General features: G+C 45.4%; 2 protein-coding genes across 3 annotated transcripts; one reads left to right on the forward strand and one right to left on the reverse strand.

The window, feature by feature from the left end:
* Positions 1 to 7525: 7525 nt before the first annotated feature.
* FBP2 (fructose-bisphosphatase 2) lies at positions 7526 to 37727 on the forward strand. Of its 2 annotated transcripts, XM_047755389.1 has the most exons (7): positions 7528 to 7822; positions 14239 to 14401; positions 17778 to 17870; positions 24615 to 24755; positions 26700 to 26837; positions 32924 to 33043; positions 37327 to 37727. In XM_047755389.1, exons 1-7 carry the CDS (start codon positions 7653 to 7655, stop codon positions 37519 to 37521), a joined length of 1020 nt encoding a protein of 339 aa, XP_047611345.1. In that variant the 5' UTR covers positions 7528 to 7652; the 3' UTR covers positions 37522 to 37727. The 2 variants fall into 2 exon arrangements, with proteins under 2 accessions (XP_047611346.1, XP_047611345.1); XM_047755390.1 differs by lacking the exon at positions 24615 to 24755 and having other exon boundaries at positions 7526 to 7822.
* Positions 37728 to 44741: 7014 nt separating this feature from the next.
* Positions 44742 to 50862, reverse strand: CTSL (cathepsin L). Its single transcript, XM_047754802.1, has 8 exons — positions 50778 to 50862; positions 50152 to 50288; positions 49732 to 49854; positions 49485 to 49631; positions 48878 to 49102; positions 47978 to 48140; positions 46399 to 46513; positions 44742 to 45120 (listed from the first exon to the last, which is right to left on the reverse strand). Exons 2-8 carry the CDS (start codon positions 50275 to 50277, stop codon positions 45021 to 45023), a joined length of 999 nt encoding a protein of 332 aa, XP_047610758.1. The 5' UTR covers positions 50278 to 50288; positions 50778 to 50862; the 3' UTR covers positions 44742 to 45020.
* Positions 50863 to 71023: the final 20161 nt, after the last annotated feature.

A 71023-nucleotide genomic window follows, 5' to 3' on the forward strand; every position in this document is an offset into this window, starting at 1 on the left:
TTGTCTACAGAAAACTCAATTTAAATATAAAGACATAGAGATCAAAGTAAGTGGATGGAGAAAAATGCACCAAACTAAGACTAATGAAAAGAAGGCAGGAATAGCTATATTAAATTCAGGCAGAGCAAACTTCAAATAAGGCGAGTTACTAGGGAGAAAGAGGGGCATTACAGGAGTTCCTGTCATGGCGCAGTGGTTAACGAATCCAACTAGGAACCATGAGGTTTTGGGTTCGATCCCTGGCCTTGCTCAGCAGGTTAAGGATCCAGCATTGCCATGAGCTGTGGTGTAGGTTGCAGACGCAGCTCAGATCCAGTGTTGCTGTGGCTCTGGCATAGGCTGGTGGGCTACAGCTCCGATTCGACCCTTGGCCTGGGAACCTCCATATGCCTTGGGAGTGGCCCTAGAAAAGGAAAAAAGCCAAAAAAATGAAAAAAAGAAAAAAAAAAGAGGGGCATTACATAATAATAAAGGAGTCACTTCTCCAAAAAGATGTAGTAGTGCATGTACCTAACAACAGAGCATCAAACTACATGAGGAGGAGTTCCCATGGTGGCTCAGCAGTTAAGGACCTGATGTTGTCTCCATGAGGATGGATGTGAGTTCGATTCCCTAGACTCATGCAATGGGTTAAAGATCCAGCATTGCTGCAAGTTGCAGCATAGTTCACAGATGCGGCTCAGCTCCAGTAATGCCGTGGCTGTGGCGTAGACCTGCAACTGCAGTTTTGATTGGACCTCTAGCCCAGGAACTTCCATATGCTGCAGGTGCAGACTTAAAAAGAAAAGAAAAACAAAATTACATGAGGCAAAACTGATAAAACTATAAGGAGAAAGGGATGCATCTGCTATCATAGTTGGAGATTTCAACACTCCTGTCTCAGAAATGAACAGATTCAGCAGACAAAAATCAATAAGCCCATAGTTAAACACACCACCATTTGTCAGCAAGGTATAATTGACATCTATAGACTACTTCATTCAACAACAGTGAGTACACACTTTTCTCAGGCTTACAGGGAACATTCATCAATATAGATCACATTGGGGGCCATAAAACACACCTTAACAAAATCATACAATGTCTGCTGTTAGATCACAGTGGAAATAAACTAGAAATCAATAACATAAAGATAACTGGAAAATTCCAAAATACATGGAGATTCAATAACATATTTCTAAATAACACAGAGATGAAGAAAAAAACCTCAAGAGAAATTTTAAAGTATTTGAACTAAATTAAAATGAAAATACAGTTTATTGAAATGTGTGGGATGCAGTAAAAACAGGGCTTAGAGGGAAACCGAGAGCATTAAATGCATATATTAGAGAAGAAGAAAGAGCTAAAGTCGTTCTAAGTCTTCACCATAGGAAGCTAGGAAAAGAAGAACAAATTAAATCCAAAGTAAGCAGAAGAAAGGAAATAATAAGAATGAGAAAGAAAGTCCGTGAAATTAAAAATAGGAAATCAATAAAGAAAATCAAAATCAAAGTCTGGATCTTTGAGAAGATAAATAAAATTGATAAGTCTCTAGCCAAGCTAACAGAGAAAAAGAAGAGGACGTAAATGATTAATATCAGAAATAAAAGAGGGAGCAGTTCCTGTCATGGCTCAGTGGAAACGAATCCATCCGACTGCGATCCATGAGGATGTGGGTTGGATCCCTGGCCTTGTTCAGTGGGTTAAGAATCCGTTGTTACCATGAGCTGTGGAGTAGGTTGCAGACACAGCTTGGATCCTGCGTTGCTGTGACTGCGATCCATGAGGATGTGGGTTGGATCCCTGGCCTTGTTCAGTGGGTTAAGAATCCGTTGTTACCATGAGCTGTGGAGTAGGTTGCAGACACAGCTTGGATCCTGCATTGCTGTGGCTGTGGCATCGGCTGGCAGCTGTAGCTCTGATTCTACCCCTAGCCTGGGTACTTCCATATGCCGCGGGTGCAGCCCTAAAAAGCAAAAAAAAAAAAAAAAAAAAAAAAAAAGAGAAATAAAAGAGGGGACATCACTATAGCTCTCATGAAAGTGATAAGTATAATGAACAATAAACAACTCTATGCCCACAAACTTGACAACCCAGATAAAATGGACCAATATCTTGAAAGACACAATCTGCCAAAATGCACGCAAGAAGAAATAGATGATATGAACAAGACTTTATCTATTAAAGCAATTGAGTCAATAATTACTACCTTCTGCAACCAAAAGCACAAAGCTCAGATGGGTTTTCTGGTGAATATTCTGCCAAACACTTAAGGAAGAAACTGTATCAAACCTCTACAATCTCTTTCAGAGGATAGAAGCAGAGGAAATGCTTCCTAACTCATTCAATGAGACCAATATTTCCCATGAACCCAGATGCAAAAGTCCTTATCAGAATAGTAGTAAAACCAATAGAAAAGGTATAAAAATAATTATATGCCATGACCAAGTGGGATTTATCCAGGTATGCAAGGCTGGTTTAACATTTGAAAATCGATATAATCCATCGTAGAACAGACTAAAAAAGAAAAAGCACATGATCCTGTCAATAGATGCGCAAAAGGCATCTGACAAAATCCATTTGTGAAAAAACTTACAGGGTTCCCTTGTGGCACAGCAGGTTAAGGATCCAGCATTGTCACAGCAGCAGCTCAGGTTGCTGCTATGGGGCAGGTTCAGTCCCCGGCCCAGGAACTTCTATATGTCACAGGCACAGCCAAACAAACAAAAAAACCACCACCCCCACCAACAAAATACCTCACAGTAAACTAGGAACAGAAGGGAACTTTCTCAACTTGATAAAGACTATTTATAAAAACCCAACTGATAATGTATTTTTTTTTTTTGGTTTTGTTTGTTTGTTTTGTCTTTTTAGGGCTGCACCCAAGCATATGGAGGTTCCCAGGCTAGGGGTCCAATTGGAGCTGTAGCCACTGGCCCATGCCACAGTCACAGCAACACCAGATCCTTTAACCCACTGAGCGAGGCCAGGGATGGAACCTGCATCCTCACGGGTACTAGTCAGATTCATTTCCACTGAGCCAGGACGGGAACTCCATGGTCATACCATTTTAATGTTGAGAAACTCAAAGCTTTCCCATTAAGATCGAGTGAAAGGCAAGAATATTCCCTCCCACCATTCCTTTTCAATGTCACACTGGAATTCCTGGCTAATGCAATATGGCAATAAAAGAAAATAAAAGGTTGGGAAGGAAGATATATAAGTGTTTTTGTTCACAAGTGACCTTACCCTCTATGTAGAAAATCCGAAAGAATTGACACATACAAAACAAAACAAAAGAACCAAAAAAAAAAAAAGATCCCTCCTGGGACTCTTAAACAATTGTAGCAAGTTTGCAGGCTTCGCCCTTGGGGTCTAGTGGTTAGGAATCAGCACGTTCACCGCTGTGGCTCAGGTTCAATCCCTGGTCTGGGAACAAGATCGCACATGAAGCTGCTGCATGTCTTGGGGGGAAAAAAAGATGCAGGATTCAAGGTTAATGTACAAAAGTCAGTTGCTTTCCTATATACTAATAATGAACAGGTGGGATTTGAAATTAAAAACAGAATAGGGAGTTGCCGTTGTGGCGCAGTGGTTAACGAATCCGACTAGGAACCATGAGGTTTCGGGTTCGGTCCCTGCCCTTGCTCAGTGGGTTAACGATCCGGCGTTGCCTTGAGCTGTGGTGTAGGTCGCAGACACGGCTCGGATCCCGCGTTGCTGTGGCTCTGGTGTAGGCTGGCAGCTACAGCTCTGATTAGACCCCCAGCCTGGGAACCTCCATATGCCGAGGGAGCAGCCCAAGAAATGGCAAAAAGACCAAAAAAACCCAAAAAACAAAACGGAATACCCTTTACATTGGCACCCAACACGGTGAAATACTTAGTATAAGTCAGATACAATGTGCACAAGATCTGCCCTGAGCAGGAACAGGATTGCGTGAAGGCCTTAGGAGGATCTGCTTGTCCTTCTTAGACTCAGGTCTGTGAGCATCTTTCACTGAGCAGAGCACAGATGGCTTTGGGGTCACCAGGATGTCCTTAGCATGAAAATAAATGTGAGCTGGATGCCCCCTCCCTTCTTCTAGACTTTCGACACAGCTGCTCTATAAGTTTCTACCCTGTTGTGAGCCCTGAAAGAACTTTAGCATTTGCCGAAAGGTCATCAGCTGCAATTTTAGACCATTGGGTAACTCGAACTTCTGACATTTAAATGCAGCTGCAAAGGGGTGGGACCGCTGCACCTGCTGTCATCCTGGAGTGGATGGCAGCAGAAGCAGCAGCCCTTCCCTCGGAGCCCTTTATGGGTGAGTGGTTGATGGTTTATAAGTGACACCAGGCAATACTCCCCTCCTGATCCCCAAATTAGCTAGTCTTGCTCATTCTTAATGTCCGCAGCGTGCTGGATACCAGGGTTCTCCTGGCAGTTGTGCGGAAGCACTAGCTTGTTTGTTTCACTTCCAACCTCTCGTGAACAGATATTTTTAGAAAACATAATAAAAAGAAACCAGAAAGGCTAATAGACACATAAGATGATAAGATGCTAGACATCACCAATTGTTAGAGAAACGCCAATCAAAGCCACACTGAGATAACATCTCATACATATGAGGATGGCTGTTACCAGAAAAGCAGAGAAGTTACAGTTGCGGCTCAGTGGTAACAAACCTGACTACTATCCATGAGGATGAATGTTTGATCCCTGGCCTGGATCAGAGGGTTAAAAGGATCCAGTGTTGCCTTTGCAGACTTGGCTTGGATCCGGCTACTGTGGCTGTGGCATAGGCTGGCAGCTGCTGCTCTGATTCGACCGCTCGCATGGGAATTCCCATATGCCGCAGGTGTGGCCTTACAAAGCAAAGCAAAACAAAACAAAATAAAAAACAAAACAAGCAAAAAAACCTGGAAAAAGGCAAAACAAAAAGCAAATACAAACCTGACCACACACAAGAATGAGGTATGTTACTATATATTGACATGGCTACTTTTTTGTGGCAGACACTTTAGATTGATTGATTCAATACCAGTGCCCAGCTCTTGCAGCAAAGGATCACTGTGTGTTATAAAGGTAGACAATGCTACACAAGTTGAAGGCTACTTGGGTGGGGAGTAGCCTTATATAAGATCGTGAGGAATTATTTCTTTCCTGATAAAAAGGAACTGATGTAGGCTACTTGGGTGGGGAGTAGCCTTATACAAAGATCGTGAAGATTTATTTCTTTCCTGATAAAAAGGAACTGATGTAGTTGGAGCTGCCCTTCTCTACTCTTTTTTTTTTAGGGCCATGCCCGAGTCATATGGAGGTTCCCAGGCTAGAGGTCTAATCGGAGCCGCAGCTGCTGGCCTACACCACAGCCACAGCAACACGGGATCTGAGCCGCATCTGTGACCTCACGGGCAACGGCAGCTCTTTAACCCACTGAGCAAGGCCAGGGATCAAACCTGTATCCTCATGGATAATAATCTGAACCACAATGGGAACTCCCCTTCTCTTTGGATCTTCAGTGTAGCCTAGATGTTCAGACTTGCACTGGCTATTTGGTGCCCAAGAGATGACACACTGAGGCAAAAGCCAACTGACCAAGGATTACAGAGAAGAAAGAGAGTTTCCTTTGCACAGCTAAACGAATACCAACAGCCGCCTTGGAGTGAACTTACCAGGAAACATGAGAAAAATAAACTCCCATGTATTTAAATCACTCTTGGTTTTCCATTATTTGCAGCATATTCTGATTGAAATAACTATCAAAGGGGAAAAAATCAAATTATAGAGCAATGGGTATATTGTCCTATTTTGTAAAATGAAATTACAAAATAGGCATATATGCATCAAAAAATATATATATATGCATAATAGGCATATATGCATCAAAAAATCCAGAAGGAGAATAACTAACAGGTATTCAGCACCTATTATGTGACAGGTATATCTTACCACTTTAATCTTCATAACCGCTCTGTAAGGTAGAAGTTTTATTGTTACCGACGTTTACAAGTCAGGAAAGTGAGGTTTCAGGAGCTTTTCGAATTGTACACAGGTCTCTCTGCCCCTGGAGAAACTGCCGGGACCACCCTGTGCAGACCCGCCAGAGGTGCCTATTACCAACTCAAACCCACCACCACCAGCAGCTCTGATGCAGTTATTTCTAGGGAGTGTGTTGGGGGATGGGCTCTGTAGGGCTTTTTCTTCAACAAGCACCTATTTTTTTTCATTATAAAAATTGAAGTTCCTATCGTGGTGCAGTGGAAATGAATCCAACTAGTAACCATGAGGTTGCGGCTTCGACCCCTGGCCTCATTCGGTGGGTGAAGGATCCTGCATTGCTGTGGCTGTGGTGTGGGCCAGCAGCTGTAGCTCTGATTTGATCCCTAGCCTGGGAACCTCATATGCTGCAATTGCAGCCCTAAAAAGGAAAAGTTAAAAAAAAAAATGCAGGCATTCCCATTGTTGCTCAGTGGGTTGGTTAAGAACCCAACTAGTATCTAATGAGGATGTGGGTTTGATCCCTGGCCTCAGTGGGTTAAGGATCTGATGTTGTTGTGAACTGCGGTGTAAATGTGTGTAGACCACAGATGCAGCTTGGATCTGGTGTTGATGTGGCTGTGGCATAGGCTGGGAGTTGGAACCCCAACTGGACCCCTAGCCTGGGAATTTCTGCATGCTGCAGGTGCAGCCCTAAAAAGAAAAGGAAAAAAAAGTGCAAGTCCGGAGAAATTGAAAGGATAAAGAATTGATAAAATAACCCTGGTGCTAGGCATTGTGCTAGGAATAGAATTTATTTTCTTCCAGATTTGAACATCTATTATAAATATCCATCTAAAAATAAATAAATTTTTTGTTGGAAATAAAAAGCATTTTTTTTTCTTTTTAGGGCTGCACCTGTGGCATATGGAAGTTCCCAGGCTAGGGGTCGAATCGCAGCTGCAACTGTCTACACCACAGCCACAGCAATGCCCGATCCGAGCCACATCTGCAACCTACATCACGACTCACGGCATCACTGGATCCTTAACCCACTGAACGAAGCCATGGTTCAAACCTACATCTTCATGGATACTAGTCAGGTTTGTTACTGCTGCGCCACAACAGGAAATCCATAAAAAGGGTACTTTTTATTGGAAATAAAAAGCATCCCTTTCAAACATGTGAGAGAACCCTGGCTAAGAGGTGCCAGGATTGCCACTATTTTGTTATGTGACCTATTCCCCAGATAAGATATCTGCCAATCTGTGTCTGTGATGAAAGGGAAGGAGGCACCGCAGCGGAGATACAAGAAGAATCCTTTGGAGCCCTTGAATAACAGGGTTTTAGGGACCCTTGTTTTCCGCAGATGAATTTCCCATCTCCTACCTGCTACTAAATGGTTGCTTCTTAGGATCTTTAAAGAAGAAGCTTCATCAAGAAAAAGTAGGTCTGTGGTTCCGGGTTGCCCGTTCTATTTACAGCTTGCTTAAGGGCTCTGGCAGCCTTCAGATGAGCCAGGCCAGAGAGGTTTCCTTGAGGGCTTGCCCAGTTATCTCAACCACATGGGTGGCAGCACTTCCCCCTTAAAGGGCCTGGCCCAGCCAGGACAGACTCATAATCAGCTCTGATTCAGTGGCAGACGGATCAGTCCTTACAGATAAGGCTTTGCTTCTGCAGGTAGACAAGGACTTGAAGCATTTCCCAGCATCATGGGGGACAGAAGCCCCTTCGAAACAGATATGCTCACCCTGACCCGCTATGTTATGGAAAAGGGCCGGCAGGCCAAAGGCACCGGGGAGCTCACGCAGCTGCTCAACTCCATGCTGACGGCCATCAAAGCCATCTCCTCTGCCGTGCGCAAGGCCGGCCTGGCCAACCTGTGAGTCCCATCCAGGCGGGGGGTGGGGTGGGGTGGGGCAGGGCTGCAGGTGTTCGGGCTGGATACCCTCAGGTCAAAAGCTATTAGCTTGTGTGCCCTGGTGGGGGGGTGGAGGGGTGGGGTGTTGGAGCGAGTTGCCTTGAAAGATTCTTCCAGGGGTGCGTTGATAAAAGGGACTTTGCCTTGTGTCACGGAAGGAACAGGAGTTCCCGTTGTGGCTCAGAGGGAACAAATCCAACTAGTATCCATGAGGATGTGGGTTCGATCCCTGGCCTCGCGCAGTGGATTAAGGATGCGGCATTGCTGTGGCTGTGGTGGAGGCCAGCAGCTACAATTTCAATTTGACCCCGAACGTGGGAACTTCCATATGCCAAAGGTGCAGCCCTAAAAAGAAAAAAAAAAAAAAAAAAAGAAGAAGAAAAAGAAGAAAAAAGAAGAACAAAATACTTGGAGACACGCTATGGAGAAAAATATATATGATTTTTCCAGCTGCCACGTATTGTAATGATAACAAGCTCAGGGCCTTGTTCCACTAAAACCTACCCTGAGTTATGGGGACTTGTGTTTGCATTCTCCCTGGCACAAAGCGACTGCCAGGAGACTTGAGATGGCTCTTTAATGCCTTTGCAGATATGAGCCCTTTATTGTCTTGCCCTTTGCCTACAGTCGTTGGCAGCTAGAAATCATTTACCAAATGACTCCCTGCAACCCAAGCTCCTTCTCCCTTCTTACCATCAAAAGGAGTCTTTTGCTTTTAAAAACAATTTGTTATTTCTTCTCTGGGACTTAATCTCCTCTCCACTTGGTGTGCGGGAACCTGGGAGGTGCAGCGGGCCAGGGAGGAAGGAACTCAGAGCATTTTGAGCTCTTGGTGCTTTATCCAAACCCAGATCGGCAGCCAAGTTCATGCTACTACAGCTGCTGATCCTCACAGTCAAGGGTCTAGTTTAAGTCTATGATGAAAAGAAACAAGTCTTGGAGTTCTTGTCATGGCTCAGTAGAAACGAATCTGACTAGCATCCATGAGGACAGAGGTTTGATCCCTGGCATCGCTCAGTGGGTTAAGGATCCGACGTTGCCATGAGCTGCAGTGTAGGTCGAAGACGCGGCTTGGATCCCACATTGCTGTGGCTGTGGTGTAGGCTGGCAGTGGTAGCTCCAATTCGACCCCTAGCCTGGGAACCTCCATATGCTGTGGGTGCGGCCCTAAAAAGACAAAAAAAAAAAAGAAGAAGCAAGTCTTTCTTTGGGGCTTCCATTTTCCTGGTAGCAATTCCAGTTTGAGGTCCTCTCAGAAGTTGGCAGGACCCATTATGATCATCATCATTACAAAATGAAGAAATATCAAAGTCCAATAATTAAAATATTTATTCTTAACAACTTAGGACTTTTAATGGAAAAAAAAGTGATAATTACAGAATTTACCTGTATAAAGTTTTGTGACCCAGTGGTGGAATCCAGATTAAGGGTGATTATGACTGGATTTTCCTTTGTGCATTGCTATACCTGTATTACTGTTTGGCAAAATGGCCAACTCTATCTTTTTTTTTTGCTTTTTAGGGCTGCACCTGAAGCATATGTTCCCAAGCTAGAGGTTCAATAGCTGCTGGCCTACACCACAGCCACAGCAACGCTGGATCCTTAACCCACTGAGCAAGGCCAGGGATCAAACCTGCATCCTCATGGATACTAGTCGGATTTGTTTTTGCTGAACCACAACGGGGAGTGCTGTCTATTTTTAAGAATCTTCATGAACCTGAGGTATAGCCCTCGCCTCTGTTATGCTCCCACCAGGAGGCGGTGAGCCCTGTGCATGCAGGAGTTTCGATGGATGGCCTGCTGACCTCTCAGTGTCATCCACACCCAATGATGGGCTCCTCAATGCAGCAGACTCAGCAGAGCAGGGGCTGGTTTGATGGGGTTGTGTTAACCGCTGTAGAGCTCTGGCTTTGTGGCCTCAGTGTGTCCTGCGGAGGTGGACTCAGGAATAGGAGAATTCAGGTGCTCCAGTGACTTGGTTTTTCATGCCAGGTGATAGAGCCTGTTCCCCCATTTATAAAACAGACTGAGTACGAATAGCCCCTAACTCGTAGGGCTGTTGTAAAGCTTAGTAAGTCCATGCGATCAATGATGTTTTGAAAGTGCCAGACCCATAATAAATGCTCAGTAAATGCACCACTTACTATACATTCAATTTATTTCACATTTAATGTACTTTTAATTGACCATTACCACCATTTCAAGGCCGGATGGGGGAAATTTGCCAGCTAACTGGTGGATGCTGCCAACTGACCACTAGGTGGCAGGCGCAGCCCGTGGAAACAAAAGGTCCGGCTGTCACAGTTTCTCCAAGGTCCTGGGTCTGGCAGTGACCATGCATTCCGCCAATTCAGGTGGCATCCTTCCCTTGGCGCCTCTGTACTAGACACCCAAACTATCTGTGGGAGAAGCCCATTGGCTGGAGATTCCTTCTTTCTAATAAGATGTTAAGATTATTTTGAGAGGAACCTGGAATCGCTTCTCAGAGAGCTGAAAGTTTGCATTCTGTCTCCCAGCAATTCTGCTCATGACTTTGGGACTTGCGCCTAAGTCTGCCGCTTTCCCATTCTGTGAGCCTCAAGCCCCTCATTGCTTTGCTTCCTCTTTTTGAGAAGACATTTTTAGGCACATGCTCGATAAATGCAAAACTGATCAGAAAGTCTCATTTTTCTTCTTTTTTTCTCTGCTCCCTGCTGTAGAAAAAAGGGAAGCCTAGAAATCCACCCCTGGAAATCCTCTCCCAGCTTTCTAATAGCAACATGACAGGACATCCCATTTAAAAATTGTCAATAGAGTTCCCTTTGTTGCTTAGCAGGTTAAGAACCCCACATAGTGTCTGTGAGGACTTGGATTCTATACCCGGCCCTGCTCAGTGTGTTAAGGATCCAGCATTGCCATGAGCTGTGGTGTAGGTCACAGATGTGGCTCAGATCCTGCATGGCTGTGGCTGTGCCTGGCAGCTACAGCTCTGACTGGACCCCTAGCTTGGGAACTTCCGTATGCCATAGGTGTGGCCCTAAAAAGGAAAAAAAAAAAAAAGTCAATAAAGTTTTACTGTTAGTAAAAAGAATAAAAGATACTGTCTTAAGGGTTATAAAACACTTTTCTGACCATAATCTAACTTGTGGCGGTTGTTAGGCCGCTTAGCTCCAACTAGAGCTCATTGTGAATGAGCTTCCACCTTGCCTAAAAGGAGAGGTATTGGTGATGGGAGGGGGTAGACAGAGTCAGATGCCCAGCACCTGCAGGGAGGGTTGAGGGCTTGGATTTGGGTGGGGATGGGGTGGTGTTGAGCCTAAGTCTCAACTCTGCCACCCACAGGCCTAGGGCACCCTAGCTTTTTGTTCTCCAGTAGAAGATGCATCAAGAGTCCATATTAGGGAGTTCCCGTCATAGCTCAGCTATAATGATCCTGACTAGTATCCATTAGGATGCAGGTTTGATCCCTGGCCTCGCTCAGTGGGTTAAGAATCTGGCATTGCCACCAAGTGCCGTGTAGGTTGAAGACATGGTTCAGATCCCACGTTGCTGTGGCTGGGGTGGAAGCTGGCAGCTGCAGCTTTGAAGAGTACCCATGAGGATGTGGGTTCAACCTCTGACCTGCTCAGTGGGTTAAGGATCCAGCATTGCCGTGAGCTGAGGTATAAGTCTCAGAAACGGCTCAGATCTGGTGTTGCTGTGGCTGCGGTGTAGACTGACAGCTGCAGGTCCGATTCCACCCCTAGCCTGGAAACTTCCATATGCTGCAGGTGTGGCCCTAAAAAGATAAAAAATAAATTAAAATAAATAAATTGATGGCATTAACAGAGAGGAGAGGAAGGGAATTACTTTCCTTCTATCCATTCTTCATTCTTTCATAAATGTTTTCTAACAGACAGGTATGGCGCTTACAAAGCTTTGGTTGCAAATTATAGAAAACTTGAAGCTAGTTTAAAGAACATGGGAGGTTTTTTGGGGAGTTTTTTTTTTTTTTTCCGCCTTTTCTAGGGCCGCTCCCGTGGCATATGGAGGTTCCCAGGCTAGGGGTCGAATCGGAGCTGTAGCTGCCGGCCTACACCAGAGCCACAGCAAAGTGGGATCCGAGCCGCGTCTGTGACCTACACCACAGCTCACAGCAACGCTGGATCCTTAACCCACTGAGCAAGGCCAGGGATCGAACCCTCAACCTCATGGTTCCTAGTCGGATTCGTTAACCACTGAGCCACAACAGGAACTCCTAAAGAACATGGGGGTTTATGGTTTATACTGCTCAACAGCCTAGAGGCAGATCTTCAGGCCAAGCTTGATCAAGCAGCAAAGTGATGACATTTGGGACCTTGTTTATTTCTGTGTCTCTATTCTGCCCTCCATAGTAGTTGCTTTATTTTGAGGCTAGTCCCCATGAAGATCCTAAAGTGACTGCCAATGGCTCGTTCTACCCACACTTCAGAGTTCAGTGAATGTATATAGAGCAGCTGAACACTGTGGAAACATGTACAGTGAGTCATGGATTCTGCCCTCGGTGAGCAGATAATGGGGCAGGAAGGACATTCCCATGAGCAGATTGTGGCTGCTGTGGAAGGGGTGGCAGGGGTGTGCCTGGTGTGTGGTGAGAACAGGGAAGCTTTGGGCAGGGGTCAGGAGGGCGTTGGTGGGCAGACGACGCTCCCATGGGGGAATGGGCATGCTTGAAGGCAGACAGGAGAGAAGCAGCTTGAGGGGTGCTGGGGCCTCGGGACCTCTGCAGCTGTTGGAATGCACAAGGCTTGAGGGGGGTGACTGCCATGCATCTCTTGGAGAGAAGAGCCAGGGGCTTAGGGGATAGGGAACCCAGGGGTCCATGTAAGGGAGGGGAGGGGAGGGGTGTGCTCCTGGGTTGCAAATGCTGAGATGGAGGGTGCGAGGGCCAAGAGGCAACCCCAGGGGGAGCCGGGGCTTCCTTCCTGGGGCCTGGAGCCCTCTGTGGGGAACATGTCAATTCTGGGAAAGACAAGGATGGTCTGATTGCTCTTTCTCTCTTTTCTTTCTCTCTCTCTTTCTCTCTCTCTTTCTTTCTTTCTTTCTCTCTCTCTTTCTCTCTCCCTTTCTTTCTTTCTTTCTTTCTTTCTTTCTTTCTTTCTTTCTTTCTTTCTTTCTTTCTTTCTTTCTTTCTTTCTTTCTTTCTTTCTTTCTTTCTTTCTTTCTTTCTGGCTTTTTAGGGCCACACCCACGGTAATGGAAGTGCCCAGGCTAGGGGACGAATCAGAGCTGTGGCTGCCACATCGGCAACCTAAACCACAGCTCACGGCAATGCTGGATCCTTAACTCACTAAACAAGGCCAGGGATCGAACCCACGTCCTCATGGATACTAATCGGGTTTGTAACCCGCTGAGCCACAAGGGGAACTCCCCGACTGGCATTTTAGATGTATCTCAAGGATCCCACATAAGAGGGTGGGAGTTGGAGGTCTTTGCACAGCAATCCTCTAAAACACAAGGCCTCCAGAGAGACTTCTTACATTGCTTGGAACGGTGGTAGAAGAATCAAATTAAACTATTCCAGGAGTTCCCATGTGGCACAGTGGGTTAAGAACCTGACAGTGTCTGTGAGGATGCAGTTTTGATCCCTGGCTTCACAGTGGGTTAAGGATCTGGCGTTGCTGTGAGCTGGAGTATAGGTTGCAGATGTGGCTCGGATCTGGTGTTGCTGTGGCACAGGCCGGCAGCTACAGTTCTGATTCAACCCCTAGCAATTTCCATATGCTGCAGGTGCAGCCCTAAAAAGGAAAAAACCAAAAAGACGAAAAAACAAAACAAAACAAAACTAGGCCAGGAGTTCCCTGGTGGCTCAGAGAGTTAAGGTTCTGGTGTTGTCACTGCTGTGGTGTGGGTTCATCCTCTGGCCCAGGAACTTCCCTATGCCATGGGCAGGCATGGGAGAAAAAAAAAAAAGTTAAGTCTGTCTTCTAAATTTTATTCTTATTCAAGAAACAGCAGAGCAATATTCAATTCAGCCCAGCAGGCCACTATTTGAGGATAATCAACAAATACTAAAGGTTCCAGGACTGGAAAACCATGGTCCTTGACTTTTGGAGAGTATTAATTATGGCCACGTGTCTGACCTTATGAACCCTGTCCCATCCAGTGCAGGGGTGGGGGTCGGGTGGGGGTGGGGGGTGGGCAAGTAAGACTGAATCCTGGTTAGTGTTACCCAGACTACAAGGGACTAGGACAATGTCCCTGACGTGTAAAGGGGGAAACAGCGCTGTGAGTCCGGACACACTCGGCTGTATTTATAATCTGGAGAATCTGGAGCCAAGAAGGGACAAGGGGGACACAGGGCTGTGTGTGGGCGTCAGACCATCTTCACCGGTGTCGGGGCTCTTTTCCTGATTTCCTCCAGCCTCTTGTCGTCTTAGGTACGGAATCGCGGGAAGCGTGAACGTGACGGGAGATGAGGTGAAGAAACTAGACGTGTTATCCAATGCTCTTGTGATCAACATGCTCCAGTCCTCCTACAGCACCTGCGTCCTGGTTTCAGAAGAGAACAAAGATGCGATTATCACCGCCAAGGAGAAGAGGGTGCGCGGCGGGGCCGGGCTGAAGTTCCGCTGTTAACCAGTAGAGGCACAACTGAGTTGGGAAGAATCTGGTTGCCTTGCTTTTTTTTTTTTTTTTTAAGTTTCTGGGATTTAGCCTCTGTTGCTTAATTTTTGTTTGCCGGCAACAATAGTTTGCATACTTCTTTAGCTGGAAGTCTTATGCTGTCTAGTCTAAAAGACTCCATGATAGGGCAGTGATTCATTCAGGAAATAAGTCAGAGTGAGTTACCGAAACCTCTCGGGCCGGGATTCATCATGTGCTTTCACTTGATGTACTGGGAAGAGGTCCCAACATTTTGGAGGGCTTGGCAATCAAGTCCAATAAAAAGCAGAGTTCCTGGGAAGAGGGGTATTATACAGCCTCTTCATCTTCTCAACCCCTTTTCTGTTCCCCACCCCTTCCCAAGGGGCTTTGGGAAATTTCAGCAGAAATTGCTTCATGCCTGACAAACTGTTAGGCTAAAACAGAAAAATCATAAGGATCGTTGCTTTTCCTTTAATACAGTGGAAAATTCGGTTAGTGCAGAGCACGACTAGGGAAGGTCTGTATTCAGAATGGTTTCACAGTTTTTTCTTTCATTTTCTGTTTTGGTTCCCCGGCCAGGGATCAGATCTGAGCTGTGGTTGCCATCTATACCGCAGCAGTGGCAACACCGGATCCTTTAACCACTATGCCAGGCTGGGGATCAAACCTGCTTCCTGGTGCTGCAGAAATGCTGTCATCTCGCTGTGCCACAGCGAGAACTGAGTTTATTTTTTTTAAAAAGCTAGTGGCCAAAAAATTCAGCCCATATTCAGCTTCAATACAGGAATGCACATAAATACCAGGACATTTAAATGCCGTTGTTTTATACAGTGGGTCCTGGGGATAGGATGCCATTTCTTTACGATTAGCTAAAAGGACAGAAAAGTAAAGCCAAGCTAAATTTATTAAGCACTTACTGTATGCTAGGGACTGTGCAAAAAAAAGCACGTTACACTTACTGTCTCACGTCATTTAAGCTAACTCACTCCTATCATTTTCAGTTTTCAGTTTCCACTGATATGACCTTGGATTAACTCTCCCATCTAACCTCAGTTTTGTTTTGTTTTTTTTTTGTCTTTTTAGGGCCACACCCACAGCATATGGAGGTTCCTAGGCTAGGGGTCTAATCAGAGCTGTAGCTGCCAGCCTACACCACAGCTCCCAGCAACGCCGGATCCTTAGCCCACTGAGTGAGGCCAGGGATCGAACCTGCAACCTCATGGTTCCTCGTCAGATGCGTTTCCCCTCCGCCATTATGGGAACTCCCCTAACCCCACATTTTTTTTCCCAGTTGGCCTGAGCTACACAGGTCTCCACGCTAGTTCTCCAATCCTCTACTCTGGCTCCCACACCAGCCCTTGAAGCTTCTCCAGCATATGCTTGATGTTCAGCAAATATCTGTTGAATGAATGCATGCATGAATGAATGGGCTGAACTGGATTATCCACAGGGAGAATGGGGAATTTCCAAGTTTATGGATTCCACTACCCCCTACCCCCACCTCCTGCTGAGCAAGTGAAAGAAAGAAAGAAAGAAGAAAAGGGGAGGGAGGAAAGAAGGAGGGAAGGAAAAGAAAGAAAGAAAAAAAAGGAGTTCCCATTGTGGCTCAGTGGTTAACCAACCTGACTAGGATCCAAGAGGATGAGGGTTCGATCCCTGGCCTTGCTCAGTGGGTTAAGGATCCGGTGTTGCCATGAGCTGTGGTGTAAGTTGCAGATGCAGCTGGGATCCCGAGTGGCTGTGGCTCTTGCGTAGGCCAGTGGCTAGAGCTCCAATTCAACCCCTGGCCTGGGAACCTCCATATGCCACTGGTGTAGCCCCCCCAGAAAAAAAGAAAGGTAGAAAGAAAGCAAGCTCAATTTAAGCTCAGGCATTACTCATTGGAGTAATTGAAAGTCAGGAGTAATTGAAAGTCAGGAGGAAAGCAGTTAAGCTGTGGGAGAAATGACTCCCATTTGACTGGATGTTTTACCACAGTGTTTAATTAGGGAGACGTCAGTCTCTGTCACTAAAGGCTCTCATAGAACCTTGCACATGGGAGGCCTGTAAAAAAGATCTAGTGATTTCTTTCCACTGAATGTTGTGGGCAGCTGCTGGTGACAGCAGCGTGGGCCGGCATGAGGGTCATAGGCATCTCAAGACGCCCACCTGCTCTGTCTCCCAGTTTTCAAGTCAGAAAGGTGAGGGATCGATGCTGCAGAACCCAGAGGAGTATTTTCATTCATATTCATACCTACCAGCTATCTTTTTTTTTTTTTTTTGTCTTTTTAGGGCTGTACCCACAGCATATGGAAGTTCCCAGGCTAGGGGTCGAATGAGAGCTGTAGCCACCAGCCGACACAACAGCCACAGCAACACCAGATCCAAGCCACGTCTGCAACCCACACCACAGCTCATGGCAATGCCGGATCCATAACCCACTGAGTGAGGCCAAGGACTGAAGCTGTGTCCTCATGGATGCTACTCAGATTCATTTCTGCTGAGCCACCACGGCAACTCCATACCAGCTATCTATTAAGACAGACTCAGGGGCCCTGGGACATTGTTCTGAGATTTTTCTTTCTGGTCAAAATGTGCCACAATGAAAAAAGCCTTCTAGGGAGAGGCTCAGAGAAAATGATCAATAAAACAATAACTGAACTTACAGTGGACAAGGGTAGAACTCACCAAAGTTCAAAGTTCATCTTCCGCTTCTCCACCTCTTCCCAGCAAGGAGCCGATTTTTTTTTCTTTTTTCAGAGCCTCACTGTGGCATATGGAAGTTCCCAGGCTAGGGGTCCAATCAGAGCTGTAGCTGCTGGCCACAGTCACAGCCACAGCCACCAGATCGGAGCTGCCTCTGTGACGTACACCACAGCTCACCGCAATGCCAGATCCCCCACCCACTGAGCGAGGCCAGGGATGGAACCCGCATCCTCATGGACATGAGTGGGGTTGTTTCTGCTGCGCCACAATGGAAACTCCAAGGGGCCAATTTTAGACTCGGTTTCCGATGGCACCCTCAGCAGCTGGGAGTCCCCTGGGGCTCCAGGAAGGGAGGGAGGGAAGGCAGGGCCAGAGCAGGTGGAAGGAGAGCTATTATGGGTGGGCGGGACCACCATCAGCCCATGTGGGCGTCAACTAATCCGTTCCTGGGTGGGAGGGCTCCGAACTGAGCAATTCATATGTGCTCACACACCCTGTCCTCTCAAGTAATTTCATTTTTGGGTAAGGATACCCCTTTGCTCTGCAGCACTGTTGATGTGGTGTTATCTGCCACACACAGCCACTTACATAGGGAGCGTGGCTCGGAGGCTGTCCTGATCAGGTGTTCTGCCCTCTGTGCTTGTAGGGGAAATACGTGGTCTGCTTTGACCCGCTGGATGGATCCTCCAACATCGACTGCCTGGCTTCCATTGGGACCATCTTCGCCATCTACAGGAAGGTGAGTCTGTCCTTTAATAGTTCCTTCTTCGGCTCACCCCAACTCTGGAGTTCTAACCTCTGTCCTCCCACGAACCAGACTCCAGGGCAGGCAAGCCCTGAACGTGGCTCTGCTGCAGGCTTCTCCACGAAGATAAAAATGGGTGATTTTTCTCCTCAGCCCTCTTCTCGGCATCCGTGGGAAGGCAGAGTGAGAGGATAGATCAGGTCTTGTTTTGCAAATCTGGATGCAGCACAAATGCCAGACGGGGTAATAGGTTCCAGGAGGCCTCTGAAAACCCCTCTGTTCCTTCCTTAGGTGTCTTAATCTTAGTGCATTCGTTTTTTGTTGCTGCTGTAACAATTCACTACACATTTAAAGGCGGAAAACAACATCCATTCAGTATCTCTCAGTTCTTGGGTTGGAAGTTCAGCTGGCATGGCTGAACCTCTGCTCCGGATCTTGAAAGGCCAAAATCTGCGTGTCAGTCGGCCTGGTCTGCCACCGAGAAGACCAGGCTCATTTAGGTCGTTGGCGAAATTCAGTGAATTGGGAGTTCCTGTTGTGGCTCAGCAGAAACTAACGTGATTCGTATCCATGAAAATGCGGGTTCGATCCTTGGCCTTGCTCCGTGGGTTAAGGATTCAGCAGTGCCATGAGCTGTGGTGTAGGTCACAGACACAGCTTGAATCTGGGATTGCTGTGGCTGTGGCGTAGGCCGGCAGCTGCAGCTCCAATTCAACCCCTAGCCTGGGAACCTCCATATGCCGCACCTTCGGCCCTAAAAAGCAAAAAAATTAAAATAAAAATAATTAAAAAAAATAAAAATTCAGTGAATTCATCACCACAGTAAGCGTAGTTCACATCCATCCCCTCACATTACAATTTTTTCTTGTGATGAGAACTTTTAAGATCTACTCTCACTGACTCACACACACTCTCAAACATACAGTCTTGTTAACTGTAGTCGCCATGCTGTACATGATTTTATTTATTTTTATTTTTATTTATTTTTTATTTTTATTTATTTTATTTTTTGCCATTTCTTGGGCCACTCCTGCAGCATATGGAGGTTCCCAGGCTAGGAGTCTAATTGGAGCTGTAGCCGCCGGCCGACGCCAGAGCCACAGCAACGCAGGATCCAAGCCCAGTCTGCGACCTGCACCACAGCTCATGGCAACACTGGATCCTTAATCCACTGAGCGAGGCCAGGGATCAAACCCACAACCTCATGGTTCCTAGTCGGATTCGTTAACCACTGCGCCATGACGGGAACGTCACTTTACATGATCTTAATCGTTTTGTAACTGGAAGTCTGTACCTTTGACCACCTCCACTCATGTCACCTACCCCCACCCCCTGCTTCTGGCAATCACCAATTTGTTCTTTGTATCTAGGAGGTGGTTTTGTTCATTTGTTTTCAGAGTCCACTTATAAGTGAGACCATATAGTATTTGTCTTTCCCTGACTTATGTGACTTAGCATAATGCCCTCAAAGTCTATTCACATTGTCACAAATGGTAGGATTTCCTTCTTTTTCATGGCTGGATTCTATGTATGTATACACTGATATAGTTCATTTCATATCCTTCAAGTACATACCCAGAAGTGTAATTTCTGGGTCTTCTGTAGCTCTGTTTTTAACTTTTTGAAGAACCTCCATACTGCTTTCCATAGTGGCTGCACCAATTTACCTTCCCACAAGCTGGGCACCAGGGCTCCCTTTTCTCCACATCCTCACCAACACTTGCTATCTCTTGTCTTTTTGATGGCAGATGTTTTGACAGGTGTGAGACGATATCTCATGGTTGTTTTTTTTTTTTTCTTTTTAGGGTCACACTGTGGCATATGGAAGTTCCCAGGCTAGGGGTTAAATCAGAGCTGCAGCCGCAGGTTTACACCACAGCCACAACACCGGATCTAGCTGCATTCGAGGAGTGTCCTCGACCTACACCACAGCTTATAGCCATGTCAGATCCTTAACCCACTGAGCAAGGCCAGGGATCGAACCCACATCCTCGACACCATGTCAGGTTCTTAACGTGCTGAGCTACGAGAGCTCCTCTCATGGGGCTTTGGATGCATTTGTGGAAGAAGGTGAACTCCACGTCCTACTCTTCCGCCACGTGATCCGATCCCTTGTGTGGTTTGGATTTGCATTTCCCTGATGACTGGTGGTGTCGAACACCTTTCATGGACCTATTGGCCCTTTTATGCCTTCTTTGGAAAACCATCTCTTCAGTTTCTCTGCTCATTTTAAAATCAGATGGCTTGGGGGTTTTGCTATTGAGTTGTGTGAGTTGTTCCTATATTTTGGATACTGGTTCCTTATTCTATGTATGATTGACAAATATTTTTTGTTTTCTCATTTTGTTGATAAAAGACCAACTGATTTAAAAACAGAGTTCCCTGGTGGCTCAATAGGTTAAGGATCTGGCACTATCACTGCTGTGGCTCTGATTACTGCAGGGACGTGTGTTTGATCCCTGGCCTGGGCACTTCCTCATGCCTTGGATGTGGTCAAAAAAAAAAAAAAAAAACAAAAAAAACACAACAACAACAAAAAAGGGAGCTCCTGCCATGGTGCAGTGGTTAAGAATCTGACTTCAGTGGCTTGGGAAGCTGCAGAGGTGCACGTTCAATCCTGGGCCCAGGGAAGGGGTTAAGTGATCCAGCATTGCCACAGCTGCAGCATAGGATTCAGTCTCTGGCCCAGGATCTTCCATATGCCTCAGGTGAGCTGGAGATCTGGGAGGCAGCTTCTGTGAGGGCTTAGAATTCTGGCTGTGGGTGATATCGCCAAGACACATGGAGAAGGAGAAAAGAAGAGAGTTCATTAGTCAAGACTGTTACAAATGGCAGGGAAGGAAACCCCTTCAGAAAACCCCAAGGCAGGGATATGGCCAGGCTCAGAGGGAGCCTGGACCAGAGAAGGGTCAGGCCAGGAGATGTTTTCCTTTCAAACCTCTCATCTCGGAGTTCCCGTCGTGGCTCAGTGGTTAACAAATCCGACTAGGAACCATGAGGTAGCAGGTTCGATCCCTGGCCTTGCTCAGTGGGTTAAGGATCCAGCATGGCCATGAGCTGTGGTCATAGATGCCCCTCAGATCCCGTGTGGCTGTGGCTGTGGTGTAGGCTGGCAGCTGTAGCTCTCATTCGACCCCTAGCCTGGGAACCACCATATGCTGAGGGTGTGGCCCTAAAAATTAAAAATAAATAGCACCCTTGTGGATGCTTGTCGGATTCGCTAACCACTGAGCCACCATGGGAACTCCATGTTGTGTCCCTTTCTGATCTCTGTCCCTTGTCCCTTCTCTTTCAAATGAGGATTATAGAACCTCTCCATTGTTTCAGTAACGTGAAAGTGAAAGTGCCCTAGGGGAGCAAAATTTGCCACCCCACAAGGGTTTCTGTGGCCTGAGGATGAATTTAGGCTGGTTGTTTTTAAGGTCCCAGAGACTCACGCGTAACCTTTGATGTCCCCTCTCATTGCCTAAAGGAATGTAGGTAGAGGACCTGTTCCAGGAAGGCGTTGGTCACCAGAGATAAGGTGTGTGGACAGGGAAGAGCATAGCAAAGTCCTTTCTGTATCCCACTGTCTCTGCTTGGCCTATCAGACTTTTGTTTTGTTTTGTTTCATTTCTTTATTATTATTATTATTATTATTATTATTATTATTGTCTTTTCAGGTCCACATCCACAGCATATGGGGGTTCCCAGGCTAGGGGTCTAATTGGACTGGTAGCCACCAGTCTGTGCCACAGCTACAGCAATGCCAGATCCGAGCCATATCTGCGACCTACACCACAGCTCACGGCAATGCCGGATCCTTAACCCACTGAGTGAGGCCAGGGATCGAACCTGCGTCCTCATGGATGCTAGTCAGATTCCTTTCCACGGAACCACATCGGGAATTCCTGTTTCTTGTTTTGTTTTGTTTTTTCCAGCAGAACTTTGGTTACCAAACTGTGGCTGTTCCATCTCCATGTGAATTGCCTTCCTCCCCCTTGAGGTCCCAACGGTGTCTTTTGTCTTTAGCTGAAGATGATATTTAGATAAGGGCTTCACTCATTTCAGCAGTTACTCAGTTGTCCTGGGTCTCTCTCTTGTGTACATGTTATTCAACTTTTGTTTTTCCTCCTGCTAATCTGTCTCATGTGAATCTAATTTTTAGAGGAGCTGGAAGAACCTAGAGGGCTGAGGAAAATGTCTTCCTCCCTGACAGTACTTTGAAAGACATAAAGTCCCATATAGGGAGTTCCCGTCGTGGCGCAGCGGAAACAAATCCGACTAGGAACCATGAGATTGTGGGTTCGACCCCTGGCCTCGCTCCTAGTGAGTTAAAGATCTGGTGTTGCCATGCGCTGTGGTGTAGGTCACAGACGTGGCTCGGATCCTGCATTGCTGTGGCTCTGATGTAGGCTGGCAGCTGTAGCTCCGATTGGACCCCTAGCCTGGGAACCTCCATACACCACGGGCGCAGCCCTAAAAAAATAAAATAAAAATAAATTAAAAGAATAAAGCCCCATATAAGTACAATTTGCTATTTTACTTTTACAAGTTTTTTTTTTCCAGGAGAGTTCATTAGCATTATGGGCAGCTTTCCAATGTGTGTGTAATCTTTGAGCCGAATAGCATTGTTTCCTATGAACATAATCACCAAGTGTGTCTTCATACTTTTAAAGGTAGCTCTTTCATCTTTATCACTTTCCAATACTTTGGAATTTTCTGCTCAGCAGGAAATCTTTCTGTAGGGTTTCTAGATATGTCTTTTAGCCAAAAACCCATTGGCGTCTGGAGAGAACAGAGCTTCTAATTGAATGTTGTCAAAGGTGGCTGTGCTAGAAGATAGAGAGGGAATTGAATGATGGAAACAGTGAGGCCAACATTTTTTAATTTAACCTTTGCACAGCGAACATCACAATCTTTGGGTGTGGTGGGCTTTGGGAAACAAGTTTGGAGCCTCAACTTGCTCCTATATCACATTGATTTGCCCGAGTCTGTGAAACTGAAGCTGTCTGAATCTTTTAATTTGAAAATAGTTGATGGAAGGACAGTCGAATGGGTTAAGAAGATGGGGTACATATAGACAATGGAATACTACTCAGCCATAAAAAAGAATGAAATAATGCCATTTGGCAGCAACGTGATGGAACTAGAGAGTCTCATACAAAGTGAAGTAAGTCAGAAGGAGAAAGACAAATACCAAATGATATCACTTATATGTGGAATCTAAAATATGGCACAAATGAACCTATCTGTAGAATAGAAACAAACTCACGGACACAGAGAACAGACTTATGGTTGTCAGAGGGAAGGGGGAGGGAGTGGGATGGACTGGAAGTCTGGGGTTAGTAGATGCAAACTATCACATGGAGAGTGGATAAGCAATGAGGTCCTGCTGTACAGCACGGGGAACTATATCCAATCACTTGTGATAGAACATGATGGAAGATATTTGCCGTGAGCTGTGGTGTAGGTCGCAGACGCACCTCGGATCCTGCGTTGCTGTGGCTGTGGTGTAGGCTGGTGGCTACCGCTCTGATTCGACCCCTAGCCTGGGAACCTCCATGGGTTGCGGGTGCGGCCCTAAAAAGACAAAAAGGCCAAAAAAAAAAAAGAGATACCAGGAAAAGTAGGTTCTGAAACGAGTCTCAGCTGCAGCTCCTTCGAGAACATTCGCTGTTCCTCCCTCAGCATGCCCGCTTTGCCCCGTCTCTCTGAATTCCTATTCACATCATCACTGTCAGTGCTGGTAGCCAGTGAGAAAGGCTTCCTCAAGGAAATGTCCAGAATTGTGGACTCGGGGGTGGGGACAGGCAGGGGCAAGGCCTTCAAGGGGCAGCACATGGATGGTGACGAGCTTGGTCCCAGCTGCCTGCATGACTCCAGCTCCTCTGGACATTGAGTGAGTTATCCAGTCACTCAGGCTCTGCATTCTTTTTGTTGTGTGTGTGTGTATTTACTTATTCCTTGTTTGCTTTTGGCTGTGCCCGAAAAGTTCCTGGGCCAGGGATGGGAACTCTTGCCACAGCAGTGGCAATGCCAGATCCTTAACCCACTGAGCCACCAGGGAACTCCAGGCTGAGGTTCTCATCTGAATGACGGAGATAATGAAGACGTCTACCCCAGAGTTGTTGCATGGGTAGAGTGAGATACTGCTCCAAATCAGAGCTCAGTGACCTTGGCTGTTATCATGGTAAAGGAACGTGGTTTATGGTTAATTTTTTCTTTTTTTCTTTTTTTTTGTAACTGTGCCTGCAGCATATGGAAGTTCTTAGGCTAGGAGTCAAATCAGAGCTGCATTTGCCGGCCTATGCCACAGCCATAGCAACGCCAGATCCAAGCCACATCTGCAACCTATACACAGCTCATGGCAACACTGGACCCTTACTTAACCCACTGAGTGAGGCCAGGGATCAAACCTGTGTCTTCAAGAACATTTAACCTGCTTAACCTGCTGAGCCACAACGGGAGCTCTGGCTTATGATTATTAAGAGGGGCTGTGGTTTGAGCACCTTGGGGTGCTGTTCTTAGCAGGATGCAGACAAATACGTTCAAAAACCAGGGAGAAATTCAAGAATGGCCTTTGCCAGGGCTCAGCTAGAACCCCTCACTAGCACGGCACCTGGTAGCCGCCAGATCCTGCAGCTTGTAAGAGCCACGTCGCCTTCAGTGATTAAATAGATATGAAATGAAGGCCTCTAGCAAAGGGTTCTTCCCAGAGACAGTAACCCCCCCATGTTTCTCCTTTTCCTTCTACAGACCTCAGAGGATGAGCCTTCTGAGAAAGATGCCCTGCAGCCCGGCCGCAACATCGTGGCCGCAGGATACGCGCTCTATGGAAGTGCGACCCTAGTGGCTCTTTCCACTGGACAAGGCGTGGACCTCTTCATGCTTGACCCAGTAGGTGTCCAGTAGGGCAGCAGCAGCACTTGGGACTCCATGAGCCTCTGTGCTTTAATTCCTGTCCCCTGGGATCATTTCCTGGTCATTCCTCACTGCTTTGGGGGCCAGAGGGTCTGGTTTGGGGGGCCAAGAGCATCATCTAAAAACATTAAGGACCTCTGTCCAAGTGAAGGCATTTGAGGGCTTCTGCAGGGTCAGGTGAATCAACTCAGGTCCTGTTCTTAAGGAATTTCTCATCAAGAAATGCATTCAACCTCCTTGGTGTATGGAAATGCAATGATTTAAAAATCCCAATGCTGCCAATTTCCAGACAGAAACATAGATTCTTTGGAGTCGCAACATACAAGAGATTTTTCTTTTTCTTTTTTGTTCTTTTTGCTTTTTAGGGCTGCATCCACAGCCTATGGAAGTTCCCAGGCCAGAGGTCGAATTGGAACTGCAGCTGCCAGCCTACACCACAGCTACAGCAATGCAGGATCCGAGGCACATCTGTGACATGCACTGCAGCTCACGGCAACGCCAGATTGCTGACCTACTGAATGAGGCCAGGGATCGAACCCAAATCCTCGTGGGTACTAGTCGGATTTGTTTCCACCAAGCCAAGACAGAAACTGAGAATTTTCAATGAGGATGAGTGTATTCTGAAATCGATGCTGTCTAATATGGTGACCACCAGCTTCCGTGACCATTGACCATTCGCCGTGTGCTTCGTGTGGCTGAGAACCTGAGTTTTTAACTTTTATTTCATTTTAATTAACTTAAATAGCCACAGGTGACTATGGTTACCCTACTGGACCCATTTGGAAGGCTTCCCCAAATATCCATGCTCTTCCCAATGAGAGGAAGGACTGGTAGAAAACATTTTTTCTGAGATTCTGCATGATTCTCCACACTTTCTACAATGAGAAAATGCTCAGTAGCAGAAGGAGAAGAAGCACAGCTTCTGGGCAGATGAAAAATATGATAGCACAAGGGCGATGGAGGGAAGAAATAATTGGATAAGGACGTAAGAGTCCAAAAACAAAGGCTGAGCCGTCATGGCAAATGTACATTAAAAATGCTCATGGAGGAGTTCCTGTCGTGGCGCAGTGGTTAACGAATCCGAGTAGGAACCATGAGGTTGCGGGTTCGGTCCCTGCCCTTGCTCAGTGGGTTAAGGATCCGGCGTTGCTGTGAGCTGTGGTGTAGGTTGCAGACGCGGCTCGGATCCCGCATTGCTGTGGCTCTGGCGTAGGCCAGTGGCTACAGCTCCGATTAGACCCCTAGCCTGGGAACCCCCATATGCCGAGGGAGCGGCCCAAGAAATAGCAAAAAGACAAAAAAAAAATGCTCATGGAAGAGTTCCCACAGTGATGCAGTGGGTTAGAATCTGACTACAGGATTTCCTGCTGTGGCTCAGCAGTATTGAGCTCAGCTAGTATCCATGAGGACACTGGTTCCATCCCTGGCCCTGCTCAGTGGGTTAAGAATCTGGCATTGCCGTGAACTGTGGTATAGGTCAACAGATGTGGCTTGGATCTGTTGTCGCTGTGGCTGTGGTGTAGGCCGAAAGCTGTGGCTCCCATTCAATTCCTAGCTTGGGAACTTCCATATGCCACACATGTGCCCCAAAAATGCAAAAAAAAAAAAAAAAAGGCAATTGGATTCTTTACAAATGAATACCCTAAATATAATGAAAGTTGGGAAGGAAATGTCCCCTCTTTTTCCTTTGAATTATTTTATCTCTTGTTATATTACTGCTGAGCTGACCATGCAGGGCCTATGTTGCCACTGTTCTATGTATAACAGACCTCATGCCAACATGACTAGGCCGCTCCAGAAGGACCTGACAAACCCCTGGGCTCTTCCAGTAGGTCCGCATCTTCCCCTGTGACCCGATTGTTGGGGTGTGTGCTGCCAGCTTCTGTTTCATTGCATCTCTCCTCTTCTTGGTGTTGCTAGGCTCTTGGTGAATTTGTTCTGGTGGAAAAAGATGTCAAGATTAAAAAGAAAGGAAAGATTTACAGTCTCAATGAGGGCTACGCCAAGTATTTTGACGCTGCCACCACGGAATATGTGCAGAAGAAGAAATTTCCTGAGGTGAGTGAAGAAAGCCCGTCTCAGTGGGAGGGCCGTGGGGGCCTGTGCGCGGGCCTGGTTGAAAGAGTTGGTGCCCCTGTTTTTGGCCCTGACTCACAGGAGAATGGTGGACTCTGACTTCTTCATAAGCAATCAATAGCTTTCCTAGCTAAAGTTTACCTACTGGAGATAGTAACCCCCAGTGGTGTTTTTCCAGGAGAAATTGTTCATGAAGAAGGCAGAGACCAGTTTTTCAAAACCCAGAGTTTCAAGCCAGAGGTTCTCTTCTGTCTTATGTTTTTTTCCTGAGCCACCTCCTGTGTGGATTCTAGTCACTCGATTGTATTTAGATGGACTAGTTAGGTTTGAAGGGCCCATTCATATACTCTAACATCAGGACCTGGTGTTGACTGCAAGTTTCAGAAAGGTCTTTGGCTGTCAACGTGATCGCCAAGAAGTCCTGGACTTCAAGTGGCTATTAAGACAACCCAAACAATTCGGTAAGTCTATCTGCCGTGGAAAGCGCTTTTTTTTTTTTTTTTTTTTAATGGCTGTACCTGCAGCATATGAAAGAAAGTTCCCAGGCTAGGGGTCGAATCAGAGCTACAGCTGCTGGCCTAGGCCACAGCCACAGCAATGCCAGATCTTCATCTGGGACCCACACTGCAGCTCATGACAACGATGGATCCTTAACCCACTGAATGAAGCCAGGGATTGAGCCTGCGTCCTCATGGATGCTAGTCTAATTCTTAACCCCCTGAATCACAATGGGAACTCTGTAGTCAGCTTTAAAAAATGTGTAGTATGTTGTGATTTCTTCTTCCGTTTGAAATAAATGTTTCCTTTTGCACTTTAAACAAGGAAACAAAATAGATCATTCTCTTTTGAGAAAGGAGTCCCCTGATTCTCCCATGTGAGCAGGCAGTACTTCTCCCTTTACCCACTTTTCCCACAGGATCTTTGTGTTCTGGCTGCCTGTCTCCTACCCACTGCATCCCCAGGAGATGGGAGGTGGTGCGGGCCCCTTCTTTCCCCTTGGCCATTGTGAAAGAGCAGTCGTTCTTTGCTGTCTCTGGCCCCTGCCTGTAGCAGCTTCTTTTTGTGTGTGTGTGTGTGTGTGTGTGTGTGTGTGTGTCTTTTTGCCTTTTCTAGAGCTGTTCCCACGGCATATGGAGGTTTCCAGGCTAGGGGTCCAATCAGAGCTGGAGCCGCCAGCCTACACCAGAACTATAGCAACCTGGGATCCGAGCTGCATCTGTGACCTACACCACAGCTCATGGCAACGCAGGATCCTTAACCCATGGAGCAACGCCAGGGATCGAACTCGCAACCTCATGGTTCCTAGTTGGATTCGTTAACCACTGTGCCATGATGGGAACTCCCTGTAGCAGCTTCTCTTATCCCTGACTGTGTTCTTCTTGGTCATGATAATTGCAGCTGGTGTAGAATGTGTCAGGCACTGTTTCAAGAGCTTTTCATGTACTAACTCATTCAGTTCTCTAACAGACTATAAGATAAGTATTAATACTATGATTCCCATTTTACGTATGAGGAAATTAAGGCCCCAGACAGTCACGTGATAATACAGAGTCCAAGCTCTTACTGTTCATCATGTTACTGGACGCAACTCCATGTATCCAGTGCACAGTGAGGCCAAACAATATGGAAACATCAGAGTTTGGAGCAGAGAAAGGCTTATGACAAGGCCATGCAAGGAGATGGGGAGCCCATGCCCCCCTCTCCACAAAGCCCTGAACTCCCTGAAGGCTTTCAGCAAAGCCTTTTAAAAGGCAGGGTGAGGGAGGGGCATGGTTAGTTGTTGCAAATTTCTGGGTGCAGAAATCCTTTGTTCTTATAGCAGTCCACATACATCAGATCTGGATGTAAACCTGTAACATCCAGGTCCTGTAAACTTCCAACAAAACAAATGTTATTCTCTGTTCTGCAAACTTTTTAATCTAAAAATGTAATACTCTTAAAGGTCATAGCCTTAAGAATAGGCTAAATGGGCTATCCTGTGTATTTCAAGCTATAGGCAGCATCCTTTTGCCAAAGGTGCAGAGCCAGGATGACTGAGCCCCAGTGACAGAGAATAAAGGTTAATGTAAGGTTAAAATAAAAGGAACAGATCTAATATGGATTTGTTCAGATTTGGTTTTCCCTATGACAACTGCACGACAGGCCGGTAAATTGGGAGACAAGTTGCTGGGGCAAGGAGTACCAACTTTATTCAGAAAACCAGCAGACTGAGAAGATGGTGGACTAATGTTCCAAAGAATCCTTGTACCTGAGTTAGAATTCAGGCTTCTTTTATACTAAAAAGGGGAGGCAGAGTGGTTGGTTGTTGCAAACTTCTTGGTTTTGGAATCCTTGGTACTTGCAGCAGTCTGTGAAGGTCAGGTCAGGATGCTGCTTTAAACCTTCACTGAGACAAATATTATTCTGTCCACTGCAACTTTTTATCTCTATATGAATGGAAAAATATTATACCTTTAAAGGTCAGAGCCTTGAGAATGGGCTATCCTCTATCTTTCAGGCTAAAGGCCACATTCTTAACTTGTAGCAAAAGCAATAGAATACAAAAGTTGAAGAAACAGATCCAACATGGAGTCAAATTTGTTCTTCTCTATTACAGTAACTCATCTACTTATGATAGAGCCAGGATTAAAATTTAGACCTTCTGCTGTGCAACAGATCTCTAGAATTTTTTTCATCTTGCAAAACTGAAATTCTACATCTATTGAATAACTCCCCATTTCTCCCTCCCCCCCCCACCCCTCGTAACCACATTCTACTTTGTGTTTTTCTGTGTTTGACTAGTTTAGATACCTCATATAAGTGGAATCATCTAGTATTTGTCTTTTTGTGACTGGCTTGTTTCATTCAGAATTATGTCCTCGAGGTTCATCCATGTTGTAGAAGTAATAGAATTTTTTCTTCTTCTTTTTTTTTTTTTGGTCTTTTTTAGGGTGGCACCCGAGGGATATGGAAGTTCCTAGGCTAAGGATTGAATTGGAGGTACAGCTGCCAGTCTGTACCACAGCCAAATCAACACCAGATCCTAGCCGCATCTGCAACCTACACCACAGCTCACAGCAACACCAGATCCTTAACCCACTGAATGAGGCCAGGGATCAAACCCACATCCTCATGGATACTAGTCAGGTTCGTTACCCCTGAGCCACAGCAGGAACTCCAGAATTTTCTTCTTTTGGAAGTCTGAATAAAATTCCACTGTGTGTATATACCACATTTTCTTTTTTTTTTTTCTTTTGTCTTTTTGCCATTTCTTGGGCCGTTCCTGGGGCATTTGGAGTTTCCCAGGCTAGGGGTTGAATCGGAGCTATAGCTGCTGGCCTACGCCAGAGCCACAACAATGCGGGATCCGAGCCACGTCTGCAACCTACACCACAGCTCATGGCAACGCCGGATCCTTAACCCACTGAGCAAGGGCAGGGATTGAACCCTCAACCACATGGCTCCTGGTCGGATTCATTAACCACTGAGCCATGACGGGAACTCCCATACCACACTTTCTTCATCCATCTGTCAAAAGACAGATTGCTTCCACTTCTTGGCTACAGTGTACATGGATGTGCAGATATCTCTTTGAGATTCTGTTTCCAGTTCTTTTGGATAAATAGCCAGAAGTGAGAAGGATGTTTCCATTTTTAAAAAGTTTTTCTGGCGTTCCCTTGTGTTGCAGTGGATTAAGGATCTGGTGTTGTCACGGTGTAGCTTGGATCGCTGACCTGGGAACTTACACATGCCATGGGCACAGCCAAAGAAAGGAATTTTTTCTGTCTTTTGAGTCCTTCTTTAACCCTCTTTGTTCCATCGTCTGCCCTTTATAGCCCTCTTTTATTTAAGCATTGGGAAATCCAGTGGTCACATTTCTACCTTATGTTACTTGACCCCTCTCTCCATGGCATTTAGGGCTGTTTGTCACTTTGTTCATGAAACTCTGTCTTCCTTGGGCTTCCATCTGATTTTCTGCCTACTTTCCTAACCGTCTTCTTAGCCTTTTTTTTGTTTTTTTTGGTCTTTTTGCCATTTCTTGGGCTGCTCCTGCGGCATATGGAGGTTCCCAGACTAGGGATCGAATCAGAGCTGTAGCCACCGGCCTATGCCAGAGCCACAGCAACGAGCAATCTGAGCCATGTCTTTGACCTACACCACCGCTCACGGCAACACCGGATCCTTAACCCACTGAGCGAGGCCAGGGAATGAACCTGCAACCTCATGGTTCCTAGTCGGATTCATTAGCCACTGAGCCACAACGGGAACTCCTCTTCTTAGCCTCTTTTACTGGCTCCCACCCCTCTGCTTACCCTTCAGTCATAGAGCAGTTCAGGATTCTATTCCAAACAAGCCTTTTGGCTCATCCCCTGCACCCACCCAGGTGACTTCATCCAGTCTCATCTGATGGGATTCATTTCTGTCTGCTCCTCAGGCACCTAGAACGCCACACAGTCAACTCTGATCCTGCTATCCCCCCAACCCCACCTGCGCTAAGCCGACACCCCATCAAGCTTGCTCCTCCCTAGTTTTTCTTCAAGTGACCCCTATTGCTTCTGTCATCATACTCTTAACCAACAAGACTCAGGGAGGGAGGCCAGTGACCCATGTCTATCGGGTGGCAGGTGTTAGCAATTCTGTTTCCTAAATGTCTCTCAAGCGGGTCCATTTTCTTCATCCCTATGGCCATTGGTTGAATTCAGACCTCCGTGAGAAGGCTCTCTCTCTCTTTTCTTTGTCTTTTTAGGGTTGCACTCCTGGCATATGGATATTCCCAGGCCAGGCATCAAATTGGAGCTGTAGCTGCCAGCCTACACCAAGCCACAGCAATGCTGATGCTTAACCCACTGAGCAAGGCCAGGGATCGAACCTGCAACCTCGTGGTTCCTAGTCAGATTTGATAACCACTGAGCCACGACGGGAACTCCCCTAAAATCAGTGTATTTCATTGTGGCTAATGCCACACGAAACATTGGATACCTGTCCTGAGAAATGTCAGTGTTTCCTTGCACTGTCAGAGGATTATTAGATTAGACCAAGAAAGCTCAAGACGGGTCACTAAATGCAGACAAAGCAAACCTGCCCAAAGAAGCCCTTTAATCAGAGAGTCGTGCCTTACCTGATCTGCCCTACTTGAAGCACATCACGAGCTTTGACTTATTTCCCTCTGAACAAATATTCTTTTCATTACATGATGAATGAAATTGAGGTTCACAAGTAAGTTATTTTATTTCTTTGAATGATTTCACGAGCTGTTTGGAGTAATTTTGCCAGCAGATAAACAGTGCTTACACTAAGTGCACAGGTCGTCATGGTTCAAGGAGGTCTGGTTTTCAGAAAGCTGAACAGTAGGGGCCAAGAAGGAGATTCAGGAGCTGCCAGACCCTTGGTGTTCATCTACACTTCCTTTCTCTTTCTTTTTTTTTTATATAACCCACAAGCTAATGGTTATTAGCTTTTTTTTTGGGGGGGGGGGGCACATTCACGACATATGAAAGTTCCCAGGCTGGGGCTTGAGTCGGAGCTACAGCTGCCAGCCTACACCACAGCCACAACAATGCCTTATCCAAGCCACATCTGCAATCTACACCACAGCTCACAGTAACGCTGGATCCTTAATCCACTGAGTGAGGCCAAGGATCCAACCCGCAACCTTATGGTTCCTAGGTGGATTCGTTTCCGCTCCTATGCTTCCTTTCTCTTTTTTTCTCCCTCTGTCTCTCTCATTCTCTTAGTCTTTGTTTCTCTCTTCCTTTCTTACTTTCTTTCTTTCTTCCTTTCTCCCTGCCTCTCTCTTCTTTCTTTCCTCCATTCTTTCTTTTTCTTTCTTTCTGTTAGCTTCGCTCTTAGGACACAATATTGCCTCTCATTTTAAGGAGTCCTGCCTTTAATGAGTCCATCACTAGTTGAGGCTTGAGGCTCCTCATGAATTAACTGCTCAATTACATAATGCTTTCAATTCCTAAACTAGCTGCTGGAGGAAAGAGGCCCTGGAATGTGCAGGACCCCCAGCTGGACATGTGACCCAAAGTGGGTGCTGGCCAGTTGCTAACTCCCTGTGCCCTGTCTCCTCCTTCTCTGTCTTCCAGGATGGCAGTGCTCCCTATGGGGCCAGGTACGTGGGCTCCATGGTGGCTGATGTACATCGCACCCTGGTCTATGGAGGGATCTTCCTGTACCCGGCGAACCAGAAAAGTCCCAAGGGCAAGGTATCTCTCCTTTGTCCCCTGGCTGAATCCACTCAGTGAGCCAGTCAGAGTTCCCGTCCTCATAACAAAGTCTCTTTTGGCTGCTGCCCAGTCCTTGGCATGTCTGTCTGCAAGGGAGCAGGTGGAAGAGAAATGAGGTCTATATCCCACTCATGAATTTTGAGGTAGAAAGTCTGGAGAAGGAGATGGCTAAAGTTGTCATTCAGTCACTGAATCATAGGTAAGTAGACAAGTCAAAACAAAAGCCTGTGGGAGTTCCTGTAGTGGCGCAGTGGAAATGAATCTGACTAGGAACCATGAGGTTGCAGGTTCGATCCCTGGCCTTGCTCAGTGGGTTAAGGATCTGGCATTGCTGTGAGCTGTGGTGGCTGTGGTGTAGGCCAGCAGCCATAGCTCAGATTTGACACCTAGCCTGGGAAGCTCCATCTGCTACGAGTGCGGCCCTAAAAAGCAAAAAACAAAACAAAAGCCTGCTGTATTCTCTTGCACACCAACAACTAGCCACACGTATCTCAGCATGGGTGGTCTGAACTACTGGAATATCAGATTCAAAGCCACAATAAGAAATCTAACTTAGCGTGAGACCAAAGAGAAGATTTTAATATGCAGATTGGCGTGTCAGGCGTTTCTTTTTATGTGAGTGTTTAGCACATGTCTGTTAGTCCGTTGAACTGCGATTCACAGAGCAGTCTACAGAGAGGTGCTGGAGGAAAGAAAAGTCTTACAGAGTATTGAGTGAGCTCAAGCAGAAGATGTGGAAATTCTTAAGTAGAACCACTCCTGCCATGTAGTCAGTTCTAACAGGGAGAACATTAAGACTAATTATTACTGGAGTTCCCGTCGTGGTGCAGTGGAAATGAATCAGACTAGGAACCATGAGGTTTTGGGTTCAATCCCTGGCCTTGCTCAGTGGGTTAAGGATCTGGCGTTGCCATGAGCTCTGGTGTAGCTCACAGACGCGGCTCAGAGGCTGTGTTGCTGTGGCTGTGGTGTAGGCTGGCGGCTACAGCTCCGATTAGACCCCTAGCCTGGGAACTTCCATATCCCGCGGGTGCAGCCCTGGAAAAGACAAGACAAAAAAAAAAAAACTATTACTAATTATTAAAATCATTTAAAATGAGTCAGAAAATAGCCACATATAATAACAAAAACATTTCCATAAGCATGTATAATTACATGTATGGATCTATGTTCATAGCACCCTAACCTCCATTCATAATGAAAATACCATTAGTTTCTTTTTTTTTTTTTCTTTTTGCTATTTCTTTGGGCTGCTCCTGCGGCATATGGAGGTTCCCAGGCTAGGGGTCTAATCGGAGCTGTAGCTGCCGGCCTACGCTAGAGCCACAGCAATGCAAGATCCGAGCCGCGTCTGCAACCTACACCACAGCTCACAGCAATGCCGGATCGTTAACCCACTGAGCAAGGGCAGGGACCGAACCTGCAACCTCATGGTTCCTAGTCGGGTTTGTTAACCACTGCGCCACGACGGGAACTCCCCATTGGTTTCTGATCTCCATGTTTTAGCGCTCATGATCTCTGTGACCACATGTGTGTGTGTGTGTGGGGGGGGCAGTTGAGTATGTCCACTTCTCCTCCTATGTGTGCTTGTCTCTGTAGAATGGTGTGGATTTTAATTGCAGAAAAAAAAATAGATCATATGTGCTGCAGGTAAATACACTGTAAAGATCTGGGCATTGTGGGTTTTTTGTTTTGTTTTGTTTTTTTGTTTTTTTATGGCCACATTTGTGCCTCAACTGTGGCAAGGCCTGATCTATTAACCCCCTGTGCCAGACTAGGGATTGAACCAGCACTCTGCAGAGAACCGAGCCGCTGCAATTTGATTCTTAACCCACTGTGCCACAGCAGAAACTCCTGAGCATGGTGTTTCAAGATGAGTTTACTGCAACGGCATCTTAAGGTCAGAACAGATCTTGGCTCCAAGATAAGCTTTGTGGGAGAATGCTTCCCTTTATTTATTTACGTATTCATGCATGCATGCATTTATTCATTTATTCACTTATTTAAAAGATCTGCGTCTACATGGTATGAACAAAAGCATCCTACATTGTTTTCCCAAAATGGCAATACATGCCCCCTGACAGTCTTAACTTACTCTTACCTCAATGCCTGGCTCTCCATCCTAGACTGGAGCTATTTCGTTCCTCTCTTTGAAATAATAATAACTTAAAAATCAGGAGTTCCTGTCATGGCGCAGTGGAAACGCATCCGACTGGGAACCATGGGGTTGCAGGTTTGATCCCTGGCCTTGCTCAGCGGGTTGAGGATCCGGCGCTGCCGTGAGCTATGGTGTAGGTCACAGACTCGCCTCAGATCTGGCATGGCTGTGGCTGTGGCATAGGCCAGTGGCAACAACTCCAGTGGGACCCCTAACCTGGGAACCTCCATATGCCACGGGTGTGGCCCTAAAAAGAAAAATACCAAAAAAATTAAAAAAATAAAAATCAGCATACAATATAACTATTTTCTCCAAGTAGTTTTGACATATCCTCAAAATGTATTTGAAGCAAAGAGTGGAAAGAAAAACGCTGCCCAGAGCTGGGTCAACCACTTTGAAAGCTGATTACAGAAAAGCACGAATTTTTGAAATTTTACAGATTTTTTGTACCTGGGGGGAAGAAAGAAGATAGTGTGAGATTGAGTCCGAGCATATAGCTGGGACATCACACTGAATATCTGATGTGATGTGATTGTGAGTGTCTGGTGTGGATCGGGGGGTGGGGAAGGGTCAGAACATAATCATAGAAACAGACCCAAAAGGGACGTCGGCTCAGCTCATTTCAATTCAATTCACCACCTACTAACCGCACACAGGATAGACACCTGCTAGTTCTCACAGTGCCTTTAGGAAAGACATTCCTTCCTCAGAGGAGGCTGGGCCCTGGGCCCAGGAACCCAGCTTGGCAAACAAAGGCGCAGGCGGATTTCACCCTCATTTCTGCCCTCTCCTCGGGGTTCCTGTGCAATGTACACCTTCATCTTATTTGGACACTTTCTATGTGTCAGGCAGTACTAGGAATGGAGATGCCTCAAAGACCAACCTTGACAGATGCCTTCCTGCCCTCAAGGAAGGGCGTCTAGGGAGGGAAGCAGATGTGAACGAACCTCAGAGTCACGTTATGCCAGGGAAGTACAGAATGCCGTGGGAGAGCGAGACACAAGAGTTAACTAAGTTTAAGGGGTCAAAAGAAAAAGCCATTTAAACACCAGCAAACTTGGAGTACCCTCTGTGGCTCAGTGGGTTAAGACCCTAGCATGGTGTCCATGAGGATGCAGGTTCGATCGCTGCAGTGGGTTAAGGATCCAGCATTGCTCAGTGGGTTAAGGATCCAGCATGGCTGTAAGCTGCGGTGTAGGTCACAGATGAGGCTTGGATCCACGGCGGCCGTGGCTGTGGCATAGGTCGGCAGTTATAGCTCTGATTCGACCCCTAGCCTGGGAATGTCCATGTGCTGCAAGCTCAGCTGTATAAACAAACAAACGTACACACATACATTTGAGATGTGGTTCCTCCTCACGATCCCAGACGTGGTGGTTATCCACAGACAGCCCAGCACGCTTGAGGGGATCTTCCCATCCCAAACAAGGCTGACTCTACTGGCCCCACGGCCTCACATTGCAGAGGCTTCTAAGGGACCCCCAGAATCAGTTCGCCTCATTGTCAAACAGAGGAGACATGAGTACCTTGACCTCATACTCCCAAGTGAAGAGACAAGTCTTTCAGCAGCACAAAGGTTATGAGCCAGGTAGATCCTGAGCAGAGGTGCCCCCAAGGGCATATGTTGTCAGCATTGGTTGAGGCACCCAGCCTTCTGGAGGGCCTAGATCTCAGGTGCCTGGCTCTGCTGAGATGCACCAATGTACTGGCATTAGTAAGCCAGAAGTTCAGGAGTTCCCACTGTGGCACAGGTGAAATGAACCTGACTAGGATCCATGAGGATGTGGCTTTGATCCCTGGGCTCGCTCAGTGGGTAAAGGATCCTGCGTTGCCATGAGCTGTGATGTAGGTGGCAGATTCGGCTCAGATCCCATGTTGCCGTGGCTGTGGTGTAGGCCAGAGGCTGCAGCTCTGATTCCACCCCTAGCCTGGGAACTTCTATATGCCACATGTGTGGTCCCAAAAAAGCAAAAAAAAAAAAAAAAAAAAAAAAAGAAGAAGCCAGAAGTTTAGCAGTTGGAATTCCTCCTTAAGCTTCAGGGGCAAAGCTTGGGATTTTTGGCAATTTGGCAACATTTGTCCACCTACCCGTGTTTCCCCACAGCTCCGGCTCCTGTACGAGTGCAATCCCGTGGCCTACATCATTGAGCAGGCAGGAGGCTTGGCGACCACGGGCACCCAGCCCGTGCTGGACGTGAAGCCTGAGACCATTCACCAGCGAGTCCCCCTCATTCTGGGCTCCCCGGATGATGTGCAGGAATATCTCACCTGTGTACAGAAAAACCAGGCAGGCAGGTAGTGAGTCAGACCCTGCAAGCCCTCTCTTCTTTGTTAAGGACCCTAAAAGAATGCAAAGTGGAAACCATGGTGATGAGAAGCAGGAGGCAAGTCCACCCAATCATGTCCAGAAGAGCAGCAGCAAACAGCTCCTGACAAGTCTAGGAGCCAGAGGCGAGTCTGTGGACAGTACGAAGGGCTAAAAATAAAACCCACATGTGAAAAGAACGACTTTGATTTGTCTTCTGTCATGAACATCAGCTAATAGGGTTGTAATTCTGTCAGCCCAAGTGATTGGTAGTTATCCCCCTGTGGGCAAAAAGAACAGAGATCAGTTAAGAATTTGTCTTGGTTGGGAGTTCCCGTTGTGGCGCAGTGGTTAACAAATCTGACTAGGAACCATGAGGTTGCGGGTTCGATCCCTGGCCTTGCTCAGTGGGTTAAGGATCTGGCGTTGCCGTGAGCTGTGGTGTAGGTTGCAGACGAGGCTCGCATCCCGTGTTGCTGTGGCTGTGGTGTAGGCCAGCAGCTATAGCTCTGATTCGACCCCTAGCCTGGGAACCTTCATGTGCCGCCACGAGTGCAGCCCTAAAAAAGGCAAAAAGACAAAAAAAAAAAAAGAATTTGTCTTGGTTTGTTGGCTTAAAATTTGAACTTGGTGTCTTTTCTTTTTTTTTTTTTTGTCTTTTTGCTATTTCTTGGGCCGCTCCCTCGGCATATGGGGGTTCCCAGGCTAGGGGTCTAATCGGAGCTGTAGCCACTGGCCTACGCCAGAGCCACAGCAACGCGGGATCCGAGCCGCGTCTTCGACCTACACCACAGCTCACAGCAACGCCGGATCGTTAACCCACTGAGCAAGGGCAGGGATCAAACCTGCAACCTCATGGTTCCTAGTCAGATTCGTTAACCACTGCACCACGACGGGAACTCCCCTGAACTTGGTGTCTTAATCTTGTGGAGATAAATTTCACTTCTTATGAAATAAATGTATATTTTTAACATAGATGTTTACATGTATTTTAATGGCTAACTTAATTTAGAAATTTTTTCTTATTACAGATAGGTTTTAAGTTAGAAATCTCATGGCTATTCTAAAATTTTGGATCAAGCCTTTTTTATTTTTTAAAAATTTTTTAATTTTTTAAAAGTTATTTTTATTTTTTTCCATTATAGCTGGTTTACAGTGTTCTGTCAATTTTCTGCTGTACAGCAAGGTGACCCAGTCACACATACATGTATACCTTCTTTTTTCTCACATTATCATGCTCCATCATAAGTGACTAGATATAGTTCCCAGTGTTATACAGCAGGATCTCATTGCTTATCCATTCCAAAGGCAACAGTTAATTTTTAAATTTTTTTTACTTTTTTGCCACCCCCTGGTATATGATGTTCCTGGGCCAGGGATCAGATCCAAGCCACAGTTGCCACAGCAGGGGTGATGCCAAATCCTTTAACTCACTGTGCCAGGCCAGGCATCAAACCTGATTCCTGGTGCTACAGAGATACCACCAATTCCATTGTGTCATAGTGAGAACTTGTGGATCAAGCCTTTTTTTAAGAGTGATAACTTGGATGACTAATAACTGAAATGGAAAAATGTGGTCACCTATTGACAATGCCACATATTAATTGCAGCTAATATTTAAAAACTAATGCCTACTTCTCTCAACCTCTTGATTTTTCCTTTTTTAATTTTTTCAGGGAAATTTTTTTTTTTTTGCTTTTTAACAGCCACACTCGTGGCATACGGAGGTTCCAGGGCTAGGGGTCTAATTGGAGCTACAGCTGCTGGCCTACACCACAGCCATAGCAATGCCAGATCTGAGCTGCTTTTGCAACCTACACCACAGCTCATGGCAACGCCGGATCCTTAACCCACTGAGCAAGGCCAGGAATCGAACCCGCAACTTCATGATTCCTAGTCAGATACGTTTCCTCTGCGCCATGATGGGAACTCCTGTACTGTGTTTCTAACACCATGATATACGTCAGTGAAATTATGACAAGCTTCTTGGAGCAGAGGGTGACAAGGGGGCTGACCTTGTGGCACTTTGCCCCACATTCCTCGTCCCTGCCCTCAAGTCTATAACCCACAAACCCTCCTTTGGACGCTGGTCTAGTGGCTAGGATTCCTGGTTTCCACCCAGGCTGCTCAGGTTCACTTCCCAAGCAGAGAATGAAGATCTTGATTCAAGCCATCGGGGACTGTTGTCTATCTGAGATCAAGTTGGGAGATTTCTTACCTATCTGCCCTCCCACCCACCCACCCCCACCCCCTCGCCTGCAGACATCCAGCAAGTCTGACTCATCCCAGGTTATCTTGGAGGAGCCCGCTGTGCCCTTTGGGCTGCTGGGGAGGGCATGAGTTTTCCTGGGGCTGACCTGACATTTACGCAAACTTCTTGGCTTCATGTCACAGGAATTTATTCTTTTGGGATCTGGAGGCCAGAATTCCAAACCCAAGTGTCTGCGGGGTTGTCTCCCTTCTGAGGGCTCTAGGGGGATATCCTTCATTGCCTCTTCCAGCTTCTGATAGTAACTTTATGACTCAGACAAGATATTTGTGTCAACAGAAGAAAAAAAAAAAATGCACAACCTAGGAGTTCCCATGGTGGCTCAGTGTTTTAAGAACCCCACCAGTATCCATGAGGATGTAAATTCCATCACTAGCCTCCCTCAGTGGATTAAGGATCCTGTGTTGCCATGAACTGTTGTGTAGGTCGCAGATGCAGGTTGGACCTGGCATTGCTGTGGCTGTGGTGTAGCTCGGATTTTGACCCCTAGCCTGGGAAATTCCATATAGCTCAGAAGCACCCCGAAAGAGAGAAAGAAAGAAAGAAAGAAAGGAAGGAAGGAAGGAAGGAAGGAAGGAAGGGAGGGAGGGAGGGAGGGAGGGAGGGAGGGAGAGAAAGAAAGAAAGAAAGAAAGAAAGAAAGAAAGAAAGAAAGAAAGAAAGAAAGAAAGAAAGAAAGAAAGAAAGAAAGAAAGAAAGAAAGAAAGAAAGAAAGAAAGAGCAAAGAAAAAAACAACCTGGAAGTTGTGAATTAAGTTTTATTCGACGCCTTTCTGAGGACTTACGCCTGGGTCAGGGCCGGGGAGGGCGGGCAGCTTTTCAGAGAGCTCAGAAGGACTGGTCTGAAACAGTAAGAGGAGCTAGGATGTACCGGAGTTTTTGCAGAGAAAATCCAGGTAGTTGGAATGTCAAAAGATTACTGTGAAGTGAAGAAAAAGAGACATGTCAAGGTAATGAATTTAGTGCTTTTCTATGTACCAGAAGATGCAAGAGTCTGGGCTTAGTGATGCTCATCCTTTGATGAGCATCTTAACTATCTAGGTCCAGTACCCTGTTTTTCTCCAACCTGAATCCCCTCAGGGTACACTGTTGGGGGAGGTGCAGAGGCTGAGAGCTGGATGGCTGCAACATCCTTGGTTTACTGATGGGGCAGGCAACGTTCATCCGCATTTGTAAAATCAAAATTTGTTTTCAGCTTTATTTGATTCATGTCAATTGGCTTATATATATATATTTTATTTTTATTTTTTTGGCCTCCCCACAGCATATGGAGTGCCGAGGCCAGGGATCAGATCCAAGCCTCCGAGCCATAGTTGTGACGCAGCTGCAGCCATGCTGGATCCTTAACCTCCTGTGTGCGGCTGGGGATTGAACCTGTGTCCCAGCACTGCAGAAACTTCCCTGCTCCTGCTGTGGCACAGTGGGAACTTCTAAAAGCTTTTAGGAGTGGATGCTGTTTGGAGCTTTTCATAGTTTAAATTAATATTACATGTCTTTGGAAGTTATAGAACTTTCTAACATCTGTTTAATCTTTTAGACATTATTAAGTTTGGAACTTTTCACACGTTTAAGTAAATAGAAGTGTCTTTGAAAGTGACAGAAGATTCTAATATCTGTTTAATCCTTTGGCACCCAAGAGGTCTTCACACTTTCATTCATAGGCATTTTCTTGAGTCCAGGATTCTGTGGATAGCAGTGTGAGCTAGCCTGCTGTGATGAAACAATGTGAGTCACTAAGAAATCCTTTCTAGTGGACTTTTATTTCAATTTTATTTTATTAGTTTGCTTTTTAGGGCTGCACCCACAGCATATGGAAATTCCCAGGCCAGGGGTTGAATCATAGCTCCAGCTGCTGGCCTATGCCACAGCCACAGCAATGCTGGATCCGAGCTTCGTCTGCAAGCTACACAGCAGTTCCCAGCAACACCAGATCCTTTTTTTTTTTTGTCTTTTTAGGGCCTCACCTGTGGCATACAGAGGTTCCCAGGCTAGGGGTCATGTCAGAGCTATAGCTGCTGGCCTATACCACAGCCACAGCAATGTGTGATCTGAGCCACGTCTGCAACATACCACAGCTCATGGCAACGCTGGATCCTTAACCCACTGAGCAAGGCCAGGGATTGAACCTGTGTCCTCATGGATGCCAGTCAGATTTGTTTCCGCTGAGCCATGATGGGAACTCTGCAACATCAGATTTGTAACCCACGAGCATGGCTAGGGATCGAACCCACATCTTCATGGATACTAGTCAAGTTCTTAACCCACTGAGCCACACGGGAACTCTCCCTGTGAACTTTTGGAGACTGATTGCGGCAAACTGCATTATCCAAAGATGGCTACAACCATATCTCCCATCCCACACGTTCTTCTGCTAAGTGACCTTGCCTCTCCCGTTTGGGAGGTGGACTGCCAGCCCCTTCCCTGGGACCTGGGCTCTCCCTGGTGACAAGTTCCAACTGCAAGGCAGCAGAGGTTTCACTGGAGACTACAAACAGATCGCAAGAAGCCTTACCATTCCCCATTGGGCATTCTGGCCTAGGTTCTCTTAGAATATTTCTCTCAGAGCCAGCCTTTGTGCCAGGGGAGCCCAGGCCATGGAGACCCCCAGCTATGTACTCCTGTCTGCAGCCAGGGTGAAGGCTCAGGCCACACCAGCATCTAGGACAGCCATGTGAGTCTGTTTGGATGGTGGCCCAGTCAAAACGGCACATGTTTCCAGCACACATGAAAGATTTCGAAAGGAAAATGACATAGTCAAGCCCAATCGGGGAATGGGAAAGGAAGTTTTGTCAAGCCGCCTTGTTTCCAGTCATTTTGTTTTACAGTAACCAGAAGTTTTTTCACTTCATGCCCCAGCAGTTCCTCTGTGTCCTAAAAACCCACATGTGGACCCAGCCCCATCTCCCACACTTAATTTTTTTCTTTTTAGGGCTACAACCACAAGTCTGTTCTCCATGTCTGTGAGTCTGGTTCTGTTCTGTAGATTTGTGCATTTGCGCCATATTTTAGATTCCACATAGAAGTGATATCATATGGCATTTGTCTCTTTCCAACTTACTTCACTTAGTGTGAGAATTTCCAATTGCATCCATGTTGCTGCAAATGGCATTATTTCGTTCTTCTTTATGGCTGAGTAGTATTCCATTGTGTATATATACCACATCTTCTTAACCCATTCCTCTATCAATGGACATTTAGGTTGTTTCCATGTCTTGGCTACTGTGAATCGTGCTGTTATGAACATACAGGTGCATGTATCTTTTTGAATTGTGGTTTTATCCAGATATATGCCCAGGAGTGGGATTGCTGGATTATATGGTAGTTCTGTATTAAGTTTTCAGAGGAACTTCCATACTGTTTTCCATAGTGGTTGTACTAGTTTATACGCCCACCAACAGTGTAGGAGGGGAACATGAGAATTTTAAACCCAAAGAGAGCAAATGAAATTATATGCTTCTTTAGCTAGCAGAATCTAGGCAGTTTTATTAAAAAAAAAATTCAGGAATATGGTAGCTTGGTATAAAAAAGGCTTCTGATGATCACTTTTGATGTTTTCAGCTACTGCCCACCTCTGAGATCACAAGACTATTTTTGAGGCTGAGCCTCAAATGTGGGAGCTTATCCTTCACTGCTTACAGACAAAGATAAACAAGCTACCTTGTCTGGTCCTTCAACTGCAAAATAGCCATGTGGTCTTTACTAGAAGTTGGGGAAGATGCATCAGAAAGTGAATTTGTGACATTCATCCTATAACTCTACTGGGTTGTAACCCCTGTGGGTCTGATGACCACGTTCTCTGAGGCCTCGTGGAAATCCTATGTAGGTATGTTTACTTTTCTAAAAAGTGAATTTTTTTTCCCATTAAAATAATTTACTGTAGATTCCACTGTTGTTCAGTGGGTTAAGAACTTGACTAGTATCCATGAGGATCCAATGAGACCCCTGGCCTGGGAACCACCATATGCCACAGGTGCAGCCCTAAAAAGACCAAAAAAAAAAAAAATTACCACAGTCCTTTAGATTGTTAAATTTTGCTCCGTTCAAGGGTCAGATCAGACACAGTCAATGTGCAGCTGACATAAGACCTGCTTTTTTTTTTTTTTTGGTATTTTTGTCTTTTCCAGGGCCCTACCTGCGGCATATGGAGATTCCCAGACCAGGGTTCCAATTGGAACTGTAGCCACCAGCCTACGCCAGAGCCACAGCAAAGAAAGAAATTATGACAAGATTCCAATTTCTTTTCTTTCTTTCTTTCTTTCTTTTTTTTTTTTTTTTGTCTTTTTAAGGCGGCACCCATGGCATGTGGAGGTTCCCAGGCTAGGGGTCTAATTGGAGCTGTTGCCGCCAGCCTACACCACAGCCACAGCAATACCAGATCCCAGATGGGTCTTTGACCTACACCACAGCTCAGGGCAATACTGGATCCTTAACCCACTGAGCGAGGCCAGGGATCGAACCTGCAACCTCATGGTTCCTAGTCAGATTCATTAGCCACTGAACCACGACAGGAACTCCTGCATATTTGTAAGTAGAAGAGCCAGAAGGCTACCCAACCCTTCTCCTAACAGACCACAGGCACACTCAGTTTTGTCTCCTGGGACCAATTACTTCTTTTGCTCTACAAAAACTTTGTGTGTCAAAAACAGAAAGAAGCCTCACATTTCCTTTAAAATTGTTTTATTTTATTTTATCTTTTATTTTTTTTTGTCTTTTTGCCATTTCTAGGGCCATTCCCGAAGCACATGGAAGTTCCCAAGCTAGGGGTCAAATCGGAGCCGTAGCCACTGGCCTATACCAGAGCCACAGCAACACGGGATCCGAGCCACGTCTGCAACCTACGCCACAGCTCAAGGCAACACCGGATCCTTAACCCACTGAGCAAGGCCAGGGATCGAACTTGCAACCTCATGGTTCCTAGTCGGATTCATTAACCACTGATGACGATAGGAACTCCTAAAATTAAGTTTTATTTTAAAAGGTAAAACTTTATACATCCTTTTAAAACATGAAAAGTACAAATTTATGAGACACGTCAATCACACAAACCTATTTACAACAGTAATTAAAGAAGTGGTAACATTTCACCAGTGTAAAATGGCACAGAATTCAAATCACGACTTGGATCCTCAATGATTCAAGTGTTTGATCCCATACAATAGAGTCTGGTTGGTTTGAAGACAGAATTTGTCCTCGGGCTATTCTGTTCTTAATCCAGTCTTTGAGATTTAGACCACAGGGTAACTGGCCATGGTGGCGATTCCACAGTGGTTGTTCTGATCTTTGGTCATCTTTATGTAGCCATCCATGCCCCAAGTATTACCCCAGCTGAAAGAAGAGAGGGTTTTCCATTGTATACAAAGAATTAAACACATTTATCTTTTTTAAAAACAATACTTACTTACTTACTTAACTGCTTTTTAGGGCTGCACCCACGCCATATGGAAGTTCCCAGGCTAGGGGTCTAATTGGAGCTACAGCTGCCGGCCTACACCACAGCCACAGCAACGGGGGATCCAAGCCACGTCTGCAACCCATACTGCAGCTCACAGCAATGCCGGGTCCCCCACCCAATGAGCGAGGCCAGGGATCGAACCCGAAACCTCATGGTTCCTAGTCGGATTCGTTTCCAATGCGTCATGACAGCAACTCCAAACACATTTATCTTTATTAATACTTCAACAGTGCACCACAGGCCAAGACAGATTGAGGAAGAAGCAAGAAAAGCAGTTATTCTTGTTCATGACAGAGTTCTTTTTTTTTTTTTTTTTCATCTTTTGTCTTTTGAGGGCCACATCCACGGCATATGGAGGTTCCCAGGCTAGGGGTCTAAATGGAGCTACAGCTGTCGGCCTACACCACAGCCACAGCAACTCGGGATCTGAGCCACATCTGTGACGTACACCACAGCTCACGGCAACACTGGATCCTTAATCCACTGAGTGAGGCCAGGGATTGAACCTGAAACTTTATGGTTCCTAGTTGGATTCGTTTCCGCTGCGCCACAATGGGAAATCCCATGGTTGAATCCTAAATGTGCAATAACTTCTCTCCCCAAACCCATCACAGAGCTGCAAGATTAGAGGCAGGAAAAGGAAATACTTGGGGCCAACATTAAGAACGTTTTCAAACTTAGAAATGCAGTGGTACCAAAACTACTCAATACCCTAGGCAAGAGTGTATCTTGGAGTACCTGCTGTAGCGCAGCAGAAATGAATCCGACTAGTAACCATGAGGTTGTGGGTTCGAACCCTGGCTTCCTTCAGTGGGTGAAGGATCTGGCATTGCCATGAGCTGTGGTGTAGGTTGCAGATGTGGCTTGGATCCTGCATTGCTGTGGCTGTGGCGTAGGCCAGGAGCTGTAGCTCGGATCTGACCCTTAGCCTGGGAACCTCCATAGGCTGTGGCTGCAGCCCTAAAAAAAAAAATTTTTTTTCTTAATGTTATAATCAAACATTAATATGTCTGTGTTCTACATGGGATAAAGTCTACATGGGATAAAGACTTCAGAAGTGAGCGAGGGTTTGAGGACCTGTATCCACATAATGATTCCAAAAAGGATTCCCTTTTCAATCTCGAATAGAAGTATTTTGGACATTTTTATACCTGTTCTTGACAAGCCAATACTTATTTTTTGAGTCTGCTCCTTCAACGCCATAGCCGACCACCAGAACGCCATGATCCAGGTCTTCGCTGCTGCACTGTGGTTCAAAATAAATGCCTGGAAAAGTAAAATTAAGGTTGGGGTGAGGATCTCCAAGAGACATGTGACAATAATCCAGCCTATCAACCAAGAAACATCCCAAACATTCAGCTAAATGATAAGAATCCGAATAAGATTTAACAAGATCTTTATTTCTCTTTTCTTTTTGCACCTGCAGCATGTGGAAGTTCCCGGGCGAGGGGTCAAATCAGAGCTGCAGCTGCCGGCATATACCACAGCCATAGCAATGCCAGATCTGAGCCGTGTCTGTGACTTACACTGAAGCTTGCAGCAACACGGGATCCTTACCCCACTGAGCAAGGCCAGGGATTGAACCCACAACCTCACAGACACTATGTCGGGTTCTTAACCTGCTGAAGGACATCAGGGAACTCCAAGATCTTTCTTTTTTATCTAGGCTAGGGATTTAGGCCCTCCTCTGATACTAGCAGAAATGCAAATGGCACAATCTCTTTTGTAAACAACTTGCCAAGAGGCATAAAAAGTCCACTCCTTAAAACCATATCATTTTACTTTTAAGATATCAGTCTCAGTCTAAGGCAACAGCACAGGACACCAAATTACCTAAGCCAAGAGGTTCATTACAATTTTAATACAGTAGCAAAATTCTCTGGTAAATCTTAAAGGTCTAACAATTGGGAAAATGTAAACTTAGCTATACAGGTATAGGATTAAGCAGCCATTTAAATATATTTATGAAGTATTTAAAATCAAAGGCATATGGTTCAAGAAGTGTCAAATGAACGGAGTTCCCATGATGGCGCAGTGGTTAATGAATCCGACTAGTAACCATGAGGTTGTGGGTTCGATCCCTGGCCTTGCTCAGTGGGTTAAGGATCCGGCGTTGCTGTGAGCTGTGGTGTAGGTTGCAGACGCAGCTTGGATCTAGTGTTGCTGTGGCTGTGGTGTAGGCCAGTGGCTACAGCTCTGATTAGACCCCTAGCCTGGGAACCTCCATATGCCACGGAAAGCGGCCCTAGAAAAGACGAAAAGACATAAAGACCAAAAAAAAAAAGAAAAAGAAATGTCAAATGAACATATCAGGCACAAATACTACATGAACCAATGGTGTTAAATCTACACACCTCAAAATTATACACTGAATTCTATATACCAAAGAGTCAATGCTGTATATCATAGTGGTTTTCCAATTTTTTTTTTTTTTTTGGTCTTTTTAGGACCACACCCGAGGCATATGGAGGTTCCCAGGCTAGCTGTCAAATCAGAGCTACAGCTGCTGGCCTACACCACAGCCACAGCAACACCAGATCCCAGCCTCGTCTGTGACCTACACCTACACCACAGCTCATGGCAAGGCCAGATCCTTAATCCACTGATCGAGGCCAGGGATCAAACCCGCATCTTCATGGACACACGTCGGGTTTGTTACCACTGAGCCATGACGGGAACTCTGGTTTTCCATTTTTTTCTGCCTAAATTTCCACATAGACAAACGCTTACCTGCGCTGTAAAACTGGAAGGATGCATGGCTTGCATCTATACCAACAGAGATGGGCCCCACAGTTGCCACGGCCTTCATAAGCGCTTTCTCCTGCTTTGGAATATCCACGTAACCAGTGTCGTTGGCAGCAGAACTCTGGGGCTTGTATTTGCAGGATCCATCCTTTCAAAGGTCAAGAGGAAAAGACTTGATTAGCAGCATCCCCATCCGGGGGTACAGGGATGCAACAGCTCAAATTTGTTAGCTGCTAGCAGCTCAAGGATTTCCATGTCGAGTTTGTTATAAAGCATGGGGGGTGGGAAGATGAAATGCTATTGGTTATTTGGAAATGGAAATATTAGCTGGTGTGTATTTCAGGAGACGTTCTCAGTCTACCTGCAAGAAATTCTTACTTCGGAGAAATCTGTACTTCTATAGAATGGTAGGTATACGTCTTCATAACACAGAAATATTAACAGCTTTATGGCAACTCTCTAAGCAGAGAATTGTGCAGGGCTAACACTTTTTTTTGTCTTTTTTGCCTTTTCTTGGGCTGCTCCCGCGGCATATGGAGGTTCCCAGGCTAGGGGTCAAATCGGAGCTGTAGCCACCAGCCTACGCCAGAGCCACAGCAACGTAGGATCCGAGCCGCGTCTGCGACCCACACCACAGCTCACAGCAACGCCGGATCCTTAACCCACTGAGCGAGGCCAGGGCTCGAACCCACAACCTCATGGTTTCTAGTCGGATTCGTTAACCACTGAGCCACGACAGGAACTCCAAGGCGAACACATTTTAATGACAGTTCTGATAGTCTGAAGATACAGATTCCACAATCTAAAGTGTGAATTCTAAACATGGTATCTATTCCCCCCCCAAAAGTGTTCAACCTTGACCACAAGATAAGGCGCTCCATTTACCTTTCCAAGGTACGGATAGGATTCCTCTGAGTCCAGGCCTCCATTGTCCTTAATGTACTGGAAGGCATTATCCATTAGGCCACCATTGCAGCCCTCATTGCCCTCAGGCCAAGAGCAGTCCACCAGGTTCTGCTCACTCAGTGAAATAAGTTTGCTGGTTTTCCGGAACATCTGTCCTTCGAGGGCGCCAGTGGCACTAAAAGCCCAACAAGAACCACAGAGACCCTGAAAATAAAATTGAAAATGTCCTGGTCTACAAAATAAATAGCGAGACTTTGACAATAGCCCATACATCTGAACACTCTTTAAAAAACTAGACAATTGCGGGGTTCCTGCTATGGCGAAAGAGGATTGGTGGCATCTTGGGAGCGCTGGGATGCAGGTTCAATCCCCGGCCGGGCACAGTGAGTTAAGGATCTGGTGTTGCTTAGGTTGTAACTATGGCTTGGATCTGATCCTCCAAATGCCATGGGGCAGCCAAAAAAAAGACGATCAAATTGTTGTTTTATGGACATGTTGTTCCATAGTCTATCATAGTAGTAGCCAGGATGGCCATTCCTACTTGGCTTTACTCTTGGAAAGGGATCGGATCTGAATGCTGTCGTACCTGATTCTTCACAGCAGTTACATAGCCTTTCTCTCTCCAATCCACAGATTGGGGGGTCAAAGCAGAGCCAGTGTCAAGGAATACTTTTCCCTTCTTGTGCTTCTGGTTTTGAAAACCATTCATCATCTTCCTGAATTCTTCATTGGTCTTGGGGGTGGGGGGAAGGAAGGTTGAAGAGCAGGAGGTTATTGGCTAAAGTATAAAGGAGAGGACGCATAAAATGTTCAGCAACTCATGCCACACTCACCATGTCACCAAAGGCATTCATGGCCATGGTGAAGCCATGTTTCCCTTGCCTGTGTTCCCAATTGTGCCGTTCAATCATTTTCATGTTCTTCTCCCATATAGCTCTCCGCCATCCTTCTTCATTCTAGAGGCAAAGACCGGAACCTGTTCTCTTTGTTTCTGTTTAAAACCAACTCACCTTCACCAAGTGGATTTGTAGACAGAGAGGAAGAGAAACCATGGCCAGAGGTGGCTTTGTACTCCTGGGTGTCCCGTGCCCACATGACAGGCACCTATGCCCAGGCTGTACTCAGTAATGGGCTCTGCGAAGTTACTGACTGGGTAAGAGTGGCCTCAAGAGGCTACGCTCTGCTATCACCTTCCCAACAGCATGGACCATTCTCTGTGGGGTTTCAGATGGACGGTTTCAGAGGTTACCAACCAAGCCATAGAGTTTCCTGTGTGTTGCCTTCCACTTGTACCAGTCTGCATCTAAACTGTGATCATGTCTTGGAGCAGCTGAGGCTATTCCCAAGCAAAAGGCAGCCAGGAGGAGTGAAGGATTCATGTTTCAAAGATCTAAGAAGAGAAAAGAAATGAGTACCTGAGGACACCCATCTTTCTAAAAAAAGTCCATCCTACTGTATTCTGAAACGTTGCAGCCATTATGGTGGAGTGAAAAACACTTAATTTATCCTCCAAAGTCCACAAGGACTAAGGGCAGACTAAGGGTATGGGTGGAGAAAAAGATCCCAGAGCCCATTCCCTGGAGGGGATAGGGCCAGCCACTCCTGGGACTCAGAGCCTGTTCCCGCCCTGCAGGAGGAACCAGGCGGGGGGCGTGCCGCTCCGCTCCCCGCCCCCGGAGCACGACCGCCGCTCCCAGAGCAGGTCAAAGCGTAGTGGGGAGCTGCGGGTTCCATAGTACGGCCTGCGGGGGTCAGGTTGCGGGGTCTAGCTGGCGCCTCCTGGTACCTCTCAACCCCAAGCCCTCGACCCCCAAGGCTGGCAGTCTCGCTGGTTCCCGGGGCGACCCCTTCGAGCCAGGTCCCAGCCCCGGGCGCTCACCTGCGGCGGGCACAGTCAACAGCTGCAGATCCACCGGCGTCTGAAGTTGGGACAGTGACCCCAAGTCCTCCCATTTAACTATCCGGGATTCCGATTGGCCGGCACCGCCCCCACCAGCCCGCTCCGCGATTGGCTGAGCTGCCTGTGGGCGGGGCCCTAGTCCTGGGATTCCTGGCGCGTGAGAAGGCAGGTCCCAGCTTGTCCGGTGCCAGCCCCTAGGGCCCGGAGGCGGCGAGCTGGGGACCCCCGGGCAGCGCTGAGGGAGGGTCTGGCGCCTCCTTGGGGATCCAATCAACTAATTACCTGGAATTCGTGCGCTGGGCGAGTGGTTCATGAGAAAAATCTTATGAGGAGAGCCCCCAAAGGAATTTCAGCGTAACCCTTTAGTCCTAGAGTTTGGGGTGAAAATCTGCAGGGGACCTGGGAACCGTCTAGTCTAGGGGTTCCCGCTTATTCCGCAGCAAATGTGGGGCGGAGTGAAGGAATGCACAGCCCAAAGGAAGATACCTGCGCGGTTGAGGTGGTACCCGCTGAGTTTGAGAAGAATCTGAGCGGAATGGCACGTCAAAGCCCGTGACGTGCTGGTTTTGGCTCAGATGCCAGGAGGAAAAGGGGACGAAATTGAGTGGGTCTCTAGAGAAGGCGTGGCATTTTATAATGTCGCTTTCCTGTCTTCCCCCGTCTGGGGTTTTTGCCTCTCAAGCCTTCTTCAAAACCTACAGAAAGAAGTTATATACAGAAAAATTTAGTTTAATTAAAAAAAAGGAAAGTTGAAGGGTAGAAACTTTTTACCTTCCCATTCTCTGCGTCGTGGATTAATATGCCTTTTTCTTAGTATCGAAAGTGCTCTTCTTGAGATTTAAGAAATATGACTTCAATGATTTATACTTTAAATGACACATGTCAGGATTTAAATGACAATGAAACATTTTAAATGGAGGAAAATATATTTATATATTAAATGTCTATTTATATAATTAAGAATTTAAGGAACACAAACCAGAAAGGTTGTATATGTTTGTCCTTTATTACATTAAAAAAAGTCATTGTAGAAACTATCTTTTAGAAAAAATTATCATTACCTCGTGTCCCCACATTACCTTTGTCTAGACATCATTTGATTTTTTTCTTTTTTTGATAAAAATGGAGTTATTTTTCATTGGACCTTAAGTAATTTCTGCTTGGGTTAAGTTGATAAGCATTCTAGAAGCACAATCAGACACATAATTTTACTGTGTTAATATGTACATAATCTAAAAATGTCTACTTTAATAACCATTTTTAAGTGTGCAGTTCAGTGGCATTAAGTACATCCATATTGTTGTGTAACCATCACCATCATCCATCTTTGGAAATTTTTCGTATTTCAAAACTGAAACTCTATACTTGTGAAACAATAACTCTGCTTGTCTCCCTGTCTTAGCCTTTGGCAACCACCATTCTAGTTCTGCATCTACGAATCTGGCTACTCTGTGTACTTCACGTAAGTAGAATCATGGAGTATTTGTCATTTTATGCCAAAATGACATTATGTTAAGTGAAATAAGCACGCAGAAGTAATGACATGCATAACTTGGGGTTTATTCATGTTGTAGCATGTGTCCGAATTTCCCTTTTTTTGGAAGGTGGATAAAATCACTCGTATGGATGTACCATGTTTTATTTCTCCAATCATCCCTGGATGCTGGATGGATGGATGGTTTATCTCCACCTTTGTCTACGTCTTTTTTCTCTTTTTTCTTTTTTTTTTTTTTTTTGTCTTTTTAGGGCTGCACCCGCGGCATATGGAGGTTCCCATTCAGAGGGGTCCATTCAGAGCTGTTGTTGCCAGCCTACGCCACAGCCACAGCAACGCCAGATCCAAGCTGCATCTGTAGCCTACACCACAGCTCAGGCAACACCAGATCCTTAACCTACTGAGCAAGGCCAGGGATCAAACCCGCAACCTCATGGTTCCCAGTCGTATTCGTCTCCATTGGGCCACAATAATGGGAACTCCCACCTCTGTCTATTTCGAATGATCCTTCTTTCAACGTTGTTATACAAATGTTCAAATTCCTGTTTTCAGTTCTTTTGGGTATCTGCCCAGAAGTAGAATTGCAGGATATAATAATTCTATGTTTAATTTTTCTCTGTGTTTTCCTCGGTGCCTGTACCGTTTTACATTTTACCAACATTGCACAGGGTTCTAATCTGATATGATTTGTAAATATTTTCTTGAATTCTCTGAGTTGTCTTTTCATAAAGCCAGTACTATCCTTTGATGTACAAAAGTTTTAAATTTTGGCGAAGTCCAGTTTAAGTATTTTTCCTTTGGTTGCCTATCCTTTTAGTATCATATCCAAAAAATTACTACTAAACCCAATATCATGTAGCTCTTCCTTTGTGTTTTCATCTAAACTTTTAGAGTTTTGGCTCTTATGTTTAGGTCTTTGATTAATTTTGTGGGTTTTGGTTTGTTTTTTGTTTTTTGGCTATGGCGTGCAGTGGCTTAATATAGAATCTCAGTTCCCACACCAGGGATTGAACCTGGGCTGCAGTGGTGAAAGAGTCCTAACCACTAGACCGCCAGGGAACTCCCTCTGTTGATTTTTTGCATATGGTGTAAGGGTCCAGTCTCGTTCTTTCGTATGTGAATATCTGACTTCCCCAGAATCATTTGTTGAAAAGACCGTCCTTTCCCTATGGAGTGGTCCTGTTAATCCAATCCAATTTAGAAAAATCAGTTTTGGGGGGGCCTCACCCTTGGCATGTGGAAGTTGCCAGGCCAGGGATTGAACCCTTGCTGCAGCAGTGGCATCGCCGGATCCTTAACCCAGTAGGCCACCAAGGAACTCCCTAGAAAAAAAACAATTCTTTAAAATTTTTATTTTAAGGTCTTTGAGAAAATAGCTCTTCTCTCTCATGTTCAGTTAAAGGCTGGTTATAAAAATATATTGTATGGTAAGTGTTCCTATCATGGCTCAGTGGTTAACAAGCCCGACTAGCATCTATGAGGACATGGGTTCGATCTCTGGCCTCTGTCAGTAGGTTAAGGATCCGGCGTTGCTGTGAGCTGTGGTGTAGGTCACAGACTTGGCTCAGATCTGGCGTTACTGTGGCTGTGGTGTAGACTGGCAGCTGCAGCTCGATTGGACCCCTAGTCTGGGAACCTCCATATGCTATGGGTGCAGCCCTAAAAAGACAAAAGACAAAAATATATATATATATATAGAGAGAGAGAGAATAACTGGAGGTTAAAAATTTTTTTTAAATACATCATGGAGTTCAATACAATCATTCATTCAAGAAGTCTAAGTACCTAGTCTAATATACAGGTTTTACAGTTGACTTTGGGTCAGAGAGTGGAAAAACCTGCCACTGCATGACTGTCTGTGCCTGGAGCAATGGCCTGTCTGGAGGCTGTGCCCCTTTGCTTCTTGGAATGTGATGAAAATGCACTGGAGAAAGCTGGACTTTTTTTTAAATGTCAAATGTGCCCCAAATCTAAAATTAGACCAAGAAATATCTAAATGCCAGAGAAAGATGGGAGAAGGCCATTTAAGCAAGAAACTGTAACATCTATTTATACAAAATCTGTTAAGTAATATATTACAGAAAGATGTTAGCCTAACCATTTGGTTCTTATTCCTACTCTTCGAATCTCCATTTCTTTGCCAAATAACTTCAATGAGTGCTAATCATTAAAATGTCACATTTTACAAGAGGCCAGTTTTAGCTCTGCCTTTGATAAAATGCAGTTGGCAGAACTTCCTGATTCCTATTTAAAATGCAGTATCTCTGAAAGAATATTTTTGTGTACATCTGTCTAGATTTCCTTTGCTTACTAGTGAAGCAGAATATAATTCTCTAGCCCATCTCTGGAAGTTTTAAACCATAGGGGGATGAACAAGACTGTAAAGCCACTTACCACTTCTCCCTAATATAACAACCACCTCCAATTTGTTTAACTTCAATGAGCCAAGAATTACTCCTAAGAAACATTATCAGAAAATTGTCCATTTGTAAAGTGTTTCATTATCACTTACAAATTTTCTGGAAAACAATCTGTTTATGAGAACAGGCTGTTGATGTTCATTTGAAGCCATTTATGAAATAACTTTCTTTTTTTTTTTTTTTTTTCCTTTTTAGGGCTTTACCCAAGCAAATGGAAGTTCCTGGGCTAGGGATTGAATCAGAGCTGCAACTGCTGGCCTATATCACAGCCGCAACAATCTGCAATCCAGCTTGCAGCAATGCCGGATCCTTAACCCACTGAGCAAGGCCAGGCATTGAACCCTTTGAATCCTCCTGGATACTAGTTAGGTTCTTAACCTGATGAGCCACAATGGGAACTCCATGAAACTACTTTCTTTTCTGAGCTACTGTAACCCCGCTTTTCCTATAGGGCTAAACAGTCCGCCAATTGATTAAATCAATCAATCAACAAGAATTAATTTAGCTCTGACCTTGTGCTCCTTGTCCTTTGCCTGGGGTAGTTGAGCATTTCTATGGAGACAATCTGCATATCCCTTTCTGAACACTTTTCTCAGGCTCAGCCTTTCCACTGTAAAAGCTAAGATCCCCACCATCATTTTTTTTTTAATGATTTTTTTCCCATTATAGTTGGTTTTCTGTGTTCTGTCAGTTTTCTACTATACAGCAAAGTGACCCAGTCATACATACATATATATACATTCTTTTTCTCACATTAGCCTCCATCATGCTCCATCACAAGGGGCTAGATGGAATTCCCAGTGCAATCCAGCAGGATCTCATTGCTGATCCATTCCAAAGGCAATAGCGTGCCCCACCATTATTTTGATTTTACAGCAGGTGGGCACAGAGCATCACAGACGGATGTCAATGAATTTATGGCAAGCATCTTGGAGCAGAAGGTTACGAGGGAGCGGACCTTGTGGCACTTTGCCCCACATTCCTCATCCTGACCCCCAAGTCTATAACCCATAAATCCTCCTTTGGATGCCAGAAGATCTCTTCTGCAAATCTGACCTATGCATTGTGCCATCAGCTTGACTTCTCCTCCTAGTGTGGGAGAACCCCATCTGGGCACGCGATGCTGTTAAATTTTAAAATGCATTTAAAAGAAACACTTGTGGGAGTTCCCTTTGTGGCGCAGTGGTTAACAGATCTGACTAGGAACCATAAGGTTGCGGGTTCGATCTCTGGCCTTTCTCAGTGGGTTAAGGATCACACGTTGCTGTGGCTGTGATTCAGGCTGGCAGCTACAGCTCCGATTGGACCCCCAGCCTGGGAACCTCCATATGCCGCGGGTTCAGCCCTAGAAAAGACAAAAAAAAAAAAAGACAAAAAAAAGACCAAAAGAAACACTTGTGGCTTCTTCCAACAAGAACTCTCGTTCTCTACTGGACTCTTAGATGCTACTTCATCGGGCCATGTTAGCAGTGATTCCCAAGAAAGATCAGATTCTAGATTCAGACAGTAAGATAGTTCTCAAAAAGAGAAGCTGGGTTCCTCAGTGGATTCTGTAAATTTGAGGCTGAAGTTTAGATGTTGTGGAGACCACAGCTACAGGACTGCTCCGAAGATGATGAGATGAAGATAGGAAGGAAGCAACCACTAGGGGTTGAGTGAGGCACACAGGACACAAGGAAAAACAAACGTCAACCCCTAGAGTGGAGTCAGTAACTCAGTAAAGGTTTGAAAGTTATATCAAGAAGATATCCTTGGTATTTGAGGTGTTCATGTAAGGAATTGGAGATGCTTGATTATACAGCTCTGTTTCCTTTTTGTGGTTCCCCCCACCCCTCCTTTTTTTTTTTTTTTTGGCCACACTCATGGCATGTGAAAATTCCCAGGCTGTCTCGAGACGTGTTTCTACAATATTTTCTTAGCCTCTTTGCTGAAAACTCCATCTTGTCCTGTTTTACTTTACTCCATATTCCTGCTTGGAAAACAGTCGCAGTGCTGGTAAATGACGTAAGCTTAAGAACAAAGACCTAAAGGCATAAGTTATTCATAGAGTCAGCTGAATGTGGACTTAATGTGTTGGTCTAGGCACACCGGACCTGTGCAGATTTGCACAGCATGATACGTCCTCTTAAGAATAAAAGAAAGAGGAGGCTCATGGCCCCAAGGGGTTTATGAGGGGTCGTTAGCAGGATATGCATTAGCAAGGAGAACCGAGGTGCAAACCTAGGCATGCAGTGTTGCTGCAGATAGGCACACCGTCTGCTGAAGCGCAATGGTGATTCTCTAGATGCTATGCGTAGATAGCTGACGCCAAGCTTCCTCAAATGCTAATGATTGTTAAATGCCTAAAGGTCAGAATAAAATTTTAATCAGCAACCGGTATGCAACTTTTAAAATAACTTAAAGAAAAAACTCTATCCTGCACCTACAACCCCCTTCTCACTTGATGTAATCTTAAAGGACACAATAAAAGCAGCGTGGTTTCTTGAGGCGGTGCTCTTTGTCCCCGAGACCTTGAGTCCCCCGGTTCCCACATTTACTTAAGATAAATGTCTCTGTGTCTTGTTTTATGTTAACTTTTTTCCTTAAGTTTCAGAGCACTCATTCTTCAGCCCCATCCTGGCACCAGGCCAGGAATCAAACCCAAGCCACGGCAGCAACCTGAGCCACGGCAGTGACAAGACCGGATCCTTAACCTGCTGCACCATAGGGGAACTCCTCAAAATTTTTAAAATAATTTTTTTTTTGGTCTTTTTAGGGCCACACCGCAGCTTATGGAAGTTCCAAGGCTAGGGGTCCAGTCAGAGCTGTGGCTACCGGCCTACACCACAGCCACAGCAATGAGGGATCTGAGCCACATCTGTGACCTGCAATGCCAGATCCTTAACCCACTGAGCGAGGCCAGGGATTGAACCCGCATCCTCACTGAGCCACAGTGGGAACTCCTAAAAGAATGTTTTATATATGTCATTAGAATTAGTGAATGAATGAACCTCATTTTTATTTCCGGTCATCTTTTTAGGGCTTCACCAGTGGCATGTGGAGGTTCCCAGGCTAGGGGTCGAATTGTAACTATAGCTGCCAGCTTACAACACCACAGCCACATCAACTTGAGATCCAAGCCATGTCTGCGACCCACACCACAGATCACAGCAATGCTGGATCCTTAACCCACTTAGCAAGGCCAGGGATCAAATCCATGTCCGTATGGATACTAGTTGGGTTTGTTACCTCTGAGCCATCACGAAACTCCATGAACCTCATTCTTTTAATATCTGAGATTCTTTTAATATCTGAAGCATTGTCATTGGAGGTAAGGTGCAGAGCTTTTAATCAAGCAAGGAAACATCCAGGCAGGACTGGGCAAAACACCCTCCTGGAAGCTGATGGGGTGGGAAGAGGCCCAGCCCAGTGCAGGCAGCATGCCTTCTGAGTGGCTCGCCTGTTTTTCCTCCTTTCAGCATGGCGCCAGGAAAGCTGACAGCAGCATTGAAGTCCAGAGCCTGGTCCTGGGGAGCTCTGGTTCCTTAGCTCACGATGTCCTCAGTGCTCACGTTTCATTCTCTTGCCTTCTGCTGGTGCCCACAGTCCTGGGTGCCAAGGGAGTGATGGGGGCTGGGGGCAAGGGACGAAGGCAAAGCCTCCAAAGCTCATTTCCTTTCCAAGCCCTCCTGGCCTGAAGCACATGTATTTATTTCTTCACTTTAGAGAGGAATCAGGCACCATCCTTGAGGCCATATATCCCATTGCTATGATCACCTTCATCTCTAAAACAGGGCATACGATAACACCTGTCTCCTGGGGCTGTGGTTCCCTGACTGACAGCATTTGCATCTCTTGGGAACTTGTTAGAAAAGCAAATTCTGGAACTCCATTCCTGACCTACTGAATCAGACCCACTGATTCAGGTCAGCCGTGTGAGTTGCCACAAGCCCTGCTCCCGCCCCCAGGAGTTTCTGATGTACCCTCAGGTTTGAGAACCACTGTCATAGGGTCGTGGTGAAGAGTAAATGAAGAAGGATGCTCAGAATAGGTACCCATGTTATTTGGCTCTTAGAATCATCACTATCACTGCAGAAATCTTTTCTATTCATGCTTTGATTTCCGGGGGTACCAGGTACTCACAGAGGGAGACGCCCTTCCTGTGGCACAAAGCCTTAGCACGTCTATATGCAAGCTGACTCTCTCTCTCTTTTTTTTTTTCTGTGTCTTTTTAGGGCCGCACGCACACATATGGAGGTTCCCAGGCTAGAGGTTGAATCAGAGCTATAGCTGCCAGCCTACACCACAGCCACAGCAACGCAGGATCTGAGCCACGTGTCTGTGACCTCCACCACAGCTCACGGCAACGCCAGATCCTTAACCCACTGAACGAGACCAGGGATGGAACCCTCGCCCCTATGCATCCTAGTCGGATTTGTTACTGCTGAGCCATAATAGGAACTCCCAAGCTGACTCTCTTAAAAGCACAAAGATTTTCCACCCTCACTATCCACCTTGATACAGGAAATGATTTTTATTTGAGTCCCATTTCATTTTTAATATAGAACTTTATTTTAACATGAAATCCACTATTTTATTTATTTATTTATTTATTTATTTATTTATTTATTTACTTTTGTCTTCCTGCCATTTCTTGGGCCGCTCCCGCAGCATATGGAGGTTCCCAGGCTAGGGGTCCAATTGGAGCTGTAGCTGCCAGCCTATGCCAGAGCCACAGCAATGTGGGATCTGAGCCGCGTCTGCAACCTACACCACAGCTCCCAGCAACGCTGGATCCTTAACCCACTGAGCAAGGCCAGGGATTGAACCCGAGACCTCATGGTTCCCAGTCGGATTCTTTAACCACTGCGCCACAACGGGAACTCCGAAATCCACTATTTTAAAGTGACTATTTTGTGGCTATTAATATATTCACTCTGTTATGCAACGAGTACCACCATTGAATTCTGGAATATTCCCTTTATTCCAAAAAGAAAAATCGTATTAGTTTCTTTTATGCTTTCTCCTGGTTTATCATTTTGCTTGGGGCAGAAGGAAGCACAACGATAATCATGCTTTGCTGGAAACAGTAAACTTTGAGAGGGAAAATTACAGAACATCCCAAGGCTACTATTTAAAAAAACCTTTCTATGCTACTGCCACGTCTGCATTAAAATAGTCATGGAAAAAAATGACAGACCAACGAAAACAATTGTTATATCTCTTGACGTCATAGTTTTATCACCCCATTGCCGTGGCTTTGAAACATAGATAATTCCAATCTCATCTTTGGTAAGAATAAACTTTGGGCAATAACTTGCCCTTTCCACGTTTTGGTTTCACTCACTGTAAATGTGGATAATACCAGTGACCTCATAGATTGTGTTAAAAGTTAAATGAAGGAGTTCCTGTTGTGGCTCAGCAGGTTAAGAACCTGGCTAGTATCCATGAGGAGGCGGGTTCCATCCCTGGCCTCATTTAGTGGATTAAGGATCTGGAGTTGCACTGAGTTGCAATGTAGGTTGCAGACGTGGCTCGGATCTGCATTGCTGTGGCTGTGGGTAGCTGGCAGCTGTCGCTTCGATTGGACCCCTAGCCTGGGAACCTCCATGTGCTGTAGGTATGGCCCTGCAAAATACAAAAATACAAAAATAAAAATAGAAATAAAAGATAAGTGAGGTAACATGAGCATTCATATAAACAGCCATCTCCGGGAGTTCCCGTCGTGGCTCAGTGGTTAACGAATCCAACTAGGAACCATCAAGTTTCGGGTTTGATCCCCTGCCCTTGTTCAGTGGGTTGACAATCCGGCGTTGCCATGAGCTGTGGTGTAGGTCGCAGACATGGTTCAGATCCCGTGTTGCTGTGGCTCTGGTGTAGGCTGGCAGCTATAACTCCCATTGGACCCCTGGCCTGGGAACCTCCATATGCTGTGGGAGCGGCCCTAGAAATGGCAAAAAGACAAAAAAACAAAAAAATAAACAGCCATCTCCAGCATTTCTCCCTCAAAAATGGACATATCCTTGAGAAATGATATTCAGTCTAAAGATACACTAATATCACAATGACTTCTGTTGCCACCGAGGTATTGTCTGTTGATCATGTTTATTGCTTTTGCCATTCATCTAGGATCCTACTGTAACACAGTGGAGACGTTTGTAACTTGATTCAGGGAAAGAGCCCTTCATTACCATAAAACCGTGGGAGCTGGCACCCTTCCCGTTCAGGATGCTCCTTTGCCAAATTTCTTCCGTTTTTCCATCGTATTGTTCTAGGAAGGTCTCTCCTCCAGAGACTCACATGAACCTGTGAGTAGATTTGAACTCCGCTCATGGAGGGACAGAATTGTAAAATATGCTTCCACTTTCATTTGAGGAAACTGAGTATTTGGCATGAGGCAAAGGGTCTTGAGTTGAAGCCTCAGGCACACAGCGCTGGCCTAGAGAGCCAGGCCTGGGTCCAGGGTGACACGAATGACTGAGCCTTGTCCTTACCGCCAGCCCTTTAGCCAGATCCGTAGGACTGGCTGTTGGCTCCATTTCTTCTCCTCTCTGTTCCTCCCAGGGATCCGTGTAAGGTGTTGGAAAGGAAGCCCTGGGGGCTCGGGATAATAACAGCGCAATGGCTGGATTCAGAAAGTGATGTTCCGTGGTTCATTCATTCCCGGGATCCTTACCGAGTCCCTTTATGTCAGGCCCTGTGCTGAGGAATCGAGCTGAACAAACACGGATGTGTTCCCTGTGCTGGCAGAGCTCATGTGCATGCCGTAGGCATGGATCAAATGCTCCCTTTGGATAATGTATAGACTTGCCCTTCCTTTCTTCCTCTATTGACCTAATGATCTTGGCACTTTCTCCTTTTGTGGGTCCCCAAGTGATGAACTTTCCATGTAGAGGGAGCCTCAGAGAGTCCAGCACCTCCTCTTCTGTGATTTTGTCAGGAAGGGGGTCCTGACTGATGTATAATTAAAGGCATTCTGGGGAGTTCCCAGCACGTTAAGAATCCGACAAGCATCCATGAGGATGTGGGTTCGATCCCTGGCCTCGCCCAGTGGGCTGAGAAGTCGACATTGCCGTAAGGTGCAGAAAAGGTCATAGATGCAGCTCGAATCTGGTGTTGCCGTGGCTGTGGTGTAGGCCAGCAGCTGCAGCTCCCATTTGACCCCTAGCCTGGGAACTTCCATATGCTGCAGATGAGGCCCTAAAAAGACCAAAAAAAATTAAAGACATTCTGGCCAGGGCTGCCTAGTGGATCAGGGCTTTATCATGGATCAAACATGCCTGGTTGACTCAGGTTTTTCTGCCATAATCTCAGGGCCTGTCATCTGCCACAATCTCAGGGCCTGTTGTCTGCCACCTGGCTCTGCTCAGCTCACCCGATTGTGACCTGATGTCTGGTCTCAGTCCTCAAGGAGTTATCTGACTGCACTATTGACCTTCAGGCTGCCCACATGGTGTCCCTGTGGTGGCCTCACCAGTACCCTCTGCATGTCCCCCTGTGTTGACAAAGAAAATAGTGGCCGATATTCTCATCAGAGGGCAGGTAGTGGTGGAATAGTGCAGCCTTCAAGGTTTAACCAAAACACCGTGGCCACCTTGGAGTTACTTCTCAGGGGCAAAATGTTTAACAGAATGCATACAGAATCCATCCCCTGTCCACCACCAAAAGTATGACCCAAACACCTAGGATTGTAAATGGCATCAGTAATACAAACTCTCCTATTTCAGATCCGGTGTTATACCTTGGATATCTTTCCTTGTCAGTACACACAGCCTTCCATTTTTCAACCATAATTCCCTTAACAGTTCCCTTTACACCTACGATGGATATTTAGATTATCTTTGGCTTTTTCTTGAGTAACACGGCAGTGAATATCTTTGTGCATATAACTTTGCAGATGCGTATACATAGTATTATAAAATTAATTCCTGGAAATGGAACTATTTACTGAAAAAAAGCTATTTCACAGTGGACTCCCATTTGTAGTGAATTTCATTGCAACGCATAAACCAGCTTTTTTATTTGTTTATTTGCTTTCTAGGGCTGTATGCGGGGTATGTGGAGTTTCCCAGGCTAGGGGTTGAATTGGAGCTGTCGTTGTCGGCCTACACCACAGCCACAGCAATGCCAGACCCAAGTTAGGTCTGTGACCTACACCACGATTCATGGCAACACCAGATCCTTAACCCACTGAGCGAGGCCAGGGATCAAACCTGCGTCCTCATGGATACTAGTCAGATTCGTTTCCACCGAGCCACGATGGGAACTCCCAACCAGATATTTTAATAGGCAAAATGAGACCTAATTTGTGTATCCTCTTGGTGGGAGGGAGGGGGGTTCCAATTTCAGCTTAATTATTATAAAATCAAAATATTACTATTTTTGCCATTATGTTGATCATTATCATGGTCATTACCCTAAATCGTTGATGTAAATAATATTTACTGTGTATAGAGAACCCATGCATCAGGCATTGATTTCACATAATTTAATTCACTCCTCAAATATGAAGTAAGATTTACTCATTCATTGTATAATTGAAAAACAAAATATGAGTTACTTTGTGCCCTTAGTCAAGACATTTGAATGCACCGTACTTCCATTCAATTGTTATTGTTTCATTCAACAATTAAACAATGAAAATAATTCCTTCCTTATCTACTACAGGGGGTGTGTCAAAAAGTCAAGCGCCAGGTATCTTCCAGATAATTTATGGAGTCTGTGAATCATTCCGTTGACAGGATGAGACATGATAGCATCGAATCTTTTTTTTTTCTTTTTGCCATTTCTTGGGCTGCTCCTGCAGCATATGGAGGTTCCCAGGCTAGGGGTCGAATCAGAGCTGTAGCCACCGGCCTACACCAGAGCCACAGCAACGCGGGATCCGAGCCGCCGTGTCTGTGACCTACACCACAAGCTCAAGGCAACGCCAGATCCTTAACCCACTGAGCAAGGCCAGGGATCGAACCCACGACCTCATGGTTCCTAGTCAGATTCGTTAACCACTGCGCCATGACAGGAACTCCAATAGCATTGCAGTTTAAGAGTGCTGGGAGGTCTGGCAGAACAGAAAGAAGGTGGAAAAGACACAAAGTCTGGGATGCGGCTCAACCACCAGCCAGCTGTGTGATCTGAGTCATGTCATCGCTCTCTGGACCTCTATTTCTTCTTTTTGAAAGTATAACCTATAAAAGCAAGGAGTTGGAGTCTATGGATTTCAACCTTTTCAGGGTTAAAATCCACTTAAACCCACAACTGGGCTTTAACATCTTTTTTTGTTTGTTTATTGTCAGCTTTATCGAAGTATCATTTACATAACAATAAAATTCATCAGTTTTCAGGGCACAGGTTGAGAGTTTGATAAATGCATCCAGTTGTGCAACCACCCCCACCACAATCATGGTAGCAAACATTCCTGTCACCCCACTAAGTTCCCTCCTGCCCCTTTGGAACCCACCCCCTCCACCAAGCCCAGCCCCTGGCAATCGCTGATCTGCTTTCTGTCGCTAGGGAAAAGCTTTCTGCTTTTAGTAGAAGTTCATATAAATGGCCTCACACGGTAGGCTTTCTTTTGAGTCTGGCTTCTTAGCACTCTGTTTTTGAGATTCATATCTGATTATTAGCACATCTTGCTGTAATTTCATATCGGCTTTCTTGCTTTCTCTTTCTGTCTGTCTGTCTGTCATTCTTTCTTTCTTTTGTCTTTTTAGGGCCAAACCTGCAGCATATGGAGGTCCCCAAGCTAGGCACTGAATCAAAGCTGTAGCCGCTGGCCTACACCACAGCCACAGCAACGTCAAATCTGAGCTATGTCTTCGACCTATGCCACAGCTCATGGCAACACCAGATCCTTAACCCACTGAGCGAGGCCAGGGATGGAACCCATGTTCTCGTGGCTACTAGTCAGATTCTTTTCTGCTGGGCCTCCACAGGAACTCTTTCTTGCTTGCTTGTTTGCTTTCTTGCTTTCTTTCTCTTTCTTTCTTTCATTTACTTATTTCCAGCTGCAGAATGCAGCTGCTTGAAGTGGGATCTCAGTTCCCAGACCAGGGGTAATTTGAAACTAGAATAGTGACAATGATGAAAAATTAGTCTTGGTTCAGTTCCAATGCCCACCCAAAACCTTTTCTTAAAAACTACTAATGGGAAAACATTTGTATAACTGTCCTCCTATGATAATTTCAAATAGTTTTTGTTCCAGAATTTCTTTATGGAATTCTCCAAATTCACATCTTTTAATCTAATGAATATTGCTTGAATATTTCTTGGGCTCTTCAAATTCCCCATATCTTTAGAGATTTGATGGGCATTGTTAAGGGATTCTGGGAGTTCCCATTGTGGTGCAGCAGAAATGCATCTGACTAGGAACCATGAAATTGTTTGATCCCTGGCCTCGCTCAGTGGGTTAAGGACCCAGCATTGCTGTGAGCCATGGTGTAGGTTGCAGACATGGCTCAGATCTGGCATTGCTGTGGCTCTGGCGTAGGCCGGCAACTACAGCTCCAATTAGACCCCTAGCCTGGGAACCTCCATGTGACGTGGGTGTGGCCCTAAAAAGACAAAAGACAATTAAAAAAAAAAAAAAAGATTTCTGGAGACTTCAACTGAATAGTCAACAAAAGCTCTCCCAAACCTTTGGTCTGACTCCAAGGTCCCCAGAGACTGGGAGCCCTTCTCAGCATCTTTCATGGGGAACGACCCTGTGCTCCATCCCCTGTTGCAACACATATCACCACTGTGAAGCTCCATGGTGAGTTTCAATGAGTTTATTCTACCACATGTGAACCAAGCAGGCTCACTTGCAGGTATGTTTCATATGCAAATGCGCAGTTCCAACAGTTTCCTTTATAAGTTGTGCTCTTTGTATTCCTTGCATTCTGTCAAGCACTAGGTACGGGTGTCATCTTTCTGTGAGTGCTCTGCAAACACTAATCGGTGGTGATTAGGATAATGATCTTGACAAATGCCTCCATGAAACTGATGAGTCGTTTGGTGGAAGAGGCCGGGACAGCAATTATGCAGTGTTGCGTCACCAAACAGATAATATTTCATGCCTCAGAGCAACATAGAATATTATGCTTCTCAGTGTCTTGTCACTACTTCCAGTCAGAGCCAAAAAGGCTTCTTTGTAGAGAGTAGAACTTTTCAAAAACATTGACCCTGGGGAATTCCCATCCTGGCTCAGTGGAAATGGATCTGACTAGCATCCATGAGGATGCAGGTTTGATCCCTGGACTCACTCAGAGGGTTAAGGATCCAGCGTAGCCGTGAGCTGTGGGGTAGGTCTCAGATGAGGCTCAGATTCCACAAAATTGATAACTTTTGGCCTTCAAAAATGGTAATTTTGGAGCTCCCATTATGGTGCAGCAGAAACAAATCCAACTAGGAACCACGAGGTTGCGGGTTTGATTCCCAGCCTCGCTCAGTGGGTTAAGGATCTGGTGTTGCTGTGAGCTGTGGTATAGGTCGTAGATGTGGCTTGGGTCCCTTGTTGCTGTGGCTGTGATATAAGCCATCAGCTGCAGCTCCATTTCGACCCTGAGCCTGGAAACCTCCATATGCCATGAGTGCGGCCCTAAAAAAAAAAAAGAAAGAAAAAAGAAAGGCAATTTTAAGTGGTTCAACTTGATAAAAGTTTTAAGAATTCTTGGTTGGTTTAAACCTGAAGACTTTTCAGATGGTTTTCCTTTCTGTATGACATCTCTATTTTTCCTCTTTCTCTAGCTACTACCTTTATATTTATTCTTTAATACCCAGCTGAAATATCACTGCCCTTGTGTGACCAGCCACCAGTTTATTGTTTTGTGTTCCCGTAGGTCATAATGCAAGCTTCCATTGCAAGCCCTTATCATGTGTTGATATTTTCTTTGTGTCTATTACTCAATTATATTATGAGATTATGAAATAAATGGACTAATTTTTTAATTGTATGAATAATCTATTAAATATAGATTAAAAACAATTTGCAAAATTATAAAGCAGCATTCAAATTGTGAAAAAAGACAGAATTCTTTTACTCAGACCGTATCTATATAAACACAGATAAATACTAAATTAAAGAAGCTCTTCCTGACAAATTCATCATTACTTTCAGTTGATTTTCTTTTTTTAGCTCTAAGAGAGGTGAAAAAAGTATTTTCTGTGTTTTCTAAACAGTAAATTTTATGTTCATTTTGAAACAAAAATCAAGACAAATCTTTAACTTAAATTTTAAAACAAAAAAAATTTGTAAAATTTTAGGATTTTAAACATAAGGGATTTTTTTTTCTTTTTCTTTCTTGCTTCTTTTTTTTTTTTTTTTTTTTAGGGCCATACCTTGGGGCATATGGTGGTTCCAAGGCTAGGGGTCCAGAGCTACAGCCACCCACCTACACCACAGCCACAGCAACACCAGATCCAAGCTGCATCTGTGAACTACACCACAGCTCACGACAATGCCAGATCCTTAACCCACTGATCGAGGCCAGGGATCAAACCCCCATCCTCATGGATACTAGTTGGGTTCGTTACCCCTGAGCTGCAATGGGAACTCCAAACATAAGAGGTTTTTTTTTTTTTTTTTTCTGTAGAACCCCTAATCTGGTACTTTATTATTATTTTGTCTTTTTAGGACCACTGCAACATAACGAGGTTCCCAGGCTAGGGGTCAAATCAGAGCTGTAGCTACCAGCCTATATCACAGCCACGGCCACACCAGATCCAAGCCGTGCCAGTGATCTACACCACATCTCACAGGAACACCAGATCCTTAACTCACTGAGCAAGGCCAGGGATTGAACCTGTGTCCTCATGGATCCTAGTCAAATTCGTTTCCACTGAGCCATGACAGGAACTCCAAACCGGGTACTCTGATATATTTCTTTGGGCAATCAGACTGTTATTTTAAGTCATGGACAAGTGATATCCGGGTCTGCGGAATCCTTAATAGTTTTTAAAATGTGAATTCCTTTAGATAAGGGCACACCCTCCACTTACCAAAGGACTGGCTACTCTCCACCACTTCCCTTCAGCATTTATTTACACTTTCCTGGGGGGCACCAAGCCGTTTCAATCTGCAACCTCTGTCTTAGATGAAATTATATCTTGTTGCTTTTGCTCCTCTGATGTACCAAGAACATTCTCAGTCAAGGAGTTCAGAGAGGAGGCTCTACTCCCACTCCAGGTTCTGCCTCATGGCCTGTCTTCTTCTCAGACTAAGCAAAAGGAGGGTTGAAATACCAGAAGATGCTCATCTCATCATCCAAGAGATGTCAATGGAGTTAGATTTGGAGTTCTCTTGAGGCACATTAGATCCATCCTTGTCTGTGGCTCCAGTCTCTGCTGTGCTGCAGATTCGATCCCTGGCTCAGGAACTTCTGCCTGCCATTGGCGTGAATCCCCCCACCCCCAAAGTAATAAAATAAGATATCTTTCGATTTTTCACCTCTCAGTGATTTGAAAGTCCAAAAGACAGTTGGTGAGAGTGGGGAGAAATGAGTCTTGTCTGCTTTTGTAAATGGATACAAATTTTGGTGCAGCTATTGGGAAATTGTCATCTTTTTTTTTTTCTTTTTCTTTTTAAGGCCACATCTACGGCATACAGAAGTTCTCAAGCTAGAGGGAGAGTCAGAGTTGCAGCTGCAGCCTATGCCACAGCCACAGCCACGCCAGATCCGAGCCACCTCTGTGACCTACACCACAGCTCATGGCAATGCCAGATCCTTAACCCACTGAGTGAGGCCAGGGATCGAACCCACATCCTCATGGATACTTAACCCTCTGTGTTCTTAACCCCCGGAGCCACAAAAGGAACTTCATCATTTTTTCTAATGTACTTTACATATAAAAGATTTTTATTGTAGTATTGTTTGTGATAGCAAAGTTTGGAAAATAACCTAAATATTTGTCAGTTGGGAATTGCTTTATTATGGTGACTTGTGTGCAAATATGGAAAATGTATGGGAAAATTTACAACCCAATGCAAAAAACAAATTCCAGAACAATGTGCATAGGATGATCCCATTAAAGAGCCGAAATAAAATAAAACCAGATCTACATATTTTGATAAATGGACATAGGTTTATAGAGAGAATTTAGGAGAATATGTGGCGGATTGTGACACCTCTCTCTGACACTGAGAAAGGATGGGCTATGTTTTTACTTTATGTTCTTTTTTGTTACTTAGCGTTAAACGCAGACTATTTTAATGACATTCCAACAAAATCTTTTATTTAAACAAAATTTAAATAAATTTTTAAGTAACTTTTTACAAAAATTTTTATAGAAATTTTTATAACAATTTTTATAGAAATTGTTATAAAAAATTTTATTAAAATCACATAGTGTGACCTTCTCCACCCCCAAAATACATGAGGGTCCACAGTAAAAAGTTTTCTTTCATCTCCGTCCCCACCCCACCTATATAACATCTACTGTCCATTTCTTTCTCTTTTTATTTTAATTGTCTTTCTAGGGCCGCACCTGCAGCACATGGAGGTTCCCAGGCTAGGACTCGAACTGGAGCTGCAGCTGTCACTCTACACCACAGCCACAGCAACGCCAGATCCGAACCACGTCTGTGACCTACACCACAGCTCACAGCAACGCTGGATCCTTAACCCACTGAGCGAGGCCAGGGGTTGAACCTGCGTCCCCATGGATGCTAGTCAGATTTGTTTCAGCTGAGCCACAATAGGAACTCTGCAAATAAAGATTCTTATTCTCTCCTTTCCACAAAAGGTAGCATGTTATGTCCTGCTGAACACTTTATCTTTTCCCCATTCAGCTCTATACATTTTTGTACTATTGGAACAAACATTTCACAGTGATACAGATCCCTTTGCTATTAAAGGCTAGGAAGAGTTCTCGTCGTGGCTCAGTGGTTAATGAATCTGACTAGGAACCATGAGGTTGCGGGTTCGATCCCTGGCCTTGCTCAGCGGGTTAAGGATCCGGCGTTGCCGAGAGCTGTGGTGTAGGTCTCAGATGTGGCTTGGATCTGGCGTTGCTGTGGCTGTAGCTGTGGCCTGAGGCTACAGTTCCGATTAGACCCCTAGCCTGGGAACCTCCATATGCCACGGGAGTGGCCCTAGAAAAGGCAAAAAGACAAAAAAAAAAAAAAAAGCCTACAAGAAATGTTGGCTCTCGGGTGGAAGAGAGTTTCCATTATAAGGAGGAATTAGTCATTTTTCTTGAAGAGGGCCAGGCCACTTCCAGCAGCTGGAAACCTAAGCAAGATTTCTAAATCTGGGACAAAAAATAGCTATTTCAAGCAAAGAAGTGTTACCGGTAGGTCATGACTTTGCCTTCTGAGTGTTGATTTTGCTCTACTTAGAAGCATTGTCCTGCATCTCTAGACAGGCACTGCCTGCTTGTCTCAAAATTCCTCTATGAAGACACCCTGTGTCTTTTCAGACTTGAGCCTTTCTCTGCAGTGAGAGAGCCACGCACAAAGAAACAGTACCTGGGCTCATGGGCTCAGAGTCAGAGCTGGGACAGAGTGGCCTTTCTGTAGCTTTCCAGTTTGGGGACGGTAGGCAACTTGTGTAAGCCTCAGTTTGCTCATCAAGGAGTTGGGAAGAAGAATGATTTTTTCATAGGATTGTTCTGAGGATGAAGGAGAGGATATATGTCAAGCATTAGCTTCTCTAGTAGGGCTAATTTGACACCGCTGTATTGTTAGGTCATCAAGTCTTTCCAGAGGTCTTGCTTAATTCAGAAACTATTTATTCAAGGATTTGTAAGATGATCCCCACTTTCTTCCTTCCTATAAGCCAGGTCACCTAATGAGTGAAATGAAACATAAACTATAGTGGTAAATAAATCTATAGGTTAAAAGCCATGATATAGTTAGCATTACTTTTTTTTTTTTTTTTTCTTTTTAGGGCCGTACCTGCAACATACGGAAGTTCCCAGGCTAGGGGTTGAATGGGAGCTACAGCTGCTGGTCTATACCACAGCCACAGCAATGCGGGATTCGAGCTGCATCTGTGACCTATACCACATCCCATGGCAACACTGGATCCTTAACCCACTGAGGGAGGCCAGGGATTGAACCCATGTCCTCATGGATACTAGCCAGGTTCCTTACTGCTAAGCCATGATGGGAACTCCCAGCTAACTTAAACTATGTTCCCGAGCTGATAAAGTCAGGCCTGCATGTCCTAGAACTATACCTACAGAACTTAAAATATAATCCATTGTCTCGTATGTTTGACCTGTTAAGTTACAGATAACTTCACTTGATTTATTGGAAATTAGGAGGTCATTTGAGGGATGCTAGGAGGGCTCAAGTTTTCTTAAAAACTGGAGTTCCCTTGTGGCACAGAAGGTTAAGGATACCGCATTGTCAC

This window comes from Phacochoerus africanus, chromosome 12 (genome assembly GCF_016906955.1).
Source record: "Phacochoerus africanus isolate WHEZ1 chromosome 12, ROS_Pafr_v1, whole genome shotgun sequence".
In the NCBI taxonomy this organism is placed as follows: Eukaryota; Metazoa; Chordata; class Mammalia; order Artiodactyla; family Suidae; genus Phacochoerus; species Phacochoerus africanus.

What these genes read in the sequence shown, in the direction of transcription:
- FBP2 (XM_047755389.1), top strand. Translation starts at nt 7,653, where the DNA reads ATGGGGGACAGAAGCCCCTTCGAAACAGATATGCTCACCCTGACCCGC. An exon ending in TCACCGCCAAGGAGAAGAGG is followed by an intron (nt 14,402 to 17,777) that starts GTGCGCGGCGGG and finishes CTGTGCTTGTAG; the next exon opens with GGGAAATACGTGGTCTGCTT. An exon ending in TCTTCGCCATCTACAGGAAG is followed by an intron (nt 17,871 to 24,614) that starts GTGAGTCTGTCC and finishes TTCCTTCTACAG; the next exon opens with ACCTCAGAGGATGAGCCTTC.
- CTSL (XM_047754802.1), bottom strand. Translation starts at nt 50,277, where the DNA reads ATGAATCCTTCACTCCTCCTGGCTGCCTTTTGCTTGGGAATAGCCTCA. An exon ending in ACAGGAAACTCTATGGCTTG is followed by an intron (nt 49,855 to 50,151) that starts GTTGGTAACCTC and finishes CTTTGCCTCTAG; the next exon opens with AATGAAGAAGGATGGCGGAG. An exon ending in TATTGGCTTGTCAAGAACAG is followed by an intron (nt 45,121 to 46,398) that starts GTATAAAAATGT and finishes CTCTTCTTTCAG; the next exon opens with CTGGGGTAATACTTGGGGCA.